Here is a 72,089-nt window from a genome sequence, read left to right as displayed (position 1 = left end):
CAAACAAATGAGACTCAAGCTCAAATCAAAACACTTCATACTTCCAGATTGATACACATTTTAGTGCTGTATCGATAAAAACACTTCAATATAAATAAGCACACATAAAAGTGATGCTAATGGAGTCCATCCCCTATCTCCTCCCAAACAAAATCCGGTTTAGAGGTCCATCCCCTATCTTCCCCTAAACCGTGGAGTACATCCCCTATCTCCTCCCACACAAAACAATGTATGCAAATGCAATGCTCAATCAATATACGTATTTTCTGTATTAATGCAATAGTCAAAATTAATGACTTAACCAATGTGATTAGTTTCAGTTATTCCTAATTCACATGCAATATCTACAACAATCATGACTATCCTCCACCGATAGCCCAAAACAGTTATTTCTAAACTGAAAATAACTATGTTAACAATTCAATAGACAAATGATTCAAATTATCCAACTACGCCATTAAATCAATGAATTCCCCAATTCCATGAATTTAACCATCTTTTCCCAATTCCATGAATTAATTATACAAATTAATTTAATAACACAACTAGGGTTTTTCCCAAAATTTACCAAAGTATCCCCAACATATCAAAATACCAAAACTTAGAACAAAACCTATAAAATGGAGTAGGAAATCCCTACCTCGAAGAAGATAACCCAAATGGCGAAGACAGAGATGAATACCCAAATACCAATGTGCTCCAAATCGCCAATTGTTCAGATTAAATGAAAGCCCTCGACTCCCTCTATCTTTTTAATAAAGTAACTAGGGTAGAAACACACTCTAAACAGATCAAACCTAAGAAAGAAGATGAGTAGGGAGAGAGAGAAGTTGGACCTTAGGGTTTGGAATCTAAAAAGATGATAAAAAACTGATTAAAACCCGCTGCTGCGTATATAAACTGGACAGGCTCGCTCGAGCGAAGACTTGGTCGCTCGAGCGACCAGACACAGAGAAGCTACGCTCGAGCCAAGGAAGCCTTGCTCGAGCCAACAACCCAAAAGCTCGCTCGAGCGAAAGAAAACTCGATCGAGCGAAGAACTCAAACCCTCAGGTCTGTAACCAGACTCACGCTCGAGCGAAGGAACTATTGCTCGAGCGGAGAACGAACTATCTCGCTCGAGCGAAGAAAAGCTCGCTCGAGCCAAGAATGCAAAGCTACAGGTCCAAACCAGACGCAAACTCTCGCTCGAGCTACCAAACCCCAGCTCGAGCGAAGAACCAATAACAACATCTCGCTCGAGCGACAAACTCCTCGCTCGAGCGAAGATCCAAAACTCTGGACAGCAACACTTGGTTTCTAAACCCAACCAACCTGAAACAAACCTGCCCAACACATCCTATAATTCCAAATGAGAAAATAAGGGACAACAACAATAACAATTATACAATGACAGAATCTACGGAACCTAAGTCCGGATACAATAATCAAATGTGAAAAGACCGGGGTCGCTATAACTTGGCTAGGGTTTCAACAAAACCCTAGGAATAGGAGAACTAGCCACTCATGGAGGAGTGGGAAAAGGTAAAGGAAGAGAAAACCACCATGAGAGAAATTCTTGAAGCTTCAAACCCTTCTCATCAAACCCTAGCCCCTCTTATCCTTTGGAAAATTTAAAAAACCCTAATCCAGCCTTTTCTTCTGCCTTTTATATGTCCAGCTTTTCCAAAACAAGTTCAAAACATCGGGCACATTTTTTGAGGTACGTCACATGCGGTGAGGGTTCTGCACGTGTGGGAATGGGCCTCCGCACATGCGATTTTCTTGGGCCCTATTTGGGTGTGATGGATGGGCTGCATGTGTAGGAACGGTCCTTCGCACGTTCGGGAAGCATTTTTTTCGGTTAACATGCTGGGTTTTTTTTCTCATTTTGTGCTCCAACCGCATCCAACCTGATTGGTATTAAACAGACATAAAATATACAATTTAACTAGCAAGTAAGATTAAGAGATCCTAATTACTGGCCTCAATGTTGTACAATTCGGCCTCAATTAGAACACCTTGTGCCGAGAAGCATACAATAAAACCTCATGTTATCTTCTTCATGTAGCACAACGTTAAAAGTAGAATTTCTAGATTTGAATGGCTGACTTTGAACCCTTGTACCTTCTGCGTCATAAATTCGATTTGCCTCATTTTCGTAGCGTGGGATGTAGGTTTAGAGAAGAGAAAGAGTTAAGGAATGAGTTAGACTTAATTCCTTTTTATATTGATAATTGAGCAATTACAAGCATAGTCTGAGTAATTAAAAAGGAAAATAAGAATACAATGAATTATTTCCTAATCTAATATTTCCTATTATACCAATTTCCTTTTCTAACACTCCCTCTCAAGTTGGTGCGAAGATATCTCTCATGCCCAGCTTGTTGAGAATCCCATGAAAGGATTTGCTCCCTAGTCACTTGGTGAGAACATCAGCTAGTTGGTCCCCAGTCTTCACAAATGGAATACATATGGTGCCGCTAGTGAGTTTTTCCTTGATGAAGTGTCGATCAATCTCCACATGCTTAGTTCTATCTTGTTGAACTGGATTGTGAGCTATGTTAATTGCGGCCTTGATGTCACAGTATAGTCGCATGGAGTCAGTCTGATGAATTCCCAAGTCTCCCAACAATAGTTTAATCCATAGTAACTCACAGACCCCCTGAGCCATAGCTCTGAATTCAGCCTCAGCACTAGATCGAGCAACCACATTCTGCTTCTTACTTCGCCATGTGACTAGGTTGCCACCAACAAATGTGCAGTATCCAGAAGTTGATCATCTATCAGTGACTGATCCAACCCAATCTGCATTAGTAAATGCCTCCACATTGAGATGGCCATGTTTTGAGAAATAGAGACCCTTTCCAGGAGAAGCTTTCAAGTATCTCAGGATTCTTTCATTACTATTTCTAAGTGGGAAGTTCTCGGAGCATGCATAAACTGACTCACCATACTCACGGCAATGGCAATGTCTGGACGTGAGTGTGATAAGTATATGAGCTTTCCTAATAGTCTCTAGTATCTCCCCCTGTCTACTGGATCTCCCTCTTGATCCTCACTTAATTTCTAGCCTGGTTCTAGAGGTGTATCACATGGTCTACCTCCAAGCATTCCAGTTTCCTTTAGCAAGTCAAGTACATACTTCCTCTGACATATGAAGATGCCATCCTTGGACTAAACTACTTCAATGCCCAAAAAATACTTCGAATAGCCTAAATCTTTGATTTTAAACTCCTTGACTAAGTATTCTTTCAAACAAGGAATCTCCTTCACATCATCGTCTGTCAAAACAATATCATCAACATAGAGAATAAGAGCTGTGGTCTTACCATATAACGAGTGTTTCACAAACAAGGTGTGATCAGCTTGACTTTGCTTGAACCCATATTGCAGCATAGCTTGAGCAAACTTTTCAAACCAAGCCCTAGGAGACTGCTTTAGTCCATAAAGCGACTTTTGGAGCCTGCATACTTTACCATTGGACTTAACATCAGCAAAACCAGGAGGAATATCCATATGGACCTCTTCTGCTAGATCTCCATGAAGGAAGGCATTCTTCACACCAAACTGATGAAGTGGCCAATCCAAATTTGCAGCAAGAGAGAGTAAGACTCTCATAGAATTCATTTTAACAACCGGTGCGAATGTCTCCTGGTAATCCACCCCATAAGTTTAAGTGAATCCCTTAGAAACCAGTCTTACTTTATACCATTCTATGGAACCATCTGCGTTGTGTTTTACTATGTACACTTACTTACACCCAATTGGATTTTTTCCTCTAGGTAACTCCACTAACTCCCAAGTGCCACTCTTGCTGAGAGCTCTCATTTCTTCCATCATGGCATACTTCCATTCGAGAATAGAGAGAGCATCCTGAAAATTAGCAGGTAGACTCACAGAAGACACTTTAGATAGAAAAGCTTTATATGACAAAGACATATTAGAATAAGAGACATGATTAGTAATAGGATGCTGAATACATGACCTAACCCCCTTCCTGTTAGCAATGGGAACATCAAGATCTGAAACATCAGGAATAAAAGTACTAGAATCAGATTTACCTGGACTCAAGGAGAGGGGTTTGACTTTGGACACTCATCCGGAGAAGAAGTTGGCAGTAGAGGATGGAAAGTAGTCTCTTGCATCTAGGTGACTTGTTGTCTGTCCTTGTCCCTGATATAAAATTTGCCTGCTTTCGTTTTCTCAACAATTGCTAGCTTATCATCCTTTATCTATTCAACAAGAATCTTTTCACACCAAGGCTCCCCCTGAAGGGATGACTGTGAGACCTGAGAGGTTGGAAAGTAAGGTTGAGACTCAAAGAAACCGACATCCATGGAGACATACCATTTGCGAGTGAGAGGATGATAACACTTATAACCCTTTTTAGTGGCACAATAACCCAGAAAAACACACTTAAGGGACCTAGGATCTAATTAACCATGAGTGGGCAAATGATTATGAACAAAGCAAGCACAGCCAAAAGTCTTAGGAGAAATGGAAAACCCGGAAGTGGTCGACCCGAACAAAACTTGAAGAGGTGTTTGTTTCTGAAGGACTTGGGTAGGAAGACGACTAATCAAATAAGCGGCAATAAGAACCGCTTCCCCCCAATAGGATCGAGGAACCCGCATCGCAAAGGATAGACAACGGGCGACATCAAGGAGATGGCGATTTTTGCGTTCTGCTACACCATTTTGTTGAAGGGTATTAGTGTATGAAGTTTGGTGAATAATGCCATGAGTGGCGAAATAAGTGGCAAGACTAGAGTCAATATATTCCCTCCCATTATCAGAACGTAGAATTTTGACAACCGCCCCAAATTGAATACAAACCATTTTATGGAAGTTTTGAAACACAGAAAATACCTCACTTTTACCTTTCATTAAATAGACCTAAGTGGCTTGGGAACAATCCTCTATAAAGGTAACAAATCATTTTTGACCGGTTAAAGACACAAAACGGGATGGACCCCATACATCAAAATGAACCCAAGAAAATGGAACGAAACTTTTATTAATAGAAGGAGCAAAAGAGGCTCTGTGTTGTTTTCTAAGTTAACAAGACTCACATTTTGAAAATTTGACACATTATGTTTCTAAAAAATAGAAGGAAATAAATGCTTAAGTAATAAAAAAAAAGGGATGTTTTAAGCGATGGTGCCACAACCAAATGTCTGCCTTGGTGGATGGTAACTGAATAGGTGAATGAGCCAGCTTGGCGGTCTGATCTAGAATGTAGGGACCATGTTCCTCTCTACCACTGTCAATCCTCTTCCTCGTGATGAGGTCCTGAAAAAGACAATGATCAGGAAAAAACGTTATGCTACAATTTAAGTCACGGGTAATACGACTCAAAGATAAAATATTAACACCAAAATTTGGAACATAGGGGACAGAGGATAAAGGAAGGGACGAGGTAACATGAATTAAACCTTTCCCAGACACAGATGACATAGTACCATCAGCAATACGCACTTTTTCTTGACCTGAGAAGGGGTTATACTCTAAAAATAAATTAGAGGAGCTAGACATATGGTCGGAAGCACCAGAATCAATAATCCATGTACAGTCGTATGAGAGAGTAATGCATATAGGGAGGAAGCCAAGTTACCTGAATTGACAAAAGAAGAAGATGGTGCACCTATAGCAGAAGTGGAAGCTCGACAGTCTTAGCAAGTGGCAAAAAACAATTTCAAAATCCGAGGCAGATAACTCCGAAACATTAGCAATAGGGGAGACAACTGGAAAAGATGGTGGCTCAACAGTGTCTGAAAGATGTTCCTGGGCATTGGCCCCTAGGCCTCTAGACTGACCAAATCGACCCCCTCGAGTGCTAGGCCGGTCTCCTCGGCCACCAGAGGGAGTTCCATGTAGCTTCCAACAAGTCTCGCATGTGTAGCGAGATCTACGACAGTAATCACAGTAAAGATTATCCTTCTCAGAAGAAGGACAAGAACCATGAGTCACATGGTCACGATCTCGAGGGGGTGCAGAAACCAAGGCCGAGTGATCAATAGTAGTAGAAGGAATCATCGCAGAGCAATGACTCTATTCATTCTGCACAAAAGCAAAGGCTTCCTGGAGAAAAGGAAGCACATCCTTGCCAAGGACTCGGCCCCAAACTGGATCATACTCCACATTAAGGCCATCCAAGAACTTGAAGACCCTCTTTTGTGCCACAAATGTCCGGTAACCAGCAGAATTAGTGGGACAGACAGGCTTGTAATCCTGAAGGTGATCAAGGTGCTTCCACTCATTGCTAAGGAAGGAAAAATAGTGGAGAATAGTTATCTCACCTTATACCGACCTTTCAATGGAGCGACGTAACTCGAAAGCCTTGGAGAAGTTTCCCTTCCGAGAATAAGTGGTAGTCACAGCCTCCCAAATATCTTGTGCAGTATCCATAGAGAGATAGCTCTCTCTAATCTCTGGGACAATATAATGGATCAACCAACCCATAATGAGGGAGTTTGTGATCTCCCACTGATCATAATTTGGGTCTGTGGTGAGAGATGCCTGTATTCTTCCATCAACATACCCCATCTTCCTTCTGCTCTTCAAGAAAATAGTCAGACTCTGCGACCACGCTAGATAGTTCTAACCATTAAATAGAGAAGTGGTGATTTTAAGCCCAGGGTTGAGATTATCAGTCATAGTAGAAGAGATAAGGGAACTCTCGCTCTTAAGCGGCTGAGAAGTTATAGACCCACTAGTAAAATCTGCCATGAATATTCTATGAAGTAACCCTCAAACCTAGGGCCAATCAAAAACTCAGAAGATGGTAGAGGAATAACAAAGGCCCTGTTTGGTACGGCTTATTTTCAGCTTATTTCAGCTTTTAGCTTAATTTAAGCTATTTTGATGTGTTTGGTTCAGCTTAACAATACAGCTTATAGCTTTTTGTAAGTCAAAAATCAACTTATTCTTTGAGTGGGGAAGGAGAAGCTTAATTTATAAGTCAAAAATCAGCTTATATTCACAGCTATATGCTATAAGCTGTTAGGCTATAAATTATAATCACTTTCCCACAGCTCTACCAAACGGGGCTAAACACTGTGACCACAAAGAGATCATCAAAAGAAATAATGGGTTTTTTTTCTTGTTTTTGTTTTTGTTTTTGTTTTTTTTTTTTTATGTTTTATGTAACTATGTCAAACCATTATAAGAAAAGAGAAAGAGAAAGAGAGAGAGAGGGACGACTGAACTGCCTACAGCGAGAGAAAGACGAACGACACTGTGATAGAAGCGGGGCATCGACTGAGAGAGCTGACCGAAGCCTAGGAGTAAAGGGAGACCTCGATAGAGCCAAGGATGCCAGAGGGGCTGTCGACAGGTCCCTAGAGTGCCAGAGAAGCTACCGACAGACTCCCTAGACAATCGTCCTGGGTTGCCGAAGGCTAGGGTTGGACTGGCGACTGCCTAGGTGAGAGACTATGGAGCCGATTGGATGCTTGGGAAAGAAAGGGCTACCGGCAATGATATTAGGGTGATTGCCGACAAAACAGAAGGTATGGCCTACGATTTTGGCTCTGATACCATGTAGGTTTAGAGAAGAGAAAGAGTTAGGGAATGAGTTAGACTTCATTCCCTTTTATATTGATAATTGAGCAATTACAACCATTGTCTGAGTAATCAAAAAAAGGAAAATAAGAATACAATGAATTATTTCCTATTCTAATATTTTCTATTATACCAATTTCCTATTCTAACATGGGATTCATCTCACGGCTTAGTTTTCATTCCATCATTTATATGCCTCAATTCGCATTTGTTTGGATGCCGTTGGACCACTAAAAGTTGACCAAAATTGAGATTGTGTTTTTTTTTTTTTTTTTGGGGGGGGGGGGGCTCTTGTCCCCAATTAAAGTGTGGTTGGTTGAAGGAAGGTGTTCAACAAAAAGTGTTCTTGGCGAAATGTGCTCAGCGAAGGCATGCGCTTAGCAAAAGAGCTTGGCGAGGCTTATGATGGGCGTTGAATTTGCACTCGGCGACCAATAATTGGCAACTATTCTCGGTTGTTTGGGTTGCCGGTTACTGAAACACTTGGTCAGTAACCTCTCAGTTGTTTGGCTTGCCGAAATGCTTGGTTGGAAACTCGACAGCTTCCTTAGTTTACTGAAACATTTCTGCAACACTTTGTTTCTTGCTTTGTTGAAACTTCTTGGTCGGTGACACTTCACCTCTTATTTGTTGAAACCACTTGGTCGGCAACTACTGATGGTTTTTTGTTTGCCGAAATTCTTGATCGACAACTCCTTTTGGCTGTGTCGAGAACACTTCATTGCACTCGCAATATTGTTGCCAACAAAAGTACTTTGGTCATTGTCTTTATTGAGAGTTTGGCAACATGGCAATTCAGCTATTTCTTGTAGGAGGCATTGACGAACTTTGCCGAAATGATCTTGTGACAATGTGTCGGCGCCTCCAAGAGAATGGTATTGCCAAACAATCATTGGAGTGGCATCGTCAAACAGTTTCTTTAGGTGGAGCATGACTTCTGTGGGGTTGCCATTTGGGCCTCGACACTTTGGGTTTTCAACTTGCCAAGACACTTGGTCGGAAACTCTTCTCGATCTTTGGCTTGTCGAAACCTCTTAGTCGGCAAGTTGGAAACTTCTTTAGCTTGCCAAAACACTTCTTTGGCAACTCCTCTTTTTTGGCAGAAAGCACTTGATCATCTTCTCCTTTTGGCTTTGTTTTTGCTGAACAATAATGAGTAACATGTTTGCTATTTACTTCGTTGAAATTTTTTGGATGATTCCCACAGATGGTACCAATTGTGAGACTCAAAAAATGCTTTCACATGGATTGTTGAAAAGATCCAACGAAGAGATGAGCTTTACCCATAGATCTGCAAAAATAAATACGGTTGGCGCCACCCAACCGAGGTAACTAGCTGGGGACACTCTGATGATAAAATTAAAGTTCTTAAAGCAAAGAGAATATATCAAGAATTGAAAAATGTTAGTGTGTGCGTGTTGCAGAGATGAGGCATCCTTACCTTCGTGCTTTCCTTTTATAGAGGTGGGTGTGATATTTGTTTGGTAGATATTTGTTTGGTGGGCTTTCTTGTTGGTCTTGGCCCATTCCTAAAACTAATTTGGGTTGGACCCAAGTAAGTCCCGATTTTTTAGGCTACCACACCTATTTATCCCCATATTTAAATCTAATTGTCCTCATTTTCTAAAATTTTTCATTTAAAAGTGATTTAAAAATATACAGATAAGCATATATGTTATTATTTTTAATTTATAAATTTATTCTATTTTTAATTATTTTATTTTTTTAAAGTCCACATAGAAGCATATTATATCCTGTTTTTTTTTTTTTTGGGTTAAAATTTCATATTGAATATCGATCTTACTTAAAAGACCTCAAAAGAAGAATCCATATTGATCTTGTTTAAAAGATCTTGAAAATGAATCTTTAAATATCAATTTTATTATAAATTGTTAGGTTTTTATAATTAGCAATCCCCGTTTGACAAAATTCCTTTCAGTTGTAAATTTATTCGCTTTTTCGTTTCAATGAAGCTATAAGTGTTTAGGTGCGAATCCAACTTGAATTGTGCCTATGCAGAGGAGTTTGTGATCTTGAGGTTTACAAGTTTACCACTTCACTGACTATGTATGAGGATCGAGTTGTTTGACCGCACGAGCAGATAAAAGGATCATCTAGTATTTTTATAGAGCGTTTGAACTTCTAGGAAAAAAGTTTTACCGCTCAAGTGGTAAAAGTTGCGCTCAAGCGGTCAACTTATATGTTTTTCACTGCCTTTGCTCACATCGCTCGAGCGGTGAAATGGGCCCTTGAACGGCCTGCACGATTCTGTTTTCTATAAAGTGCGTTGTTCGTTGTTTTTAGGGTTCGAGCTGTCCAAATTTTCACAGAGGAAGAAAAAAAAAAGTGTTTTATATTAGAGGCTATTTTATATGAGTTTCCTTGGTGTATAAAAGGTGATTGATTGATCAACGAATTTCAGATTTTCGAATATCAAGGGTTGTTATTATTGTTTCGTTCACAAAAGAGAGTGTGGTTCTTCGGTGGATTCTGGGAAGCTTGGGCCTGAAGCTTTGGTAGATTCCAGAGTGGCTCATCATCATGAATTCGATGTCAACGTTGTGGATTCAACATTGGGTAAGACAATTCCAAGGTAAAAATGGTGGTAGAAGAAGCACATAGGGGTCGGTTCAATTTGGGCGTAGATTCGCTAAGTAATTAAGGGTATACTTGTGTAATTCCTTTTTGTCTTCTTAGTGGATTGTTTTGTGACTTTGGCTCGTGGTTTTTTTTTTTTTTTATCATAATTGGAGGTGCTCTAATTATGGTTTTTCCAAGTTAAATCATTGTATCGATTTGTCTTTGATTGTTTTATTGGGATTATTATTTATTGTTTAAAAATTGAAACATAATCACAAATAAATATCTCCAGAATTTTTAGATTTTTCAAAAATGAAAATGTATAAAATGCATTTCTTTATAACTTTGAAAGTTTAGTGCATGAAGTTATCACGAAAGTTTAAAAACTATATTTATGGTCTGAGTTTTCTATTTGATACTTATGTTTTTATTTAAACATAATTTTTAATATACTTATTAAGTAATTACAAAAATCACAATTAAAGAGTTAAATTAATAATCCATATCCATTCGACCACTTATCTAATTTGTTCATGAGTCCAATTTTTAAAATCTTGATTTTTTACGCTATGCTAGAAGCGAGTGTATGCACTTGTAAGCTGGAAACTTCAAAGCTCTATTGGCCCCAGTGGGGTAGTTGATCATGACCCTCAAAGTCTACTAGGATTGGAACAAAGCATATTATGCCTTCCCTGGAAGAAAATAAACTCAATGAAATAAAATAAGAGCAAGGCTTTTCTCTAATTCGAGATTGGATTAGGGCGTGTTGTTGAAATTGTGGAGGCCCACTACAGGTCTTATTTTGGCAATTTGAATCATTCAATGTGTAGAGCTTGTCGAGTACTTTATTCCTGTAAAATATTACATTGATCAGATATAGCTACTTGATCGGATGACATATTTATCAACGGTAAATATAATTTTTAAAATAAATTGTTGACAAAAAATGATCCGATCAAGTAGCTATCGATATCCGATCAATGTGATTTTTTACAGAAATAAAATACTTAACGAGCTCTACACATTGACCAATTCGGATTACCACAACAAAACCCATGAGAGACGTTACAAGCCTAACAGTACCGTCCAGTCTGTGGATTGGAGACAAGTCTACCCATAAAATAATATAAGAGGGAAGGAAGTGATATGCTTTTTTGACAATTGTTCTGTCCTTTGTTTTTCTTTGTTGTTATTTAAACCATTAGGTTACAGTCTTATCAGGTTTTAGTAAATGATTTGTTGGGGGATTTTCAAAAGTTAAGATTTAGTTTTTTATAACGTTTTCACAATCTTCCTTGGATCTTATTTGGAAAGTGACCTAATAACATGATTTAAAACAAACAAGGGAAAATTATTGTAAAATCTCATTTGGGAGAGTTTTGAACTGAGTAGTCCTCTGTATTTTTTAATACTCTTGGAAGTCCTTTTTTTTGGTAATAAAAGGAAGATCCCATATGTGTGTTTTGGGATTGATTTTGTGATGCTTTAACCCTTTATTTTAGTGTGTAACGTTTTGACAAGGGGAGTGGTAAATCTCGTTGATTACATTGTTCTGTTGTCTACCTTTGGGAAGGACGTGCGTGGGTGGTGTCTTTGTCTGTATATTTGAATTCCGGGGTGGGGGTGCTGAAGGTAATAACGTTCGGTGGAGTGTTGATTGCCGTTAACGGGTTGGGAGGTTGCAAAGAAAGGGAGTAGTGTTTTTGGTTTCGTTGCGACTACGTTTTTCTGAAATGTGCTCTGTTTTTGTGTCTGGATTTTGTTTGATTTGTGTGGGGGAATGGGCAACGTTGCATTATGGGGCGGCAATGGTAGATGCACGGCATTATCTGACAGGGTCACGCGATAGGTCACAGTTCGCATATGTGGTTACGAACACACATTGTATGATGCATATTTGTTGTATGGTTACATTTTTTCCCACATCACACAAGGGTGTCATGTAGCTAGCATACTAAACACGGAGTCAATGTATGGCTTTTTTCCTAAATTTAATCACATGTTTGTTCTATTTCATTGTAGGGATGGGGGACGACACTATGTTATTGTATTCTTACAGTGCTAATAATGTCGCTGTCATGGTGGATGGTGCGTTTGTAACGCCCTCAAAAAAAAACATTAAACCCCTCAATAGAGACATGCATAGATACATAAAGATCCACATTCATCTATCCACCAGAGTAATTTATTACAAAAGTATTACATGTTTACAACAAAACAAATGCCCTACGGGCTTACAGCTTTCCAAGTTAACACTTGGTTACAAAAGAGAATGCTAACTCAATTACACCTTACGCCCTTCGCTTGAAACTATATAAAATACAAAAAAAAAAAAGACAACCAAAGTATGTCCGCCTCTAGCCTCCCAAGCTATGTCCTTAGAGGTGGCAAGCTACCTGTACCTGAAAATGATGTCCCCATATAGGGTGAGCCACAGCCCAGTAGAAATATACTAAACCAACTATGAACAATAACTAAGAGATTAGCAACTGATAGGTGGTCAATACTTACACTTCCATTTACATCTTATTATAATTCCATGACAGTCAATTCAATATTACAATTCACTTTCCCTTTCGTATTCAACTTTGAGTTTGAAAACAAGGCTCAGTACTCTGGCCAAAACATTTGATGAGATTGTAGTTCATCACTAGAACACTTTCAAAATTCAAGGTGGATACACATTTTGGTGTTGTATCAATAACACATAAACTACTTCCATACTTCACAAACGATAATGATATACATTTTAGTGCTATATCAAATCAAACAAACTTTTCAATGGATACGCTTATGAGCTATATCACCACTACAACAGATAAGCATATGAGCTATATCAATACTTCAATAGATAAGCATATGAGCTATATCACTACTACAACAGATAAGCATAAGAGTTGTATCAACACTTCAACATTACAATGGGAGAGCATATGAGCTGCATCCCTGGGTCCATCCCCCATCTTCCCTTAGCCATAAACCAGTTTAGAGGTACATCCCTCATCTTCCCCTAAACTATTAACCGGTTTAGAGGTACATCCCCCATCTTCCCCTAAACCGTGGAGTACATCCCCCATCTCCTCCCATACACAAGTAATGCAAGTAAGCACAGAATCACACACGCAATCAACCAATACATAAAGTTAATGTATTCTATCAACTGTCTACACATAATGCATATAAACACATTGGTCATATACACAATCAATCAATACATAAAGTTATTGTATTCTATCATCCGTCATACTCTATGACACACCCGATTGATTAGTTTTAGTTCGCCTAATCATCATGCATTGTCTACAACAATCAAAACTACCCTCCGCCGGTAGCCCAAAGCAATTATTTCTAAGCAGGAAATAAATGCACAAATGGATAATATATCAACATTCCAATTAGGTGAGCAATAAATAATTTAACTACACCCTTTAGTCCCATACATTCCCAATTTCAACCTTTTCAATTCAACTCCTCGTTTTCTTCAATTAATTATATGCATTAATTAATTAAACCAATTAGGGCAAATTACCATAATTCACAAAACAACCCTAAGGTTCCATTTCCATCCATGTACCAACATTACTCTCATTTCTCTATGCCTAACATGCATATAGGTTTATATATTTAAAACCCCAACTTTTGTAAAATTTCACAAAGGTCCAAACTTTCTCAAAACTACCCAACAACCCCCAACATAACAAAATGCTAAAATTCAAAAACAAAGCTCATAAGATGGAGTAGGTTATCCCTACCTCGAATGATGGGGCTCAACGAAGGAGATGAAGAAACGAAAATGCTCCAAATCTCGAAATTTTCAGATTAGAAGATAGCCCTCGACGATCAACACAACTTTGGTAAAGGCCCAAGGTGAGAAAACAACTCCTACTAGATCAATCCTAAGAGAGAAGTTAGGGTTTTAGTGAGAGGAGCTCTCAAAATAGCTTTTTGGAAAAGTAAGAGAGAGAAAGGAAGTTGAAAAGTGAACAAAAAGGTCGGATCTCAGCTTTATATAAAAGTCGCCCCGCTCGAGCATCGAACTCCCCGCTCGAGCGTCACTCACAGATCCCCGCTCGAGCGTCCAATCCCCCGCTCGAGCGGCGGATGCACGCTCCCAGAACTTTTACAGACATGATGCCCGCTCGAGCGTCAAACTCCCCGCTCGAGCGTCGGACACATACTCCCCGCTCGAGCGACCAATCCCCCGCTCGAGCGTATACCACTGCAGACGAAATACTGGATGGGTGATTTCCCCGCTCGAGCGCCAGAACCCCCGCTCGAGCGTACAAGCAACAACAGAGTCCCGCTCGAGCGTCAAAAGAGCTTCTTGAGCAGAGGGACCAAAAATTGGGCAAGGATTTTACGTTTTAAAACACAACCAACTTAATCCCAACTTGCCTAACCCAACCCAAAGCTCGAACACAAAGAGAAAGGGATAGAAAGAGGATAAGACAAAAGCACCCTTACGAAACGGAATACGGATTACAGTTAAGCACGAAAGGGAAAACCGGGATTGCTATAGCGTTCATGTTCGCGCCGTTCGTTCCGTTTCAAATTTAAACATTAGGTTGTTTCGTCCTACGTTTCGCCAAACAATTGGTTACCTCATTTAATATAAATAATGTTGCCTCATTTCAGTACCTGAGTCAGAGGCACTTTACCCCAATTTGCAATTGTGTGGATATGAAAACACATCTGAATGCTTTGTTTGTGGTATAATTTAAAAGTTCACCATGACTTCGGAAAACAGCCTAACAAACACTTTTCGACTTGCGTTTTGATTAACAATTCACATCAACATGACATGTTTCAATAAGCAAAGCCACCACCCCACAAGTCATCCATTCCCAAAGTAGGAACTCTTCAGAATTGTTTAACACACTTGGCAAACAAATTTTGACACCAATCCCATTTCGAAATACTTCTCCCTTACCCTACATGAACTTCAAACATGGTTTACATAGTAACATACCAAGCACAGTTATGCGGCGTGTTCCGATTGATTGGGCTGTTACGTTCCAGGCGCTCACAAAATCCAAAAACCACAAAAGTCCTTCCTAACTTCGCAAGCAAGTGAAAAATCACGCACGAACACAAGTGGCTAATATCATTTTTATCGTGGCAAACAATGCTCCGAAAACTACAATTTCAGTCAAATACTTCAAGTTTGGGCACCAAACAACTTTTGCTCTAACGTCATACCAAGAATGCCACCACAAACAGCTTATCACGATCAGCATGAGCGAAGGTAACCACACCACCACGTAGGTCACGCATCAACAGGAACTGTCAAAAAATAGTACACAACATGCATTCTATGCGATACAAGTACACACCAAAAACAACATGTCTCAAACGTTACAAAACAACACGTCAATACAAACGAGTGTGTATTGCAAACAAAGATCGGTGGCCGAAACGAGTGTGCATTACAAACTGAGATTGGTGAAATGTTGGGTGCAAAACCCTAGACGACCGTCGAACCAAAGTGCTAATGTATATATTAAGGTCTTGTTTGGCAATATTATTTTTAGTCTAAAAGTCAAAAAGTCACTAAAATAATCAAAAAACCAACAACCTATACCAAAAAATCAAATATTCTCTTTTCTCTGTACTTTTTGCACATCTTTTCGTAGAAAATTAAAAAGTCATTCCAAACATACTAACTTTTTTTACCTCATATTTTGGCCAAAAAGTTAAAAAGTTACTAAAATAGCATGTTCCTAAATGAGGCCTAATTATATATATATATATATATATGTGAAAAATTTTAATTGGAAACTCTTTTTTAAGAGTCTCCTCTTGTAAGGAATCCTATTGAGAGTTTGAAATTATTGTGAAAGTCTCTACCTATTTATCAAAACAAAAATTCTTCCAAAAAAACTCAAAAAATCTATGTGAGATTCAATCAAATTTATTGGAGGAAAACTTAAAATTTTGATATCCCTCCAAAAAATTTTCTTTTCTTTCAATCAAATTATTTGAATTAAACTCATATGGAGGGAATATTAAATATTTGATTTCTTCTTCCAAAATTAAAATTAATAATATTTAAAAATATATTTTTATATTTTTTAGTAAAAAAAGTATGAGAAGAAATATTTAAGATTATTTAATTATTTAATTTATAGTTTTATTACTTATATTTTTATTTAAATATAATTTTAATATATTTATGACGTTGCAATTCGATTCCGATTCAACTCGACGGTTGAACCAATAATCCGTCCATCTAAATTATTTTTTCAATTCACTCGTCGGTCCGATTTTTAAAACATTGGTGGGCGGGCACGTCTGAATTGCGAAACCATAATATATTTTAGAACATTTTCCAAATGTCTCACGGGGCAGGTACAAATGTGGGTGGGTCAACCTAACGTGGAAGACCATAAAAGACTATAGTACACTTTTTCTCAAACTTATCAGGGCATTGAATACAAAACAATCATAAATTACCATTACTAATTAACCACAATGGTCAAAAACGAAAATTAGCACATAATGGGATTTCCAAAAGTATTAAATAAAAGTTGTGGTTAAGACTTGGGGTTTAATTTTTAAGGTTACATGTTTAATTCTCCTCTCTCTTGGGCAAATTTCCTGGGCGAAGCATAGTTGGTTAGGAGGTTGGACCTCAAGTTGTCTAATCAGCACTTGGTGTGGGTTCAATGCTCCCTGCTATGCGAGTCCTGACTTAAGCGGAGCTTGTCTTGGGAGGTCAAGACAAGTTCCCAGGTTATAGTCTCCTTACTCAAAATGGCTAACAGGACACCCAGATGATCTCTGTAAGGGGCGCTGCGTTGGACCTGTGGGAGGGTAAGGAGAATTTTCTGGTAACAAAAAAAAGAGAAAAAGTTGGGACTGATTAATTCACAAGTCATTCATTTGGGATTTGTAGGTCAATTATCCTTAAAACAATTTTCACTAGAAGTTATTGACAACCTCAAAATTGAAGGTTTTGGGCCTATGTTAAAATATTTAAATGAGATTTTTTACATATATATATGTATTTTTTTATATCATGATTTTTTCTGCAAATGCTATTTTGTCAATTTAAATAATACATGCATTCGGAAAATAATTTAATCATTTTATATAATTCAATAGGAAATTTTGTAATACACACTCTATTTTGTGGAGTTTTTTTGTGAATATTATAAAAAGTAAAACTATTTATATAAATAATTAACTTTTCAAATTATTTATCAAACTAACCTATTTTTTAAAATCACAAGTTTAAAATACGATTTCATAGTGAAATCGCATTTTGAACATGTAATTTCATATTAACATGGCCCACATTGATAACAAGAAGTTAATAATAATAAATGTTTGATAATGCAAATCAATATTTAAAATTACCAAATATATTAAGTAAAAATTATTTAAATCTTTTTAATAATTATAATTTATATGATCTAAAACTAAAATTTGTAAATTTTGAAGTAATATAATATTTATTTAATTTTGACTGAATTTACCACAACCGCTACCACCCTCCCATTATTACAACACTATTGCCATAACCACTGTCGTCGCGACACCTCTACCATCACCTCTACAATATGAAAATTAAAAAATAAAATTTAAATTTTTTTTTATTTTGTTCATATTAAACAACTCATCAGAGTTTATCATTTAAATCTGTTTCACTTTTCAAACCCAATGATATGACAATCAAATTAAATGTCTAAGACAACTATTTATCATATCTTTTTTTAATTGTCAACTAATCAACTCACTTATACATCATTGGGTCTAAAAAATTAATCTACAAATTTCTTTCAATTTTTTATCAAATATTTTTTGAGTTAGAAAATTCAACACTCAGTATTATCAAACCCCAGCTAATTAACTAACTAGAAAATTTTACGAAAAAAGGCACACCTCAATTAGATTGTTACATACCATAAACCAATTGTGAGCAAACACCTTAACCACAAACAAAGACTACTGAAAACGGACATGATTGGAAAAAGGAGGCAAACAAAGCATAAACACTTATATCAAAACAAATTACAGAACACCCTCTCAAACTAACTAATCAACTACAAAGTCTTCTGTCCAGAGACTAATTAAGCAATAAAATCCAACCAGAATAACAACAAAACCAACATGAATAGCAAGTCATTTGCAAACTGTCTTCTCCAATGAATGATTAGACTCCCCAGAGAGCACATCCATCTCCAAACCTTAAATAAAGCAGAATACCTCCTCTACCATGCTTCAAATTGCCACCGGTTAGCAAAGCACATGTCAGAAATTCCAAAGTAAAATAAATAACCCAGTAACAACTTCAACAAAAACAGAGAAAAGAATGAAAATTCATAGTAGTTATTCAAAATCCTTAACATCATGAAGAATATCCAGCATATATATATGATTAACATATTAACATCACACAACATAACATAATTATAAGAAGAAAGAGCAAGAATTATTGCCTACCGAATCTCTCACAGGTCCTGAAGCAGCCAATTGCCGAGTTAGTGCACAAAGGTTGAGGCTATAGACCGCCACAAATGGAACAATCCACCCAATGACAGCAGAGGCGGAAGACTTTTCTATTCACGGGATGTACTGTAGAAGCATTTCCAGGAATGACATTTCCATAGACAGAGAATTGTAATTGGGATGCTTCTTCACTAATTGATTGGCTACTCTTCTCTTCTTGCTCCTTGTACACAAGATAGACTCCGACCTCCTTCACTTGAAAATCTTCATTTCCAACCACTGAAATATTCAGTTCATCCCCACCTTCCAACTGATTTTCAATCTTCCAATAACTTAACCACATCATATCCTCATCAGCTTCTGGAATGCCAAAGACATATGGGGAATGGCTCCAAATCAGACTCTTGGTTATATTATTGATGATAGTATGTGCGTCACAATTATGGTCAAGATATTTTGGATTATTGGAAAGTGCATAAATAGAACACACACTCAAGGCTTGAATTCTGAAATGTGATGAAACAATTAAAGATATTGAAGATCCTCTATTTTTAAGATTAAACCAAGTTGGAATCTTGCTTCCCGGAATATAAGCGTAAAATATATGAAGTTCATGACATCCCTGCACCAAAGAAACCATAATTTATTATTTTTATTTTTGTTTTTTTTAGAGAGAGAGAGGGAGAGAGAGAAAGAGACCTGGGGAAGCTTCCTTGAATTCTTTGAGTTCTTGCTTGAAAGCGTAACAGTTGGGCTTCCCATCTCCACGTCAATATTCCCTATGGATTCTAACTTAAAGGAGCCCATGTCCTCAACTATATTGCCGTACATATCATAGACTAGTAATGGTCTCCAATGCTCAATCACAACAAATTGATTATCCCATGTGTTATTATACTGCATGGTTGATGGAGCTGAATGAAACGCACATTTTGAGTAGTAAAACCCTCCCATATTCCGACACAGTATAATTGCATCATAAAGGTTCTCGAATTCTATGGTTGATGGTGGAAATGATTGAAATATTACTTTCTCCAACAATGTACATTTAGCGACCGACAATACTTTCAAATTCTGCTCCACTGTAAGTGATTGAAGCCTTTGACACTCTTCTAATTCAAGGATCTGAAGCCCAGTAACGCCTCCAATGCTATTCGGGAGGCTACAAATTGGATTATTGCTTAGATTTAATATTTGCAATGAGGATAGGTTGCTAAGATCCTTTGGAAAAGCATCCTCCGATAAATTGCAATCCACAAGACTTAAGTGTACCAGATACCGTGGTAAAAGAGCCCATGAAATTTCTACATTTTTTCTTGGTTTCAATAGAGAAGGCCAGATAAATGAATACCATGGTTTGACCTCCTTAGTGGTAGAGAGTAATTGACTTACGACAATTCCATTTGCATTGAACTTTGTTAAAGAATCCATAGTCCCCATCTCTATTGGCAATTCCTTAATATTTGAGCAACCTGAGATGTCAAGTGTTTCCAAAAATTTTAGCATAACAATGCTTCTTGGAAGCTTCCTTAGATTTTTGCAATCTTTTAAATTTAATAAAACAAGTCTCTGAAGCTGTCCAACAGATTCATGAACCTCTACTAGCCGTGCACAATTTTCAAGTATTAGTCGCTCAAGATTGGGTACTTCCAAGAAATCAGGAGTTTTGGAAAGGCAGTGGGAATGACTAAGATCAAGGATTTTTAATGACTCGAGAAACTGTAAAAGAAAAAAATGTTGGTTATTGTTTCTTTTAATTCTCAAACAAAATTGAAATGAAAACAAACAAATGAGTAACATACCTTGGTTCCTTCCCAAACCTTTTGCAAGTTGCTATACTGCATGTCAAGAACAACCAGTTTATCCAAAGGGAAATCATCGCATATAGAGTTGAAAGAGAATCCATGCCAACACAACCATCGTAATCCTTTCGGAAAATTTTCAAAGCTTCCATTGACTTGTAAATTTTTGAGTTGCAAAAGTTTTAGTTTGTGCATCCTTGCAAATGCATCAACTTCCAAAGCTATCTTATTTGAATTTCGCAAAGCAATGCCTACTGTCTGCCAGGAAAAGATGCCAAAACAAAGTCTTTTAAACGAATTTCCTACATTTGACAACAATGTTGTGTTGAGGAATTCTTCAAAATGACATTTTCTTTTGATACCGAAGACTGTCCTGCCATATTTATCCTCCAAAAAATTCATATCAAGTTTGAGGCCTTCAATTTTTCCTGTCCCCTGACAAACAATGAGAGGGAGATGACATTGATCAAGAAGAGCAATACTATACAAACAAATGTTTTGTACAATTACTTTCCGATGTACCAAAAAACAAAATGTTTTGTACAAAATTCTCATACCAAATGATATGTAACTTTCATTTCAAATGAAAACACCACCAATGTAACTTACAAACAATTTTTTTTTTTTTGGTATGAAGTTTCTAATTTTGGATCATGTTTTGATAATAAATAACTACACAAATACATACAAATATGAATGAGGAAGAGGATTATTTCTTACAGTATTTTCTCTCAAGGCATTGAAGGAATCTTTATGATTCCATAGTCTAGTACGTTCTCCGGGTTCCTTAGGTGATTCTTGGCGAACAATTTCTCTTCCCATTTCTTGAACCAATTGATGCATCACTAGCTTTTTGTGTTCATCAACCGTTAACAGACATCTATCAATCAGATTTTGAATCCCAATTGTTGTGTAAAAATCACACCCATCAAGAATGGTAACTACCCAATCTTCATCCATCCCAACAAAAAAGCAAGCAACATGGAGGAACAAATTTTTGTCGTGGTCATCTTGTAAAGAGTCAAAGCTTATTTTGAGCTTTTCAACAACTTCATATTGGGGGATTGCTTTTAATTTTTCTAGTTGACTTTTCCAGACATTTAGGCTTTTTCCAAATAGAGAAGAACCCAAAATTTTAATAGCTAGTGGAAGCCCTCCACAGTATTGTACCACCCTTTCCGAGTCCTCTATGAAACCATCAATGGGACAGTTTTTCCCAAAGGCATGCCAACTAAAGAGCTCCAAGGATTCATTGTAATTCAAATTTTCAACCTTGTGAACTAAGTAAACTTCATGAGCCCTTAGCAGCCTCTCACGTCTAGTGGTTATGATGATTTTACTACCTTGAGAAAACCAATCTCGCATTCCAAGTACTACATCTAATTGGTCCATTGTATCCACATCATCAAGAATTACAAGAGCTCTTTTGCAACATAATGCATCTTTAATTTTAACAGTCCCTTCATCAACACTGTACAAATTTTCCTTTCTCCCCTTTAAAATGTCTGAAAGAAGTTGTGTTTGTAATTGAAGTAAACCATTTGTTTGTTTTAGAATTTCTCTTACATTTGCAAGAAAACTGCTGCATTCGAATCTTGAGAAGTTTGAATTATATAGAAATTTGGCAACAGTTGTCTTCCCTATGCCACCTATCCCACAAATTGCGACTATACCAACATCACTACACTCATCTTGTAACCAAAGCCCAATATTTTTGGCTCGAGAATGTATTCCAATTAAGTAAGGAGAATTGCCCAAGGTTGTGCGTCTTAGTTTGTCTGCAACCACTTCTACAATTTTGTGGATAAATTTTGACTCGAATCTGAAGATAACATCGAGATTAAAAATAAAGCACAATAAGAATGCCATGACTTGAACTTAATAATATATTCTCATGCAATAATGAACAAAATGACTATGTTATTCTCTTTGTTTTCTAGATAAAACTATGTTATTCTCTTTGTTGAAACAATTGGGTGACTCCTAGATGAAAAGAAAAGGGTTTTCACAATCATGGTTGTGCATCGATATTCCTTTTTCTAATATAAATTGCTTTCCCTGTTTTGCAATTTTTTTTATTTATATAGTAAGGTAAGCTATTAAATTTTTAGAAGAATAGTCTAATTTTTTCAATAATTTTTTTTAGGGTTAATTACACCAAAACCCCCTTGTCTGTTAGTAAATGTCATTTACCTTCACAACTATGAATCGATATTTTTTGACCCTTTCAACTATAAAAGCTTATCACTTTCAACCCCTCTAGACCACCTCTTGAATTAGTAAATTTGTATGATTTTTATATTTAAGAGGATCAATATGTACAGATTTATAGATAAGGTATAGTGATACTACTAGTTGAGGGGATCTATCTTGGTGTAATTAACCCAAATTTTTGCGGTTGGAATCGATTAACTTAATATCATCTTTTCGAATAGCTTAAAAGGGAGAAGCATCTCAAAAAGCACAGTTAATAAATTGTAGTTTGTTTAGGGTATTATGAAGAACTTCTTGTGAATCAAAGAAACCGACTTGTAGTATGTTGGAATCTTCCCTTGAGGACAATTTAACTCCTGTATTTGAAGGTTATCTTCTAAAAATTAAAAGATATCAAACTCTTGGAGTTGAGAAAAAAAAATTCATCCCAAATTTTGATAAATAATTCTTAATCTAAGAGACCGTCACTACAACAAAAACACACTTTAGTGACACTATATTAGTGACATGCTTTTAGAAAATGTCACAAAAATAATATTTGGTGGCACGTTTTAGAAAAATGTCACAGACCCACAAACATAAAAGGTTTTAGTGATATTTCTATAAAAAAGTGTCACATCACTATAACCAGAATGTGATTTAGTTACATAAATTTTATGGCATTTTATAAAATACCGACACAAAAAATTATTTTAATGACATTTATCAATAGATGCCACTAAACTAGATAGATGTAAGTTACTTTTTATGGCATTGAGGCCTCATTTGGGAACATGTTATTTTAGTAACTTTTTGAATTTTTACAAAAAGATGTGTAGAAAAGTAGAGAGGTGATGTGATAACTTTTAGTAACTTTTTGACTTTTTAGCTAAAATAGTCACTCCCCAAACGAGGCCTGAGTCAAAAGTTGCCACTAAACGTTAATAATAATGTCATTTTTTATATAAAAAAAAAATGTCATTAAACTAAGTACGTGTCACTAAGTTTTTTTTTTTTTTTTTTTTTTGGCTGAAGGGTTGTGAATAGAAGAACCATGGATGTTTACATGAGGGTAATGACGATGTTGTTCAACGATCTTGGCTAGTGACGGTCTTGTTCGACGATCTCCGATAGTAGTGTGTCTAACGTTGTGGACTGTTGCTCTGACAAGCCGTCGCTCTCCTCAACTCTCTCTCGCTCTCTCTCTCTCTCTCTCTCTCTCTCTCTATATATATATATATATATATAAATACATCTAGATCGAACTTTTTCATTTGTGAATTGATCAAGTACTTTTTTTCTATTTGATTCTTAATTGTTTTATATATCTATGTATAATATATGCGACTCTATATGTATATCTAAATTTATGTCTTTTGAATTTTAGTGTTCTACTTCAAAATTAGAAAACCAATTTTATTGATTTTTATTTATTTATGCTTTTATTTTAGGAAATTTAGTCAACCTTGTCTTGTATGAATCTATAGTTATTGCTTTTGATTCACAGATAAAAGGAATTGAAGCTAGGGTTTCACAAACTCTTCGTCTGATTACCACTATTTAGATTCAAAATTATAAGTGTACAATGGAATTGAATAATATATGGGATTAAAAACACAGTTTAATTGTTATTGAAATTGGCAGTCTATCAGATGTTCTGGTTGGTTCTAGAACTTCCATTATGCTAATGTATTCCTTGTGCACTTGATGCTAAATTCCTATTCTTCTAATGTATCCCATGCTGTTTATTTTATAGGCTGCTATTGTTCCAATTGGTTTGATGCTTGGTTCAACCTAAACTTCATCTATATTCTTCCATGGTCACAAGTTGTGACACTTCATGAATTAAATTCTCTGATTTGTGGCACACAGAACACAAACTTTGGTCTTATTGTAAGGGTTTTTTTGAAATTTTTTATTTTTTTTAAAATTTTTTTATGGTGAAAAAAATGGGGAAAGGTTTCATTAATTTTAGATGATTTTCTCTTTTGGGGGATGGAACTAATCTTTGAAAATTCAAAATTATATATATATATATATATATATATTCTTATCAAGCTACTCTGTTAATATGCTAAGTCCCTTTTTTTTATTATGGTATAGATGTATTTGTCTCAAGATGCAGGTTGCGTACTCTTGACTAGTTTTAGTTTGTAGAAAACTTTTACTTTTTTAAGTCCCACAATTTTACCCACAATGATAATTTAAGACCCAATTTTTTGTCTTAAATATTACTATATGTCTCTACTATAAGAAGAAGAAGAACAAATGGAAACAACCAGTTAATAGACCCACTTTTTTGAGAACTTATATTTAGTTTGTCCATTATTGTTGTTGTTGTGAGTCTTGTTTTTTTTTTTTTTTTTTTTTTTTTTTGCTTTGACTTTGTTAGTGTGATAATTTTTTATTTTTTTTTTATAATTTTGACTATGATTTTTATTGCAATATAAATAAATTTATATCTTTAAACCAAAAAATAGTAGTGTTTTTAATTTTCTTTGTTTTTGATGTGATGATACTATGGTGATAATATTTGTTCATTGTTATGGAAATATTACAAGATAAATAGATGTCAAATTGTCAATGTATGATGTGACAATTAATATTTATTTTTTTATAAAATAAGAAATATTTTTTACATGCATTTTTACATGCTTAATTGTGGCTTTTAAAAGTGAGAGGGTAATTTTGGTGAAAATTGGGCCGAGCTATGAGATGGACATTATGGCCCAAAGTACGAAGGGCTGGGTAAAAAGGCTGTAAGATTGCTCTGGCCCAAGAGAGGTAAAAGGTTACTCCGGCCCAGGAGAAAAGTGAAGTTACTTCGGTCCGGAAGCAACTTGGAGTTAGGCCGGTCTCAAAGTTAGTCCGGTCATAACGTATTGTGGATAGAACGGTCAGAACCTTGCTACTCGGAAGCTCGGTCTAAACACACCATGGGTTGTACATGAGAGAACCGAGATAAGGAAGGAGTAACAGGAAGAACCGAACTAAGGATAGTTCGGCCTACTCTGTGGCTCAGCATAGCCAGTTTTATTTTGGTCATGTTGTAGTTCGGCCATGGTAGAAATCATCTCACTTGGTTTAAGCAGTGAGGGGGGTGTTGAAGGATAAGCATTATCTTTCAGGAGTATGAATCCTAGGAGGACTCTGCATGGAGGAATAGAAGTCCTACTAGGATTGTGCCACACGAAACCTATAAAAGCTCACAAACATCACCTTTGGAGAGGTAACACACAACTTTGCTTTTTGAGTACACAGAGCTTTTGCCTATTTGTCAAGCTTACTGACTTAGGCATCGGAGAGGTTTCCGGCACACACCCGCCGGCTAGCTCACGTTTGTGTTTTCAGGTGATAAAGCAACGTCGTACGGAGGAACGCAGTCTTGATCAACAAGATTATACGAGAAGGTTTATTTCTTTCCCGTACAATTGGCACCGTCTGTGGGAAAAACAGACAGGACAAAACCTCTTGATTAAGCTCCTCCTCTTCAGAGACAATGGCACACATTGAAGAATTGCCACAGTCCGCCATCGACGGACAAACTCCAGATGGGGGCACAAGGCGCGAAGGACTACCTTCTATCCCTCCCATGGCGGACTTGGAGCCCCAACGACACAACACCAGGAGGGATACTAGGGGGAGGTGGAATAGCAGCCCCCATCGCTCTCGTTCGCAAAGTCCTGACAGGCAAAGACGGAGGATTGATCCTCAAGCTCTGGAAGACCGCGTGAAAGAACAAGATAAATTAATAAAAAAGATAGCGGCGGACATGGAAGCTTTGAAGCGCCAGATGAAGGGAAAAGAAGTGGCGACAGGAGAGGGGCGCAAAAACAAGACGCCCCCTCGCCACTCAGAAAATCGTGGTAGGAATACCACACCCTCGCAAGGAGAGAGCAGAAGCCTCTGGACAAGCGATACTCAATCCTGGTCTTCCAGAACTCGTCACTCCAGGTCTTAGAGGACGAGATTTGAAAGATCATACACTGAAGGAAGCACATATTGGCCCTCACATTCGCACCAAACCAGATCTAGACAGACGGAGCTACCCAGATCATCCGACTTACGAACCGTGCTCAAAGAAAAGGCACGATGCAAGGAGGATGCCAGGGCACAGGATCCACACAGAGTTTCTGCCTTACAACGGTTGGCTCCTCGGACGCATGGAAGCGTCGAGGTTGGAATGCCAATACCGCGCCCTGCCTATGAACCAACGGACAAAGCATTGGCAAGACTGCAGACTTCGTCGTTTGTTCCAGCGATTGAAAACGCGCCCCTACCATCAGGTTTCCTTCAGCCCAAATTCACTACATATGAAGGGAAGACGGATCCCTACTCACACTTGAGCCACTTTCGCTAGGTCATGGCTGTGTACAGGCGAAACGAGGCCTTAATGTGTATACTCTTCCCATAAAACCTTGGCGACCTAGGCTTGACTTGGTTCGAGAAACTTCCAGAAGGCAGCATAGCCTCTTGGGCACAATTGGCAGAAGCGTTCGTAACAAGGTTCCGAACAAACACCAAAACCCCGGTGGAGATCGATTAACTACTCTCCATCGACATGGGCGATAAAGAGACCCTTAGATCCTACAATAGTCGCTACTGGGAGACATTCAATCAGATTGGGGACTGCCCCACCAATCTCACCATTGCACAGTAGAAAAGAGGCCTTCCAGTCGGGAACAGACTAAGGGACTCGATCACCATGACACCACCCCTCACCATGGAAGCCCTGATGGAAAGAGTGCATCAGTACATTAGGGTAGAAGAGGATGGCGCACGTGCCAAAGCAAAATCTAGTGCGACCACAGTACCAGAAAAGAAAACCTCAGCAAAGGTCAATGCAGTAGATTGTCAGAACAGAAACGGGCGTGGCAGACGAGATAACGGAGAAGACCCAGATAAAAGATGGTTGAGAATCCGCACTGCCATAACAACGGCGTTCAAAAAACCGATATATCGGATTCTAAGCGAAATAAGAGATGAGCCTTTCGTCAAGTGGCCAGCCAAGCTAAGAGAAGCTCAGAAGGACTATGACGAAAGATCACGGTGCACCTTCCACAAAGAAAAGGGGCACCGCACTGAAAATTGCACGCCATTGAGACAGCACTTGGAGGAATTGGTGGCAGCAGGACACCTAGATAAGTACATCGAAGGAGGGGGCCCAACCGGCCCCCCAGGACCATAATAACCCTAATGGGATGCCAATCGACGCCCCGCCTCAAGGTATTATCAATGTGACATGGAGTTTTTGAACCTGAGCGTGTATGCGAGCTCAGGGGATCAATCAAAAAGGCTGAACACTTTAGAGAAGTGCTAAGTGCCCAACCTGCCATCAAGAAGGGGAAGACAGAGGCAACAAACGTCATGTCTTTTTCGGATAAAGACTTGGAAAGAATTTACTGCCCCCATAACAATGCCCTGGTCGTCACTCTCCGAGTCAACGATTTTGACGTCAAGCGGATTTTGATTGACCAGGGTAGTTCATGTGAAATCTTGTACTACGAAACATTTAAACAATTGAAGCTGCAAGACAAAGACTTGGCGCCTGCCGTATCTCCCCTAATTGGGTTCAACTCCATGCCAGAATGGCCTGTCGGCAGAATAATTCTTCCAGTTAGAGCAGGAAGCGTAACAAAACAAGTGGAGTTCTGGGTATTGAAGGTCCCCTCCACTTACAACATCATCTTGGGCAGAACATGGCTGCATGCCATGCGATCGGTGGCGTCATCCTACCACCAAGTAATGCGGTTCCCCAACGACACCGGTATAATTGAAGAAGTCTATGGAGATCAGATCATGTCGAAGCAATGCTTCGTCACGGTAAATGGCAGCCGCGTTGCCAAAGGATACGTTCACTCGGTGGAAGAACCCGAAAGTAATGAGCTATTCGCAGATGTCGGCAAAGCGGCGGATCAGAAAGCAGTAGAGGACTTGGTAGAGGTAAAAATAGATGAAAAGAACCCGGATAAGTTCTTTTTGCTCGGTTCGTCGCTGTCCAGCACTGAGAGATTAGAGGTCTTGGAATTCTTGACCTCTAACATCGAAGTGTTCGCCTGGACACCCTACGACATGCCAGGCATTGATCCAAACTTCATCTGTCACCAACTCAATGTCCACCCATCCGCCAGACCAGTCATTCAGCGCACTCGCAGATCAGCACTTCACCATGCCGAAATAGTGGCAGAAGAAATAGGTAACCTGCTGGAGGCAGGAGCAATTAGAGAGGTGCACTACCCAAAATGGATCTCCAACACAGTCGTAGTGCCAAAGAAGAATGGCAAATGGCGTGTCTGCGTCGACTACAAAACAGTCAACAAGGCGTGCCCAAAAGATAGCTTTCATCTACCAAGGATAGATCAACTGGTAGACCTAACGGCGGGGCACAATCGACTTAGCTTTCTGGATGCATACAGAGGCTACCACCAGATCGCCATGCATGAACCAAACCAGGAGGTCACATCCTTTACAACTCCAAGAGGACTATACTGTTACAAGGTCATGCCCTTTGGCCTGAAAAACGCAGGGGCAACATTCCAACGGATGGTCACCAAGATGTTTGAACCATTGTTAGGCAGAACAATGGAGGCTTACATCGACGACATGGTAGTCAAGAGCAAGGATGAGAATGACCATCTCAAGGACTTAGGAGAGATGTTTGAAATCCTGAAGAAGCACAAGTTGCGCCTTAATGCGTCCAAGTGTGCATTCGGAGTAGGATCTGGCAAATTCCTGGGCTTCCTTGTGACCAACCGAGGTATAGAAGCAGACCCCTCTCAAATCAAAGCAATCCAGGATTTGAAAAGACCAAACTCAGTCAAAGAAGTGCAGCATCTCACCGGCATGGCGGCTGCGCTCAATCGGTTCATAAGCAGGTCGTCAGATAGACTACAACCATTTTTTCATGCCTTGAAGGCCAAGTTTCAGTGGGATGAAGAATGCGATCAAGCTCTGGAAAGCTTAAAGGAATATATGTCTTCCCACCACTGCTTGTTACCCCAGTACCTGGTGAAGAACTCTTCTTGTACCTGGCAGTCTCTCAGCACGCAGTTAGCGCAGTGTTGGTTCGTGTAGAAGGAATCCAACACTTACCCATCTTTTATGTCAGCAAGACATTGCTAGGGGCCGAAACAAGGTACTTGCCTTTGGAAAAATTAGCATTGGCCTTAGTGATGGCCTCCAGGAAATTGGCACACTACTTTCATGCCCACACCATAGTCGTCCTCACAGCTTTTCCACTAAAAGCTTTGTTTGAAAGGGCGAACTTTTCTGGGCGAATCTTGAAGTGGGCAGTAGAGTTGGGACAATTCGACATCAAGTTCCAACCCAGAACCGCTGTAAAGGCCCAATCTTTGGCAGACTTTGTCGTAGAATTTACTCCTGGAAGTCATCATATCTGCCCAGTCGACCTAACTGACACAACCGAACTAGGGATGGAAGTTGACGCCGGAGTAGCGCAACCCCTAGCAGAAAGCACTCAGTCAGACTCCAAGGCAGACCAAACTAAAGACAGCAAGGAAGAAACAAACCAAGACTCACCAACAGTACAATCAGAAGGCGAGGGGTAGACAGCAAGCATGGACCTTGAAGAAAACACCATTCTTGACCCCACGACATCATCTGACCCCTCCACTTGCTGGAAATTGTTCGTTGGAGAGATGTGGAAGCTCTTTGTGGATGGAGCATCCAACCGGCATGGTGCAGGACTTGGCATAGTCCTCATCTCACCAGATGGCCTGGTTGTAGAGCAAGCAATCAACCTTGGCTTCCCAGCATCAAACAACGAAGCGGAGTATGAAGCGCTTCTCGCAGGACTCAAATCAGCATACTACATGATGGCCACCGAACTAATGGTCTACAGCGACTCACAGTTGGTGGTCAACCAAATTTCTGGCGACTATGAAGCAAAGGATGATAGGATGGCCAAGTACCAAGAATTGGTCAGAATAGAGATCAAGAAGTTTGATGTAGTAAGGATAGAACAAATCGGCAGGGAGGAAAATAGCAGAGCAGACGAACTAGCAGGCTTTGCCTCAATGGCAGATACATCCATCCCTCATCCATTGCTCATCGACTACTTACCAAGACCAAGCATAGAAGACCCCGAAGCAGAAGAGGTATGTTGCGCAGAACTAGGCCCCTTTTGGATGGATCCCATCATCCTGTTCTTAAAAGACGGCATCTTACCAAAAGAGAAAAAAGAAGCCAACAGAATAAGAGCGAAGTCGCAATGATTTTGGCTCTCCCCATCCTTGGCATTATATAAGAAGTCATTCTCAGAACCTTACCTAAAATGTGTACATCCCAGCAAAGTGGAAGCATTCTTGTTCGAAATACACGAAGGGGTGTGTGGAAGCCATCAAGGTGGAAGATCGCTATCTTATAGGGCCATTTCGCAAGGATATTGGTGGCCATACATGCAGGCAGACTTAGAGAAATATGTGAAGAGATGTGAGAAATGCCAAAAATTCGCACACCAAATACACCAACCAGCTAGAGAACCCCTACCATTAACTAGCCCATGGCCTTTCGCAATGTGGAGCTTGGACATAGTAGGACCACTTCCAACAGCACCCGTATAGCGATCCCGGTTTTACCCTTGTTATACAGTGATCCGGACATGTGTCCGTGGATGTTGGTAGTTGTTTATTATCTTGTTTACATCCTTTTTACTTAGTATTTGAGTTATGGGATGTGTTGGGCAGGTTTGTTACAGGTTGGTTGAGTTTAGAAACCAAAACTAGTTGCCCAGATTTTGACCTGTCCGCTCGAGCGGGGGTTTTGGCGCTCGAGCGGAAATTGCACCCATCCAGTTTTTCCTGTGCAGTGTTGGACGCTCGAGCGTGGGATTGGCCGCTCGAGCGGGGTTGTGTGAGTGACGCTCGAGCGGGGAGTTGGAAGCTCGAGCGGAGACCTGGTTCTATAAAAGTTCTGGGAGTGTGTATTCGCCGCTCGAGCGGGATTGTTGGCGCTCGAGCGGGAGTCTGTGAGTGACGCTCGAGCGGGGTGTTTGACGCTCGAGCGGGGCGACTGGGTTTAAGTTCCGTGGTTTGACTTTTCAAATCACTTTTTCACTTTCTCTTCTCTCTCCTACTTTTCCAAAAACACCATTGGTGAGCCTCTCTCTCTAGATACTACCTTCTCTCTAGGTTTTGATCTAGTAGGAGTGATTTGCTCATCTTTGGCCTTTACAAAAAGGTTGTTGATCGTCGAGGGCTACCTTTCAATCTGAAAATTTCGAGTTTTGGAGCACGTTGGGTTTTGTCATCTTCTCCTTTGAGGCTCCGAATTTGAGGTGGGGATATCCTACTCCTCTCTATGGATTTTGTCTTTAAATTTTAGTATTTTGAGATGTTGGGGTTGGTTTGGTAATTTTGTGAGAGTTTGGGGCTTTTGTGTAATTCTACAAAAGTTGGGGTTTTATTTATAATAAACCTAAATGCATGTTTGTCGTAGAGAAGTGAAATAAATGTTGAATCATTGATGAAAATGGGACCTAAGGGTTGAAATGGTAATTATGGAAAATGACCTAATTACACCGTTTGATTAATTGGGATAATTAATTGTGAGAAATGAGGAAATGAAGTGAAAATGTAGAGATTGGGAAAGTATGGGGTTAAAGGGTGTAGTTGAATTATTTATCACTCACCGAAATGAAATGTTGATTAAATATCCATTTGTGCATTTATTTTCTGTTTAGAAATAACTGCTTTGGGCTATCGGTGGAGGATAGTCGTGATTGTTGTAGACAATGCATGATGATTAGGCAAACTGAAACTAATCACTCGAATGTGTCATTGAGATTGACGATTGAAAGAATACATTAAATTTATGTATTGTGTGATGATGTGTATAATTGTTGTTTGTATGCATTGTGTTGTGTTGGAGGAGATAGGGGATGTACTCCACGGTTTAGGGGAAGATAGGGGTGGACCTCTAAATCGGATGTGTTGGGAGGAGATAGGGGATGGACTCCATAGATAGAGCTCATATGCTTATCTATTATTGTGTTGACAGAGCTCATATGCTTGTCATTGGAAGTGTGATAGTGCTCATATGCATATCTGTGGAAGTGATGATATAGCTTGTATGCTTATCTGTTGTTGTGTGATATAGCTCGTATGCTTATCTAATATGATATGGGAAGTGTTTGATATGAGTTATTGTCTCATATGAGTTGTTTGGCCAGGTTCTGAGCCATGGTTGAAATTTGAGAATTGAAAGAAATTGGAAAATGAGTTGTACCATGGACTTGTATGTCATGAAAATGTAAAGTGTGATAAAGGAAAGAGTCAGTGTGGACCAACTATCAACTGCTAATCTTTTAGTCATTGTTCATATTTGGTTTAGTGTATTTCTACTGGGCTGTGGCTCACCCTATATGGGAACATCATTTTCAGGTACAGGTAGCATGCCACCTCCAAGGACATAACTTGGGAGGCTAGAGGCGGACATACTTTTGTCGTTTTACTTTTTGATGTATTACATGTAAATTCAAGCCAAGGGCTTAAGGTGTAAATGAGTTAGTACTCTTTTGTTGTAACCAAGTGTTAACTTGGAAAGCTGTAAGCCCGTAGGGCATTTTGCTTTTGTTGTTAACATGTAATACTTTTGTAATCAAACTCTGATGAATAGAAGAATGTGGTTATTTCATATGTTAATGAATGTCTTATTTGATGGGTTTAATGTTGTTATTTTGAGGGCGTTACAACCCGGCAACAGGAAGTTCTTTCTCGCAGCAACAGACTACTTCACAAAGTGGGTGGAAGCAGAAGCATTGGCATCAATAAAAGAAAAAGATGTGAAAAAGTTCGTTTGGCAGAATATCATCACTCGGTTTGGCATACCAAAAGCCCTAATCTCAGACAATGGCACTCAGTTCGACGGTAGAATCTTCAGAGGCTTTTGTGAAGAGTACAAGATAGAGTTCTACAATTCTACACCGGCATATCCTCAAGCAAATGGCCAAGCAGAAGCATCAAATAAAGTCATCTTGGATGGACTGAAGAAAAGGTTAGAGAAGACAAAAGGCAAGTGGGCGGATGAACTTCCTCATGTTTTACGGGCTTACCGCACCACACCTCGACGATCGACAGGAGAGACACCATTCTCCTTAGCCTACGGAATGGAAGTAGTAATCCCACTGGAAGTTGGCCTCCCCACAATTCGAAGCGAAAATTTTGATCCAGACTTGAATGGAGAAGCCATAGCATTGGAACTCGACCTTGCGGAAGAAAAAAGAGAAAGAGCACTGGTTCACATTGCCTCATATCAACAAGAGTTGTCTAGGAAATACAACAAGACAGTGCATCCAAGACAATTCAAGATCGGCGATTGGGTACTGCGTAAAGTGATGGGAAACACCTTGATACCAGGAGATGGCAAATTAGGGCCAAACTGGGAAGGTCCTTACAAAGTGGTTGGGCTAGCAGGCAAAGGGGCATACCACCTAGAAGACAAGGACAGCAAAGCAATCCCTAGGCCATAGAACACGGCCAATCTCAAGTTATTTTATTTTTAGCTTTTCCCTTTCAAACATGTGTAATTTTTTCTTTCTTCAATAAAACAAGCGATTCTTTTCAGCATGAGTTGTTCTCTGTAAAAGTTAGCTTTTAGTGAAGTTCAGGTACACTGTAAACATTTTATTCTAAGTTGGCTGGAAAAACTAACTTAGAGGTTGGCTGGATTAAACCAACACCCTTCCTAAGCCCAGGATAAGGATCCAGGCTGCAGGACGTTTGGTTGGAATAACCAAACATTTTACTCTAAGTTAGCTGGAAAAACTAACTTAGAGGTTGGCTGGAATAAACCAACACCCCTCCTAAGCCCAGGATAAGGATCCAGGCTGCAGGACGTTTGGTTGGAATAACCAAACATTTTATTCTAAGTTAGCTGGAAAAACTAACTTAGAGGTTGGCTGGAATAAACCAATACCCCTCCTAAGCCCAGGATAAGGATCCAGGCTGCAGGACATTTGGTCGGAATAACCAACTCTTTATACTCTTCAGCCAAAGTAAGGGTATGGCTGAAGAGTGGTTGGCTGGATTAAACCAACTCTTTGTACTCTTTAGCCGAAGTAAGGGCATGGCTGAAGAGTGGTTGGCTGGATTAAGCCAACTCTTTATACTCTTCAGCCAAAGTAAAGGTATGGCTGAAGAGTGGTTGGCTGGATTAAACCAACTCTTTGTACTCTTCAGCCGAAGTAAGGGCGTGGCTGAAGAGTGGTTGGCTGGATTAAACCAACTCTTTGTACTCTTCAGCCGAAGTAAGGGTATGGCTGAAGAGTGGATTGACTGGATTAAACCGACTCTTTATACTCTTCAGCCGAAGTAAGGGTATGGCTGAAGAGTGGTTGGCTGGATTAAACCAACTCTTTGTCCTCTTCAGCCGAAGTAAGGGTATGACTGAAGAGTGGTTGGCTGGATTAAACCAACTCTTTGTACTCTTCAGCCGAAGTAAGGGTATGGTTGAAGAGTGGGTTGGCTGGATTAAACCAACTCTTTATACTCTTCAGCCGAAGTAAGGGTATGGCTGAAGAGTGGTTGGCTGGATTAAACCAACTCTTTGTCCTCTTCAGCCAAAGTAAGGGTATGGCTGAAGAATGGTTGGCTGGATTAAACCAACTCTTTGTCCTCTTCAGCCGAAGTAAGGGTATGGCTGAAGAGTGGGTTGGCTGGATTAGACCAACTCTTTATACTCATCAGCCGAAGCAAGGGTATGGCTGACGAGTGGTTGGCTGGATTAAACAAGCTGTGTACTCCTCAGCCGAAGTAATTATGTCGGCTAAGGAGTGGTTGGCTAGTAAGAATAGTTAGATTGACCAGCTAAAACCGAGATAGCAGTTGAAGGGAAAAAGATCATGGAAAAATCATAACAAGTACAAACGTACAGATCAACTGAAGTAAGAGTTCAAGAAAATTTTTATTTATCAGAAAGCAAATACAAAGGAGGGGCCGTAGCCTGGTTACAAGTCAAAGAAAACAAAAGAAAAAGCAAAAAGAATCAGTTGAAAAGATCATCAATTTCGGCATCAAACGCAGCATCGGCATCAACACGAAGACCGGTTTCAGGCGGGAGCTCGCTCTCGGTCACAAGGGTGGTTTCAATCGGAACCACGGTATAGTTCCGATCGCACTTAAAGAATAGTTCCTTGGCGGCTTCGCACTGCTGGGTATAAGCATCCTTTGCCTTCTTGAAGCCTTGCTTTTCGGCTCCTTTTGCGCTTTCCTTCAGCTGGGTTATCTCGGTATCTTTCTTCTTTTCGAGCTTCACCAGCTCGCGCAGATACTTATCCTTTAGAGCAATGGCAGCCTTCTGCCTTTCTGTTTCGGCCGACCTAACCAGTCCGGCCAGTCGGCCGTTCTCAGCTCGTAGCTCGGTCATTTGCTTTCTGGCCTCCTCTAGCTCGGCCGTCTTCGCTTCGGCTTCTGCCACGGCTTGCCTTGTTGTTTTCCTGAGCTCTAACACTTTCCTGTGAGTAATGTTGTTTTTCTGAATGGCCTGACAAAACAAAGACTTCCCTTGAGCCGAAGTGAAAGTTGGAAAAATTAGACAGAAAAACGGACAGAGCTACTTACCAGGATCATGGATTTTGTTGAAGACCGGATGGCCTTCAGTTCGGTGTTTAGTTGCTTTTGGTGGTGCTCCATATCTTTGGGGAGGCACACACTCTTGGCCAAGTTGAAGGCCAACTGGTGATCCTTATTAGCAACAACCGAGTCAGAATCTTGGATATCTCGGTCGTTGAAGGTAAGTTTTGGTGCCCAGCTAGTGGTAGTTCGGTGAGAAGGCTCCGGTTGGGGGCTCGGTGGCGGGCTCGGTGGAAGAGCAGTTTCGTCTTCATCAACCAAGCATTGTTCAGTTTCGGTAGTCCGGGCGCGCTTGGTTCGGCGGGATGAGGATGGTTGTTGAGTAGGAAGGGCTACCACCGCTTCTTGGGTTTGACTTGATGGTGGTACTTCGGCCCTGTTGGTTTCGGTTAGAAGCGCCCTTTCTCTGTTCTTTTTAGCCATCTCCTCTTCAGCAGTTAGTGGAATTAGTCTGATTTCTGGCAAGGTTGGGTCCAGTTCTGGGGCCTCTTCAAGAAGAAAGTCGGTCACTCTCGCTTTTCGGCGACCGCTGTATCTGTAGGTCGGCTCGAATTTGAGCAGCTTGGCCCAACTACGTTCTGGATACCGTAGTGCGGCGCGCAAAGTTGCTAGGTTTGGGTAGCTGTATAAAGAATGAAGGTGGGCAAAATCTGCGAAAGAAGAACTGTTAGTCCAGCTGAAAGATTAAAAAACCGAAATATAAAAAAGCAAGCAAGAAAACCAAAGTATGTATACCGGGCTCTCCTTTTTCCAGTTTATACGTCGGCCAGGAATCTGGGCTTGATGATCCTCAAAGTTCCCAGACACCTAGAAAAAGTCGTCGTCATTTAAGTCTTTATCCGGTGTATGTTTTATTATCTTCTCTCGGCGACGACGTATTCTTAAATAATAGACCCATCCATCTTCTTTTGAACCAATGGAGTATTGGTGGAAGATTTCGGCCAGGCCAAGGTTTAGTCCGGCTTGGCGGTACAGTTCGGCTATTCCCATTATGATGCGGTTGGAATTGGTGGATAGTTGGGTTGGGCATAGTCTGGTTTGCCTAAGAAACTCACACATCAAGGGTTGGACTGGAAATCGTTGTCCGGTTTCAATTATGGATAAGAGGGTGAAGGGGACAAAGCCTTCATTGTCCCAAGGAATGACATCTTTTTTGGCTAAAATCTGGTGGACGTCATCGGGTATATTGTAGTCTTTTCTGAATTTGGCTAGGCCGCTTGGAGTGTCTACTAGATGCCTATACTTTCCCATTTATTGTATAAATTACGAATAAATTAAGTTCGGTCCAAAAATTGTTCTCAGTAGCTCGGTTGAGCACGCAGAGGAGTGCCTGTGCAACCTAAGTCTGCAAGGTAAAAAACAAAGGGGTTAAGCACAGATCATCGGACCGTGCTACAATATAAAAGTACGAAAGATTGGAACCCTACTTCGGCTATGTGGATGATACAGATTCTAACTCGGTTTCTGCAAGGAGATTGGTGGCTCGGTTTGTGCAGGGGTTTGTTAGTTTGGGCTTGGCAAGCGTCTGGTTATCTCGGTTATGGAAACGGTTCTGTTTTGATCATCTAGGGGCAGCTTTCTGAGTTTCATCTAAAAAACTAAGAAAGCTGGCATAGCCCCAAAGGCCTAGATCGGTTGGGGTTCAGGTATCTCAGTATGCTATGTACAAACCTAGTTCGGTTGGTTACCTCGGTTAAGGTCTATCAAGAAGTGATTTCTTATTTAAAGTTACTGGGGTAAACATGAAGTGTTAGTCCAGTTGTAAGCCAACTACTCTTCTACCTAGCTTAAACAGTATCCTAGTTCGGTTGCATCATGATTATGGATCAAAAGCTAGTTTTCTACAGGATATATCATATGCTCATGTGTTCTACTGTTAAAGTTTTTTTTCATAAAGATACAGAAGCAAAACAGAAATGAACAAATATGTTTCGCAAAAGCATGGAAAGAAAAATATGAAAACAAAATAGATGAGCAATACTAACCAGATGAATAGGCAAGGACTGGAGTTGGGAGCAGCGGACAGCAATCGACGAGCTCTTTCAGAAAACAAAGAATAATGAGGAACTCGAAGGAAAGGCAGAAGATGGAGGGCAAAAGTAGAGGGACTCTGGCCTCAAGGCTTGTTTTTGTTTGAAAGCCCAAAAATTGGGCGGGACTGTTCAAAAAACACGAAGTACGAAGACGGCGTGACAGCCGTCCCCACCCAATCGGAGCCTGCCACGTGTCACTGGAAAAGGAAGAGTTACAGTCGCTGTGATTGAAGCGACGTTTAGACCGGACAAGCAGAGCCCGAAGTGAAATTAGTTCGGCTGGAATTCTAAAGAGTTTTTAGCTCGGCTGGAGAGGCTAAAGGGTTTTTTAGCTCGGCTGGAAAGGCTAGAAACTTCAGCTCGGTTGATAGACAGGTAATCCCAATCATGCTGTGCATATGGAATTAAGGGGCAATTGAGAGAGTAATTTTGGTGAAAATTGGGCCGAGCTATGAGATGGACATTATGGCCCAAAGTACGAAGGGCTGGGTAAAAGGCTGTAAGATTACTCTGGCCCAAGAGAGGTAAAAGGTTACTCCGGCCCAGGAGAAAAGTGAAGTTACTTCGGTCCGGAAGCAACTTGGAGTTAGGTCGGTCTCAAAGTTAGTCCGGTCATAACGTATTGTGGATAGAACGGTCAGAACCTTGCTACTCGGAAGCTCGGTCTAAACACACCATGGGTTGTACATGAGAGAACCGAGATAAGGAAGGAGTAACAGGAAGAACCGAACTAAGGATAGTTCGGCCTACTCTGTGGCTCAGCATAGCCAGTTTTATTTCGGTCATGTTGTAGTTCGGCCATGGTAGAAATCATCTCACTTGGTTTAAGCAGTGAGGGGGGTGTTGAAGGATAAGCATTATCTTTCAGGAGTATGAATCCTAGGAGGACTCTGCATGGAGGAATAGAAGTCCTACTAGGATTGTGCCACACGAAACCTATAAAAGCTCACAAACATCACCTTTGGAGAGGTAACACACAACTTTGCTTTTTGAGTACACAGAGCTTTTGCCTATTTGTCAAGCTTACTGACTTAGGCATCGGAGAGGTTTCTGGCACACACCCGCCGGCTAGCTCACGTTTGTGTTTTCAGGTGATAAAGCAACGTCGTACGGAGGAACGCAGTCTTGATCAACAGGATTATACGAGAATGTTTATTTCTTTCCCGTACAAATAGTATCGTTGAAAAGAACATATAAGTGACATTTCATAGTAGTGATGATAGCAGCTTTGCAAAGTGTGGTTAGAATAAGCTCCAATGCACTTATCTTCATTTATGGCACTAATGAATCATGAAACATTGCCACTTTGAACTACCACTAAAAGTTGGGTCTAGTGGCATTTATATGAGTTGTTAAAAATATTAATTGTGGCATAAGAAGCACCATTAAAAATATAGTGGCATTTTTTAGGTTTTAGGTCTTTTTTAATAGTGTTTGGTAGCGTCACGAATAGCGTCTACCATAACATTAAAGTGTCATTAAAATTTTTTAACCTTGATAGTGTAATGGCACTTATAAGTGTCACTGAGGTGCCACTAAGTCTTCTTTAATGGCGCTTGATAGTGTCACGAATAGTGTCTATTATGACATTAAAGTATCATTGAAAGTCTTTAACCTTGATGGTATAATGGCACTTGCAAGTGTCACTGACGTATAACTGGTATCTACCGTGGAATGGGTATAAATGACACTTATTCAAAACGCTACAAGACTAAAAAATGTCACTAGATGAGTAGTTTTGTGATACTTTCAAGTGTCAATAAATTAAGAAAATATTGTAGTGCCTGGTATGAAATTCCAAAAAGGGTGATGCAAGTAATGCTTAGCTAAGAAAGGACATGGGAGGAAATTACCCATCAGCTTGATTTTGTAAATTCATCCCTGCTAAGTCTACAGCTTCTCTGATTGCTGCCCTCCATTCTTGTATCTTGCCCTTCAATTCATCGTTTTTTTCAGCCCCTTCTGTATGGAATCTCTCTTCATGCCTCGTGAATGCTTCTTCGAAACTTTCCATTTGGTTCCTCACATGCGATGGATTCACATGATAGAAGACAGGTAGCACTACATGCCCAGTGGTCCTACGTTTGAGGATCATCACAAGTTCATCAAGACACCAGCTCGAAGAAGCATAGTTTTTTGAGAAGACAACTATTGAAATCCTTGACTCTTGAATTGCTTTCTGCAACTCAAACTTAATATTTTCTCCTCTTTCAATCTCGTCATCATCTCTGAAGGTGTGAAATCCTGCATGCTTCAAAGCCGTGTAGAGGTGGTCAGTGAATGTCTTCCGAGTGTCTTCACCTCTGAAACTCAAGAACACATGATAACTACATGGAGAATTAGAAGAGGAGGCGTCTTGGGCTCTAACAATCCCCATTGGATTCAAGCCACACAAAAAATTATGGACAGAAGCAGTGCTATAGGTTGGGATGAATGCTATTTGTCAAGGCATCATAGATATTTAATAGGAGATGTGTATATATAACCATATTATAAAAAGTGTGAAGAACTCTTTTTTATTATTTTTTTAAATTTTAATTTTGTGAGAACTTATATTGAATTATTCTTAGAAATAAATTATATGATGTGAATTATAAATTAAATATTATATAATATTGAGTAAATTAGATAAAAGCTATTCCAATTTAAAACACTAACAAAAATATTAGTAAAAATAATAATTTTGTGAGTATTCAATGTTTATTGTTTGTAATTATTTTTTTACAATGATTCAACTTAATAATTACCCTTACTAAATACCTTACTTGAAAAATCTTAATTAATTGATTTTAAGAAACCATGCAAATACACATTTATATAAATTTATCATCTAATTCAAAAAACAAAAAAAAAAAAAAAATGGAGAGAGAGCTTAGGTGGCCGGTGGGGTTAAGTCACCCCACTCTAGGGTCGGTCCTAGGTTAAGGCTAATAAGGCTTCTGCCTGGGGCCCCAAAAATTATATCCAAAAAAAGCTCCTAAATTCATTAGTCTTATATTATGTTAAAAACTCAAAATGATTCAATTCTGTTTAATTAATTTAGGTCATTTTAAAGGGTATCGAAAATTCTATTTGGCCCAATTAATTATTTTTTTTTTTAAGTTTTAGTTGTTATCTCAATTAAAAAAATAAAATATAAAATATATGTGTATGCATTAGTCAATTAGCCTAATTCTATGTCACCTATTTTTTTTAATTCTCTCTTTATGGCCAAATTATTTCTTTTTTTTAGTGATTTTCTAAAATATTTGACGGAATTTTTATTTATTAATTTTGTAGATACATCTAATCAAGATAGACTTAAAAAAATATAATATTTGTGATTTTTTTAAAAAAGAGTTACCAAATACAAAAATATAAAAAAATAATAATAATTGCAAACTCAGATAATTATTTTTGAAAATTCTAAACCAAATAGGGCGATTTTTACTTTTATTTTTTTATGAATATCTAAATAGCCTCCAAAAAATTATTTCACCTTGAACCCCAAAAACTCAATGTCGGCCCAGCCCCACCCCTTGTCACTTTGTATGGTAGACTACATGAAAAGCATTGGATTTTAAAAGATTTGATTTCATACATCATAATGAAGGTTTATCTATATATGCATACCACCCCTTGTCACTTTGTATGGTAGACTACATGAAAAGCTTTGGATTTTAAAATATTTGTCTTCATACATCATAATGAAAGTTTATCTATATATGCATATGACTCTCTCCTGATCGGAGAGATAAAAATAAACAAATAAATAAATAAAAATAGTGATAGCAAGTAAGGAAGAAAGAAAACAAGAAGAAAGGTTAATATTTTTTTATTATTTCATCACCTCATTTTAATTTTGGGTGTTGGTTCCTCTATTGTGTTGTTGTGTGGTTGCTGTTGCTGTTTGTTGGGAGTGGCCTGCTGTTGCGTGCGCTGCTGTGAATTTTGGTGTTGTTGTGTGTGTGATGTGTGGGGGGATTCTGTTTGAAACCAAAATATGTCTAGTACGCCTAATTTAAATTCATAAATTTTAATTTCTATTATATCTTAATATGAATTTATTAATAAAGACAATACATATTAAATTTTAAAATGAATTTTTTTTCTTATGGTACATCATAATCAGTTATTCCTATTCAAGTCTTTGTATCTTCTTTTCTAAGAGATCAAAATTATTTGTTGTTCTTCTTCTTCTTCTTCCTCCTCTCTCCAAACTCCAATCCACCCTACCAAAACTCACCATCATTATCAACATCATCGTTTTTTTATTATTTTGAAACCCTTAACCCTAGAAGAAAGTTTGAACAAAATCAAATAGTGGATGAGAGTAATAATCAAAATAGCTTTTTGAAGTAACCCATAAAAAATGAGATAAATATTCATATAAAGAGGTTTCATAATTTTTGTAGAGCACCATCAATTTTTTTTATATCATTTTTTTGACAAAAATTAAAGGACTCAGTAGTTGGATTAATAATAACATATTATTGGAATTGTTCTTATTTTGTCATGTGAATAGTACATTATTTGAGAACAACAATTTCTTGTTAGTGCCTGATACTTATGTGCTTATAAGTTTAATTTTTATTTTTTTCACGAGCATTCTTATGGATAATTTGTAATGTAACTTTTTTTTCTGTATTGAAAATTTTTATAATACTTATGTTAAAGTTTGACTTTTTTCTATATTTATAATGCTTATGTGCCTATAAGTTTGGTTTTTTTTTTTTTTTTTTTGGTATTTGAAAAGTATTTTCTATATTGAAAAGTTTTTGAAATAATTTAATTTTTTTAGTTTGTATATTATTTATTATTTGGGTTTACCTTAAGAGTAATTTGAGAAAAAGAATAAGGTATAATGAGGATAAAATAAAATTTTAAATAATTAAAAAAAATATATTAATACCTAATAATTTTTTAAGCGTAAATAGAATCTCCGTGCTGTGTGTGTTGAATTTTGGGCCTGCTGCTGTGAATTTGGGGCTGCTGTCATTCGAAATGTATTGGTTGTTGGTGTCATTTGAATTTTGGGTGTTGTACCCATATAGTGTTGGCTCACTTTTGGTGCTGCTTTGAATTTTAGGTGTTGTACCTCTGTTTTTGTCCAGCTAGTGTTGACTCATCACCAGCTGAGTGCTTTATACCCTTTTTTTTTTTTTTTTTTTTTTTTTTTTTTCTTTTCTTTTTATTGATATAATTTCATATGAAATGTATATTTTTTCATCAATAAAAACTCTGTTTTACTGATAAAAAAAAAAGTAAGAAAAACCCTCAACATTTTCATTCTTTTTCTTCAAAATCAGATTTTATTCAAATGCCTATGAGGCTAAAAATCTTGGTAGAGTTGTTTTTTTTTCGGGTGAATAAATCTTGGCAGAGTTTTGTTTGTAGTTACATGTAAATTTGGTGTTATATATATTAGATGTTTGAAGGTTATTTATATATTAGTAGTATTAAAATTATGATATAATTTTCGATTTAGGTTTGCATGTGTAATTTGTGATGTTAAAGAGGTGATTGAATATTTTATTTGATCTGATCATATGGTTCTTAACTCTGCTAGAATATTGTATGAATTTTTTGACAATTTTATACTCAAAATTTTGATATAATTTTTTCTACAAAGTTGCTAATAATGATGTCTAGTTTATCCAGAAACTTTTGTATCAATTATTCTAGCTTTGTACAAATTTATATGAAATTTTGATTAAATCTAAATTTTTAGACAGATTCTGCTTCATGTTTGAAAAATTACTAAAAATTCTATATTAGCCCAAATCTTGTATTTTCTGAGTTAAAAATGAAATTTGAGAAGTCTAGTTTCATCTTTAATTTTTATATTATGTATTTGATTTATAAATTTCAATGTGGAATTATTTTAAGAAAAATATGATGAATTTGTGTCACGTAATATCTTGTAATTTTACAGACTTGTTTATTACTTATTTTTGGGAAATTATTTTTGAAAAATGACCATAATATGTTTGTTAAAAATTCCAGAAAATTACATGAATTTTAGAACTATTTAAATAATTTAATTATAATTTTAACCACGAAAATTGTGTTCTGAAAATTTCTGAGCAGAATGTTAAAGAATCAAGATAGTTGGAGATCTTGATGTAAACAATTCTTATTTGAAAAACATATGTGATCTAATCATGTGATTACAATTAGCCGATGATCGTGATCTTTTATATGAATGATCTTCTTAAAAGATTTACAAAATAAAGAATTTAAATTATTGAAATAGGTCCCGTGATATGCCACAGTATCCTAATAGGATTGTCTAGTTGAAATTATCAACCACGACAAACCAAGTCCTAGATGTAAACCAGATATCCATTTTCTGGTTGCTATTTCTAGGATAGTAGGCTTTTGGCAAAAGTTTTTATTGAACTTAGCTGTTTGCACAGCTAATTTGTTGGCTAGAACTCTTACGTGTTTTTGAAATTTCACTTTGTTATCTATAATGTGAGTTTTTCAAACTCCATTGAATTCTGTATAAATTTATCTGGATATATCAAGATTGAAAAAATATTTTTATTTCAGATTCATCTGCCTCAGATGTCTGAATATTAGTTGGAACTAGATTAATTCTCATTTAACAAAAAATATTTTGATAAACGGGCATAACTGGTGCACTGTAAAAAGCTTTTTTAGCTTTAGTCATGCTATCATAGGATTTAAAACTAGATCCTGGAAATCCACAAACTTCTTATTGCAATCATTCCATTTTATGAAAATTCCACGTTGTCTTCCTGCAAACACAGCATAAACTTTTTCTTGTCTAAGGATTACTTTCTAGCAATTGTTACCCAATCTCCTTGTGTGGGTTATTTACACTTGTTCATTTTTTCCTTTTGGTTTAGAGGTCTTCTGCAAAAATTAAAATTACTTGTTTAGTAATTTAATTTTCTGAAAAACAATTTCTACTAAGACAATCTGCAAGAAAATTTTTAGTACCTTTGAGATGTTCTACCTCAAAAGTATATTCTAAAATTTTATTATACCAGGCTAATCTTCTTCCTTACTCAATGGATTTTTTATTGATCAAGAAATCTCTTACTGCTTTATTGCAAGTGCGTACAATAAAATTTTCAGGGCCTAAATAAATATGAACACTTTTTATTACTAATTTTATTGCAAGTAATTCTTTTTCAAAAATAATATTTTTTTGTTCATTTGGTTTAAATCTTCCAGAATTATATCCATAAATTAGTTCTTCTTTTTGTAATTTTATGGGTATTGAATTTTTTTCTTGGTCTAATCCCATTTTCTCATAAAGGTATCTCTTTATTATGTCATAATTTACTTATTATTTTTTTAAGAACACATCTCCAACATGATTCTAGGGCATTTGTTTCTAAAATTAATTTATCACCCACTTGAGGAAGATAACGTCTGGTAAAATGTTAACATTTTCGTTAATTCTGTGGTCCATTCAAAAATAACATTTTTCCTTAAGTTAGTTAACCAAGGAATTTCTATTTTTGAAAGATTTTTGATAAAATTTCGTCCATAATTTAAAATCCCTGATAAACTCTGTAATTATGTTATATTTTCAAGAATATTAGGAAAATCTCATACTTTGGACAAAATATGTTCTTGTAATTTAAACCTTTCTGGTCTAAAATTATTCCCAAAAATTCAATTGATTCTTTTTCTAGTTCAATCTTTTTTGGGGACAAAACAATTCCATGTTTTTGGAATTTTTCACAAAATAATTTGGGCAAATTACAGAAATAATCCCTATAGTTTACCCGTGTTTTCATTTTGGTTCATGTACTTCTAATTGCATTAATTTTTCCCATGCAGTTTGGTTTTTGGCTTGAAATGGTCAAATAGTTAACGGTGGTTAGATATTTGGACGGAAAAGCGAGCCAATTTTGACTTTTTTGAGTGTTTTTGGATCAATTAAATTTGTTCTCTAATGTCATCACTCAAATTTAACTCATTTAATAAATGTTTTATTTAATTTCATTATTTAATTATTATTATTTTTTAAAATAAATTTATTTAAAATTTTAATTAAAAAAATAACATATATTTTTATTGATATTTTATTTATTTAATTTTTAAAAATAAATTTATTTAACTCTATAAAAAATAAAATAAATTAAATTTTATTTAATCTAGCTAAAAATAATTAAAATATTAAAGATATGTTTAATATTGCTATTAGTTAGTAAACAATTAAAAAATAGTAAAATAGTCTTTTGTACATTTATCTTTATCTAATTCGTCCAACCAAACATTAGATTCACTAAAAATATACATTTCACACATTAATACCATAAGATACCAATCCCATGGAAATAATTCCACCCCTCTAGGATTGTTTAGTCCCTCATATGAGAGATATGAAGTCCCTCATATAATAAATTATAAATTTTAATTTATAAGGCCATAACTTTTAATTTATTATTTTTAATTAAATTAAATTTATAATTTATAATATCTATTTTTAATTTAAATATTAATAAAAAATATATTTTTTAAATTAAATTTGATTTTAAATTTAACCCAAACATTGCATAATCCAAATCCCTCTTCGGAATAATCAAGACTGGAGCGATGGTAAGTCTAACTTTAAGCTTTTGGAACGACTTTTCACCAGTCTCACTCCGTACAAACTTGACCCCTTTCCGCGTCAATCTAGTCAAAGGCGAAGCTAGCCTGGAGAAATCCTTTACAAACTGACGGTAATACTCGGTCAACCCCAGGAAACTATGGATCTCAAAGACATTCTTAGGTTGTGCCCAATCCTGCACTGCCTCTATCGTGGATGAATCTGCGGTCACCCCTTCTCCGGATACCACATGGCCTAAGAACTTAACCTCTTTTAGCCAGAACTCACACTTCCCAAACTTAGCATACAGCTTATGGGCTCTAAGCAACTCAAGTACCACACGCAAGTGTTCCTCGTGCTCCTCCTCAAAAGGTGAATAAATCAGAATGTCGTCCACAAAGGTGACTACGAAGCCATCTAGGAACTCTCGGAAAATCTGGTTCATCAAGTCCATGAACACAGCCGGTGCATTTGTAAGCCCAAAAGGCATCACCAGAAACTCATAATGGCCATACCGCGTACGGAATGCCGTCTTCGGGATATCTTCCTCCCTGACTCTCAACTGATGGTAACCTAATCTCAAGTCTATCTTAGAGAAACAACGGATCCTTTCAACTGATCAAATAGATCATCTATTCGAGTCATAGGGTACTTATTCTTAACCGTAACCCGGTTCAACTTTCGGTAATCAATGCAAAGTCTCAAAGCCCCATCTTTCTTCTTAGCAAAGAAGGCCGGTGCTCCCCAAGGCGATGCACTAGAGCGAATAAAACCCTCATCTAGCAACTCCTGGAGTTGAATCTTCAACTCACTCAACTCGACTAGGGCAAAACGATACGGTGCCATAGAAATTAGTGTCGTGACAGGCACTAAGTCGATAGAGAACTCTATCTCCCAATGGGGTGGCAAACTAATAAAATCCTCCGGAAAGACGTTTGAGTACTCACAAACCACTCTTGGCAACTCAGTCCCGGTCTCATCACACTCACTAGTCATAAAGCCAGCAAGAAGACAACTAAGCTCACTCCGCCCTCGCGGATCATACACCGGTGGTAAGACTCTACCAACCCGATCTCCCAAGAAATGAAAACAATCTCCGCTCAAGGTACATACAGTAACCCTTTGACGGCAGCAATCTATAACAGCCCGGTATGACGATAACCAGTCCGTACCCAAAATCACATCAAACCCGGACATATCCATCAATACAAAAGAAAACAGAAGCCGATGATCGGCTACCTCTATATCACAGCCCCAACACCCCTATTTCAAAACCATCTCCCCCCCAATAGGTGGTACAACACAAATAGGAGATGCTAACTGCGCCAACTCTAACTCCAAAATAGATGCAAATGTAGAAGATATAAAAGAGTGCGATGCACCTGTATCAATTAACACATTAGCAACTGAGTTGCAAAACAGAAAGGTACCTCTCACTACTGATGGAGTAGGTACAAGATCCGGCGCTGTAACAGCATACATGCGCCCCGTAGGCCTCTAATCCACTTACTCACCTCTCGGAGCATAAGACTGCTGCACAGACTGTGTCGAAGAGGCTCATTGATTGGCTCTCAAGGCCTGAACTGACTGCGCTAGCTGGTGACTCTGTGTCTGCCTCGAACCAAACGCCCTAGGTGTGCCACCCAACTGTGGGAAAAATCTCTTTAGGTGCCCCGCCTACCCACACTGATAACAAGTGAGTGGCTGGCCTCTACCCTACTCTGGCCCTAAGAACGGACCGAAGATGACGCTGCTCACTGCCCTCCTCCTCTCTATGGGCAAGCTGGAGACTTGTGGCCCAACTGACCACACTTGAAACAAGTAATGTCTCCCTAACCGCCTCTCCCAGAACCCGAACTTGGTACTGGAAAGGTAGATCTCGAATGCATTCCCTGGGACTGTTGAGGGTTAGAACCCCTATGCCTCTTACTGTCCCCCTGACCATCCTGACTCCTCCTGGAGGCTCTCATCCTCTCCTTTTCTACATGCATAATGGTCTCAAGATGGGCAGCAGCCTCCACGAGGAGCCCATAGTCTCTAATCATGGCCCTGGCAACTCGAAACATGAGTCCGGTCCTCAATCTCTTCTCGAACTCCAAACATCTACGCTCCTTGATCGCCACTAACTCTGTTGCAAACCTATACAAGCTAGTAAAAGTGGCCTCGAACTCCGCCACTGGTGTATTCAGCTGCACCAACTTGGAGAATTGATCCCTCAACTTCTCCCTCACTGTAGCTAGCAAATACTTGTTTTGGAAAGCTTCAACAAAGGCCTCCCAAGTCCCTCCAATACGCCCACGTGCATACTTCCACCACTGACCCGCATCTCGCTTCAGCTGGAAGGACGCCAAGGTCACTCACAGACCTCCTTCTTCGATGCTAAGCATCTCAAATGTCTTCGTCATCTGCTCTAGCCACTCGTCAACCTTCAGTGGCTCTTTAGGATCTCCCAAAACCTCGTTCGGATTCGATCGGAAGAACTCCCTCTTCAGAAAAGACGGCCCTGCCTCAGTTACTTGGGCTTGGATTTGATTCTCAGCCCTGAGAATGTCCATAGATTCCCTCAATGCTCCCGCCATTTCACGGGCTAAGGCACCCATGGTCTGCTGACCAACCGGTTCGGCCACATTGGCCTGACTAACTCCCTCCTTCTGCGCTAGAATCTCATCCGGTATAGGCATTTCCTGCCTCCTAGGCCTACCACGCCTACCACCATGACCTCGTCTTGACATCCTAATAAAGCTAACAAAAGAATTAGCACATTCACAAATGTGCCAAAGCTATTTCACTCGCGTCCTAATACAATGGACAACTGTAATTCACTCCACATAAGCACATAATCACGTTAACACATATGAATTTCATTTCCGGATAATGACCGTCTGGTGGTGTTGCTAGAGTTCCAGTTACAAACGACAGTGATCAAGTGCCTTTCCAACAGGACTCCCAGAAACCCATGGACCCGATAAACATCCTAAAAACTAAATCGCATACCCATATAGTCACATAAACATGTTATCACATAAGTACATAACATTACACTTAAGTCTTTAACAAGCGAGACAAACCCATTGTGTTACTAACCACTTCCCACGTACCCAAAGTATTCTAACCCGATACGCTCCGATACTAAGTTGTAACGCCCTCAAAATAAAGTATAAGACAACCATTCATATAATCCATGAACATAGAAGAAATATTATATTCCCATTCATCAAAATCTTCTTTATAAATAGTAGTACATCTAGCAACAAAATGAATGCCCTATGAGCTTACATCTTTCCAAGTAATAACTTCGTTACAACAAAAGAAGAGTTCTAACTCTTTACATATAAGCCCTCGAGTTGAATTTACATTTAGTCATCTAAACGAAATAACAAAATATGGAGCCTTCAACTCCTAAACCTCCCAAGCTAAGATCTTGGAGGCGGCATATCACCTGTGCCTGAAAAATGATGTCCCAAGTAGGGCGAGCCAATGCCCAGTGGAGATATGTTAAACAGTATATAAGAATTGACTAAAACATTAGCATCCAATAAATGTTTAACATATGTAAACTACGTACATCCTTTCCATAACCAATCAACATTCACATCCATACTCCAAACCACTTCCATTTATTTATCCAAACCAATTCGTTAACATAGATTATTATTACCCAAACAATTCAAGATGAGACTATAACTCATATTAATAACACTTCAATCGTAAACATCATTCAAACACTTCCCTTTCCTTGCCATTTTACGGAACTACGTCCGATGAAATCAGCACCCAAATATATATAAAATTTCGGCACTTTCACCCTGGACACTCCGGCCAACTTAATTATCAATGGAGTCTATCACCTATCTCCTCCCACACAATGGAGTATATCCCCTATCTCCTCCAACCGTCATATTCAATGACATAATCCAATTGATTAGTTCAATTCACCTAATCATCATGCAGTTTCTATAACAATCATGGCTATCCTCCACCAATAGCCCAAAACAGATATATCTAAACAGATAAATAGATTTCTCAACAGATAATTTATCACATTTTCCATAGGTGAGTGATTCATTGATCCAACTACACCATCTAATCACAATTTCCTCTGATTTCATGATTCTCAAACCAATTTCATATTTCCACATTTATTTCACTATTTATACAAAATAGTTATTTAATTCAAATTAGGGCATTTTTCCTATTTTCTCAAATATTGCCCCCAAGGCCAAATTTCACCCATTACACACAAACAACCCCATTTTCAAGAACCAACATACATATGGAACCCAACATTAGGAAACCCCTATTTTATAATTTCAAAGTCAACCCTAACTTTACCCAAAATTTCTAAATCCTACCATTTGTACAAAATGACCAATATTTATGTCAAAACTCATATTAAGGAGTAGATTATCTGTACCTCAAATGGAGAAGCTCAAAGGAGAAGAAGGAGAAACTTGAAAGTGCTCCAAATCCAAACTCTTTCCGATCAAAAGATAGCCCACGTGATGCTCTAGCTTTTTAACAAAGGGAGTAGGGTAGGATGACCTTAGATCAAGAGTATTTGTAGAGAGAACGGGTATTTTAGAGAGAGAGGCTGTCGATTTAGGGTTTTGGAAGAAAAAGAGGTTCAAAAATGGTGTATTTCATCTCTGCTGTGAACTGATATATACGAGGCTCGCTCGAGCGAAGGACTTGTCCCTTAAGCGACCAGACACAACAAAGGACCTCGCTCGAGCGAACAATGAGAAGCTTCAGGTCTGCCACTCACGCAGACGCACGCTCGAGCACAAGAGTGCTCATTCGAGCGAAGAAGCAAATACCCTAGGCCGGCTCGAGTGCAAAAAGCCTCGCTCGAGCAAAGAGGCCAAAATCTGGACAGCAACCACTTGCACTAACTCACAACCAACCTGTTCCAAACTCACCCAACACATCCCAAAACTCAATTACAAGGAATTAACGGATAAAAACAAGATATAGAGAACAACATACAATGAGTAAACCAAAGTTCGGAATACAATAAATGACGGAAAAAAATCGGGATCGCTATATCGACTTTCACTAGGTGCCATCAACTCTTTGGGGCCATGTCCGCTGGTTCTACACAAGATTCACTTGATCCACGTGGAGGGAGCCCTTTGTGTAGATCCCGAGATTAGTCAAGATGCATATAAACTAGCCTGGACGTCGGATCGTTAAAAAATAGTATAGATATAAATATTTTGACATTATATGTTTTTAGTTGGTCATCTTTAAAATTAGAAAAAAAAAACATCAAATTAGTAATAGTTTGAAAAAAAAATTACAAATCAATGATAGACTTCATAAATATTAAGAATTAAAATTATAAATTTTTTCATAAACTTCCATTATTTTTTAAAAAAGTTTAATTATGTAATTTCACCTTCAAATTATCGTTTTCATAATTTTTTTTAGTATGATGTTAGTAGAGCAAAAGTGAAAAACGTTATGGTGATGGCATAGTGACGAATGTTCTAGTAGTCGCTGGCATTACGAAACCAATGACGACATATTATATATGGGTTTTTCTTTTTTTTTGGAACAATGTTTATATATAGGTTTGGCTTTTCTTAAATTGACAAACATCGGGCTAGGCTTGATCAGCATTATATAGTAAGAGTATATGTGTCATCCCATATCCGACCCAGCCCTACATCAAGTCTAATCTAGCCATCCTAAATATAGCTATTTCGATTTTGACCCAACTCTTGTTGTATTTCGGACTCGGGCTTATGGTTTCTGAATGTTGTTCATTATTGTTTCCCCTTATTCTTACTTGAGTTTGGCTATTTGGTTGTATCGAGCGTGTTTGGAACAAGTTGGTTGCTTGGTTTTCAAACCTTATATTGCCCAAATTTTTGGTCCTTTGCTCAAGTGGCAATTCTTGCGCTCAAGCAGGCTTTGCAGACCCTCAGTACTTTTGCAAGTCTGCAAAACCACTAAGAGAGTGTATTCTATGCTCGAGCAGTTCTTTCTGCTTTCAAGTGGCCATTCTTGCGCTCAAGCATTAGTCTATTGTCTGCAAAACTACGGGATGTGTGTATTCTGCACTTGAGCGTCACTTTTTGCACTCGAGCAGCAGTGCCCTTTTGTTTTGTGTCTTTGCGCTCGAGCGTCACTTCTTGCGCTCGAACAAAACAACTTATTGTGTCTGGTGCTCGAGCGTCACTTCTTACGCTTAAGCAGACTGTGCGTATATCAGTTCGCAAAAATGACTTTTTACATCACTTTTCAAATCTATTTCATTCCAAACCCTAAAGTTGAAACCCTCTCTCTCTAAAACCTACATTTTCTCTACTTTTTCATATAGATCTAGTGATTTCTCCATCCATGTGCCTTTGTTAAAAAGGTAGTGCGCATCAAGAGCTCTCTTTTGGTCCGATTAAAGTTTGGTTTTTCCATCTTTAAAGTTTCTCCATCTCTTCCTCTGGTCTTCTAAGCTTAAGGTAGGGATTTTCTACACTTTCATATGACTTTTAACTTGGTTATGAGTTGTTGTATAGCAATCCCGGGTTTACCCTTGTTGTACAGTGATCCGGACATGTGTCTGTGGATGTTGGTAGTTGATTATTATCTTGTTTACATCCTTTTTACTTTGTATTTGAGTTATAGGATGTGTTGGGCAGGTTTGTTACAGGTTGGTTGAGTTTAGAAACCAAAACTAGTTGCCCAGATTTTGACCTGTCCGCTCGAGCGGGGGTTTTGGCGCTCGAGCGGGAATTGCACCCATCCAGTATTTTCCTGTGCAGTGTCGGACGCTCGAGCGTGGGATTGGCCGCTCGAGCGGGGAGTTGGAAGCTCGAGCGGAGACCTGGTTCTGTAAAAGTTCTGGGAGTGGGTATCCGCCGCTCGAGCGGGACTGTTGGCGCTCGAGCGGGAGTCTGTGACTGACGCTCGAGCGGGGTGTTTGACGCTAGAGCGGGGCGACTGGGTTTAAGTTCCGTGTTTTGACTTTTCAAATCACTTTTTCACTTTCTCTTCTCTCTCTTACTTTTCCAAAAACACCATTGTAGAGCCTCTCACTCTAGAACTCTACCTTCTCTCTAGGTTTTGATCTAGTAGGAGTGATTTGCTCACCTTTGGCCTTTACAAAAAAGTTGTTGATCGTCGAGGGCTACTTTTTAATCTGAAAATTTCGAGATTTGGAGCACGTTGGGTTTTGTCTTCTTCTCCCTTGGAGCTCCGAATTTGAGGTAGGGATATCCTACTCCTCTCTATGGATTTTGTCTTTAAATTTTGGTATTTTGAGATGTTGGGGTTGGTTTGGTAATCTTGTGAAGATTTGGGGCTTTTGTGTTATTTTACAAAGGTTGGGGTTTTATTTATAATAAACCTAGATGTATGTTTGGTATAGAGAAATGAAATAAATGTTGAATCATTGATGAAAATGGGACCTAAGGGTTGAAATGGTAATTATGGAAAATGACCTAATTACATTGTTGATTAATTGAGATAATTAATTGTGAGAAATGAGAAAATGAAATGGAATTGTCGAGATTGGGAATGTATGGGGTTAAAGGGTGTAGTTGAATTGTTTATCACACACCGAATTGAAATGTTGATTGAATATCCATTTGTGCATTTATTTTGTGTTTAGAAGTAATTGCTTTGGGCTATCGGTGGAGGATAGTCGTGATTGTTGTAGACAATGCATGATGACTAGGCAAACGGAAACTAATCAATGGAGTGTGTCATGGAATTTGACGGTTGTTACAATACATTAACTGTATGTATTGAGTGATTGTATATAGAACCAATGTGTTTGTATACGTTATGTGTAGAGGAGGAGATAGGGGATGTACTCCGCGGTTTAGGGAAAGATGGGGGATATACCTCTAAACCGGATAGTGTTGGGAGAAGATAGGGGATGAACTCCGTAGATACAGCTCATATGCTTGTCTAGAGAAGTGAAGATAGAGCTCATATGCTTATCTTTGTGAAGTATAGATATAGCTAATATGCTTATCTGTGAATGTGGGATATTGTTGTTATACATATCTGTTGAGAGTGTGGATATAGCTTATATGCTTATCTGTGAATGTGGGATATAGTTGTTATACATATCTGTTGAGATGATGATAGAGCTAACATGCTTATCTGTTGAAAAAGGGAAAATGAAAGGGTAACTTGGACTCATAAGTCGTATGACATAAATATGTGATTTATGTGAATGTATCAGTGTTGACCATCTATCAATTGCTAATCTTTTAGTCATTGTTCATGGTTGGTTTAGTGTATTTCTACTGGGCTGTGGCTCACCCTATATGGGAATATCATTTTCAGGTACAGGTAGCATGCCACCTCCAAGGACATAGCTTGGGAGGCTAGAAGCGGACATACTTTTGTCGTTTTCTTTTTGATGTATTACATGTAATTTCAAGCCAAGGGCTTAATGTGTAAATGAGTTAGTACTCTTTTGTTGTAACCAAGTGTTAACTTGGAAAGCTGTAAGCCCATAGGGCATTTGCTTTTGTTGTTAACATGTAATACTTTTTGTAATTAAACTCTGATAAAATGGAAGAATGTGGAACTTTTACATATCAATGCATAGCTTTATTGATGGGTTTAATGTTATTATTTTGAGGGCGTTACAACTTGGTATCAGAGCGTACCGGGTTCGAATACTTTGGGTACGTGGGAAGTGATTAGTATCACAATGGGTTTGTCTCGCTTGATAGAGACTTAGATGTAGTATCATATGCTATGTGCTTGATTGATAACATGCTTATGTGACTATGTGGGTATGGGATTTAATTTCTAGGATGTTGATTGGATCCTTGGGTTTCTGGGAGTCTTGTTGGAAAAGCACTTGATCAATGCTATTTCTAACCGGAACTCTAGTAACGCCTCGGGACTATCATTATCCGGAAATGAAATTCGTAAGTGCTTATGTGTTTATGTGCTTACGTGGAGTGAATTACAGTTGTCCATGCATTAGGACGTGAGTGTTTAGTTTCGGCACATTTATGAATGTGCTAACGTTCTGTATTTCCTTTATTAGGATGTCAGGACGAGGAAGAGGTGCTAGGCGTGGTAGGCCTGCGAGGCAGGAGGTACCGTTACCGGAGGAGGTTCCGGCAGTGCAAGAGGGAGTTGGTCAGGCCAATGTGGCCGAGCCAGTGGGTCAGCAGGCCATGGGTGCCTTGGCTAGAGAGATAGCAGGAGCTTTGGGTATTCTTAGAGCTGGGAATCAGGCAGCTGAGGCAGGACCTTCTTTCTTGAAGAGGGAGTTTTTCCGGTCTAATCCGGATGAATTTATCGGGGATCCGAAGGAGCCACTGAAGGCTGATGAGTGGCTAGAGCAAATGAGTAAGACGTTCGAGATGCTTGGTATCGAGGACGGAGCACTGAAAATGACCTTGGCATCCTTCCAGCTGAAGGGAGATGCGGGTCAATGGTGGAAGTACGAGAAGGCTCGTGTTGGTGGTACATGGGAGGCGTTTGTGAATGCTTTTTAGGAGAGGTTTTTGTCTGCAGCAGCTAGGGAGAAGCTGAGGGATCAGTTTAGCCGACTTAAACAGCAGGGCTTGTCTGTGGCTGAGTTTGAGGCTACTTTTACCAGTCTGTCCAGGTTTGCACCGGAACTGGTGGCGTCTGAGGAACGCCGTTGCTATGAGTTGAGCGGAAGTTGAGGCGGGGCCTCAAATTGAGAGTTGGTGGGTCTTACATCCGAGAGTATAGACACCTGGTAGATGCCGCTGCTCATATGGAGATTATGATGCAGGAAGAGGAGGAAGAGCAGAGGGGCTCCAAGAGGGGCCAAGATGGCCAGGGTGATGGCAGGAGGCAGAGGGGTTATAACCCTCAGCAGTCTCAGGGAGCAGTTTCTAGATCGACCTTTCCAGTGCCGAGTGCAGGCTCGGGGAGAGGCAATCAGGGGGAGTTTTCTTGTTACAAGTGTGGCCAGCTGGGTCACAAAGTTTCAGTTTGCCCGCAGAAGGGTGGGGGTCAGAGAGCTGCTTCTTCTTCAGCTAGACCGCAGAGTCAGAGTTTGGGCAGGGGGCAGCCCTTGTCTTGTTATCAGTGTGGATAGCCTGGGCACCTGAAGAGGTTTTGCCCGCAGTTGAGTGCCACTTCGGGAGCGTCTGGTTCCAGGCAGACGCAGGGATTTCAGCCAACTCAGTCTGTGCAGGCCTCGAGGGTCAATCCGGGGGCTTCGTCGTCCCATTCTGTGCAGCAGTCTTTTGCTCCTAGAGGTGAGCAGGTAGACCAGGGGCCTACGGGGCGCGTGTATGCTGTTACCGCGCAGGATTTAGTACCAGCTCCATCGGTAGTGAGAGGTACTTTTCTGTTTTGTAACTCGGTTGCTAATGTGTTGATAGACACGGGTGCATCTCATTCTTTTGTATCTGCTGCATTTGCATCTGTTTTGGAATTGGAGTTAGCACAGTTAGCATCTCCTATTTGTGTAGTGTCACCTCTTGGTGGTGAGTTGATCCTGAAACAGGGTGTTAGAGGTTGTGATATAGAGGTCGCCGACTATAGGCTTCCTTTTCCGTTTGTTGTCATGCCTATGAAGGGTTTTGATGTTATTTTGGGTATGGACTGGCTATCGTCATACCGGGCTGTTATCGATTGCTACCGCCAGAGGGTCACGTTATGTACCTTGAGCGGGGAGTAGTTCCATTTCTTGGGAGACCGGGTTGGTTGCGTTTTACCACCGGGGTATGATTCGCGAGGGCGAAGTGAGCTTAGTGGTCTACTTGCTAGCTTTGAGAGTGGTGAGTGTGATGAGACCCAGATTGTATTGCCGAGGGTGGTTTGTGAGTATTCGGATGTCTTTCCCGAAGATCTTGTTAGTTTGCCACCGCACCGAGAGATAGAGTTCTCTATTGATCTAGTGCCCGGCACGGCGCCGATTTCTATGGCACCTTACCGTTTTGCTCCAGCGGAGTTGGTTGAGTTGAAAGTTCAGCTCCAGGAATTGCTAGATAAGGGTTTTGTTCGCCCTAGTGTTTCACCGTGGGGAGCACCGGCCCTCTTTGCTAAAAAGAAAGATGGTGCCTTGAGATTGTGTATTGATTATCGGAAGTTGAATCGGGCTACGGTTAAGAATAAGTACCCTATGCCCCATATAGATGATTTGTTTGACCAGTTGAAGGGTTCCCGTTGTTTCTCTAAGATAGACTTGAGATCGGGTTACCACTAGTTGAGGGTCAGGGAGGAGGATGTTCCGAAGACGGCATTCCGTACGCGGTATGGCCATTATGGGTTTCTGGTGATGCCATTTGGGCTTACCAATGCACCGGCAGTCTTTATGGACTTGATGAACCGGATCTTCCGGGAATTCTTGGATCGGTTTGTAGTCGTTTTTGTGGACGACATTCTTATCTATTCGCCTTCTGAGGAGGAGCACGAGGAACACTTGAGAGTGGTGCTTAAGTTGCTTAGAGCCCATAGGCTGTATACCAAGTTTGGGAAGTGTGAGTTCTGGCTGGGGGAAGTCAAATTCTTAGGCCACGTAGTATCCGGGGAAGGGGTGTCTGTTGATGCATCCAAGGTTGAGGCAGTGCAAGATTGGGCACAGCCTAAGAGTGTGTACGAGATCCGCAGTTTTCTGGGATTGGCTGGGTATTACCGTCGGTTTGTGAAAGATTTCTCTAGGTTAGCGTCACCGTTGACTAGACTGACTCGGAAGGGAGTCAAGTTTGTGTGGAGTGAGACTTGTGAAAAGTCGTTCCAAGAGCTGAAAGTTAGATTGACCACCGCTCCGGTGTTGATTATTCCGGAGAGAGGGTTGGGTTATGCGGTTTATTGCGATGCCTCACGAGAGGGTTTAGGTTGTGTGTTGATGCAGGAGGGGAAAGTGGTAGCTTATGGCTCACGTCAGTTGAAAACACACGAGAAGAATTACCCTACACACGACCTAGAGTTAGCGGCTGTGATCTTTGCCTTGAAAATCTGGAGGCACTACCTTTATGGTGAGAAGTTCGAGGTGTTCTCGGACCACAAGAGTTTAAAGTATCTTTTTACACAGAGAGACTTGAATCTGAGGCAGAGGAGATGGATGGAGTTCATCGAGGATTATGATTTTGAGTTGCACTATCATCCGGGAAAGGCCAATGTTGTGGCCGATGCCCTTAGTAGGAAATCCATTAGTGATGTAGCTAGTATAGCCATCCGAGAATGGGAGATGTTGGGAGCACTTGGGGAGTTTGATTTACTTCTGAGTGAATCCGTTGAGGCTGCAGCCTTGTTTTCTGTTGTTGCGCAGCCTACACTTATGACACGAGTGTTAGAGGTACAGAGAGGTGACCTTGAGGTAGAATCCCTCCGAGAGAAGATCTCCAGTGGGAAGGTTGAGAAGGGTTTGACGGTGTGTCCCGACTTGAGTGTGAGATACCGAGACCGTTTGTTTGTGCCGGAGTCTTGCCGAGAGGAAGTACTCCAGAGTTTCATCATTCGCGCCTTGCGGTGCATCCGGGAGGTACTAAGATGTATCAGGATTTGGGTCGCCAGTTTTTTTGGCGGGGTATGAAGAGAGATGTGGCTGTTTTCGTATCGAAGTGCCTTACTTGCCAGCAAGTGAAGGCCGAGCATCAGAGGCCAGCGGATTTGTTGCAACCCTTGCCTATTGCTGAGTGGAAGTGGGAGCATGTCACTATGGACTTCGTTGTAGGTCTTCCGAGGACTCAGTGGGGTAGTGATGCTGTTTGGGTGGTTGTAGACCGGTTGACTAAGTCGGCGCACTTCATTTCTATGCGCGTGAGAGATTCGGTAGATCATCTTGCCGACTTGTATATTCGGGACATAGTGAGATTGCACGGGGTCCCAGTGACGATCGTCTCAGATAGAGATCCTCGTTTTACCGCCAGGTTGTGGCAGAGTTTGCAGAGTGCCATGGGCACTAAGTTAACCTTTAGTACGGCTTATCATCCTCAGACTGACGGCCAGTCCGAGCGTACTATTCAGATCCTCGAGGATATGCTTCAGGGTTGTGTCCTGGACTTCAGTGGGACGTGGGAGAGGCACTTACCCTTGGTAGAGTTTGCCTACAACAACAGTTTTCAGTCTAGCATCGGTATGGCACCGTTTGAGGCCTTGTATGGCCGACCGTGTAGGTCTCCAGTTTGTTGGGCCGAGGTGGGTGATGCACCTTTGTTGGGTCCGGAGTTGGTTAGGGAGACGACAGAGAAAGTTGAGCTTATCCGTAGGAGGCTTGTTACAGCCCAGAGTCGTCAGAAATCTTATGCTGACCGTAGGAGGAGGCCTTTGGCGTTTGAGGTAGGTGATCATGTCTTTCTGAAGATATCACCTAGGCGAGGCTTGATGAGGTTTGGGAAGAGTGGGAAGTTATCCCCTCAGTTTATTGGTCCTTTTGAGATCCATGAGAGGATTGGCGAGGTTGCTTATCGGTTAGCTTTACCGCTGCAGTTGTCCGGAGTGCATGACGTGTTTCATGTGAGTATGCTTCGGAAGTATGAGCCAGATCCATCACATGTGTTGGATTGGACCGATTTAGAGGTAGATGAGGATGCCTCGTATGAGGAGAGACCGGTTCGGGTCTTGGATAGACGGGATCAGGTCCTGCGTGGCAAGACCATTCCTTTGGTGAAAGTCTTGTGGAAACATCACGGAGTAGAGGAAGCCACTTGGGAACGTGAGTTGGAAGTCCGCGAAAAATATCCGGACTTGTTGGTTGATATGTAATCTTGTATTTAGATTTTGAACTATTGTTGAACTTAAGAGCTTTTATATATGTCTTAAGTTGTGAAACATTGAAAATGTTTGGTTTATTGGAAGTATGTTTTGGAACTTGCCTCATATGGAAGTTAAATGTAACACTGTATATGTTGAATATATTGTTGAAATTGGAAAGGAAATGCGTAATGTTGATGCATGTTGAAAGTACTTATGTTGTTTACATATTGTGAAGTACCTCTTGTTAAAGGGGTGGAATGACCGGTAATGGGTCGAATTGTTAAATGTTAAAATGTAACATTGTTTAAAATGGAGGAAAACTTGTTTTTGAAAACTTGTGCTTAATTTCGGGGACGAAATTCTTTAAGGGGGGGAGGTTATAGCAATCCCGGGTTTACCCTTGTTGTACAGTGATCCGGACATGTGTCTGTGGATGTTGGTAGTTGATTATTATCTTGTTTACATCCTTTTTACTTTGTATTTGAGTTATAGGATGTGTTGGGCAGGTTTGTTACAGGTTGGTTGAGTTTAGAAACCAAAACTAGTTGCCCAGATTTTGACCTGTCCGCTCGAGCGGGGGTTTTGGCGCTCGAGCGGGAATTGCACCCATCCAGTATTTTCCTGTGTAGTGTCGGACGCTCGAGCGTGGGATTGGCCGCTCGAGCGGGGTTTTGTGAGTGCCGCTCGAGCGGGGAGTTGGAAGCTCGAGCGGAGTCCTGGTTCTGTAAAAGTTCTGGGAGTGGGTATCCGCCGCTCGAGCGGGACTGTTGGTGCTCGAGCGGGAGTCTGTGACTGACGCTCGAGCGAGGTGTTTGACGCTAGAGCGGGGTGACTGGGTTTAAGTTCCGTGTTTTGACTTTTCAAATCACTTTTTCACTTTCTCTTCTCTCTCTTACTTTTCCAAAAACACCATTGTTGAGCCTCTCACTCTAGAACTCTACCTTCTCTCTAGGTTTTGATCTAGTAGGAGTGATTTGCTCACCTTTGGCCTTCACAAAAAAGTTGTTGATCGTCGAGGGCTACTTTTTAATCTGAAAATTTCGAGATTTGGAGCACGTTGGGTTTTGTCTTCTTCTCCCTTGGAGCTCCGAATTTGAGGTAGGGATATCCTACTCCTCTCTATGGATTTTGTCTTTAAATTTTGGTATTTTGAGATGTTGGGGTTGGTTTGGTAATCTTGTGAAGATTTGGGGCTTTTGTGTTATTTTACAAAGGTTGGGGTTTTATTTATAATAAACCTAGATGTATGTTTGGTATAGAGAAATGAAATAAATGTTGAATCATTGATGAAAATGGGACCTAAGGGTTGAAATGGTAATTATGGAAAATGACCTAATTACATTGTTGATTAATTGAGATAATTAATTGTGAGAAATGAGGAAATGAAATGGAATTGTCGAGATTGGGAATGTATGGGGTTAAAGGGTGTAGTTGAATTGTTTATCACACACCGAATTGAAATGTTGATTGAATATCCATTTGTGCATTTATTTTGTGTTTAGAAGTAATTGCTTTGGGCTATCGGTACAGGATAGTCGTGATTGTTGTAGACAATGCATGATGACTAGGCAAACGGAAACTAATCAATGGAGTGTGTCATGGAATTTGACGGTTGTTACAATACATTAACTGTATGTATTGAGTGATTGTATATAGAACCAATGTGTTTGTATACGTTATGTGTAGAGGAGGAGATAGGGGATGTACTCCGCGGTTTAGGGGAAGATGGGAGATGTACCTCTAAACCGGATAGTGTTGGGAGAAGATAGGGGATGAACTCCGTAGATACAGCTCATATGCTTGTCTAGAGAAGTGAAGATAGAGCTCATATGCTTATCTTTGTGAAGTATAGATATAGCTAATATGCTTATCTGTGAATGTGGGATATTGTTGTTATACATATCTGTTGAGAGTGTGGATATAGCTTATATGCTTATCTGTGAATGTGGGATATAGTTGTTATACATATCTGTTGAGATGATGATAGAGCTAACATGCTTATCTGTTGAAAAAGGGAAAATGAAAGGGTAACTTGGACTCATAAGTCGTATGACATAAATATGTGATTTATGTGAATGTATCAGTGTTGGCCATCTATCAATTGCTAATCTTTTAGTCATTGTTCATGGTTGGTTTAGTGTATTTCTACTGGGCTGTGGCTCACCCTATATGAGAATATCATTTTCAGGTACAGGTAGCATGCCACCTCCAAGGACATAGCTTGGGAGGCTAGAAGCGGACATACTTTTGTCATTTTCTTTTTGATGTATTACATGTAATTTCAAGCCAAGGGCTTAATGTGTAAATGAGTTAGTACTCTTTTGTTGTAACCAAGTGTTAACTTGGAAAGCTGTAAGCCCATAGGGCATTTGCTTTTGTTGTTAACATGTAATACTTTTTGTAATGAAACTCTGATTGTAACGCCCTCAAAATATCAACATTAAACCCATCAGATAAGACATGCATTTACATATAAACTAACGACATTCTTTTATTCATTAGAGTTCCATTACATAAGTATTACATGGTAACATCAAAACAAAATGCCCTACGGGCTTACAGCTTTCCAAGTTAATACTTGGTTACAACAAAAGAGTACTAACTCGTTTACACATTAAGCCCTTGGCTTGAAGTTACATGTAATACATCAAAAGTTAAGCGACAAAAGTATGTCCGCCTCTAGCCTCCCAGCTATGTCCTTGGAGGTGGCATGCTACCTGTACCTGAAAATGATATTCCCATATAGGGTGACCCACAGCCCAGTAGAAATACACTAAACCAACCATGAACAATGACTAAAATATTAGCAATTGATAGATGGCCAACACTGATACAATCACATAAATCACATATTTATGTCATACGACTTATGAGTCCAAGTTTCCTTTCATTTTCCCTTTTTCAACGGATAGGCATATAAGCACTACCCACATTCTCAACAGATATGTATAACAACAATATCCACAGATAAGCATATAAGCTGTATCCACATTCTACAACAGATATGTACAACCACGATATCCACAGATAAGCATAAAAGTTATATCCACACATCACAAAGATAAGGATATAAGCTCTATCTTCACTTCTCTAGACAAGCATATGAGCTATATCTACGGAGTTCATCCCCTATCTTCTCCCAACACTATCCGGTTTAGAGGTACATCCCCTATCTTCCCCTAAACCGCGGAGTACATCCCCCATCTCCTCCTCTACACATAACGTATATAACCACAATGGTTCTATATACAATTACTCAATACATATAGTTAATGTATTCTATCAACCGTCAAGTTCCATGACACACTTCATTGATTAGTTTCAGTTTGCCTAATCATCATGCATTGTCTACAACAATCACGACTATCCTCCACCGATAGCCCAAAGCAGTTATTTCTAAACAGAAAATAAATGCACAATGGATATTCAATCAACATTTCATTTCCTCATTCCTCACAATTAATTATCCCAATTAATTAAACAATGTAATTAGGTTAATTCCCATAATTAACATTTCAACCCTTAGGTCCCATTTTCATCAATGGTTTAACATTCATTCCATTTCTCTATGCCAAACATGCATCTAGGTTTATTATGAGTAAAACCCCAAACTTTCACAAAATTACCAAACCAACCCCAACATCTCAAAATACCAAATTTTAAAGACAAAACTCATAGAGAGGAGTAGGATATCCCTACCTCGAAGTTTGAGCCAAAAAGGAGATGAAGACTCGAAGATCAACTTGCTCCAAATCCAAACTTTTCCAGATTAAATCAAAGCTCTCAACGCCCTCTATCTTTTTAACAAAAGCCCTAGGCTAGATTCACACTCTAGGGAGATCAAATCTTAGAGAGGGTGTAAGTTTAGAGAGAGAGGGTCTCAGATTTAGGGTTTGATCAAAAAAAGAAGTAAAAACTGAAGTTCAAAATCGCTACTGTCCGCTGATATAAAACACGCTCGCTCGAGCGAAGCCTTTGTCGCTCGAGCGACCAGACACAGGAACTCTCGCTCGAGCCAAGAAGTTCTCGATCGAGCGAAGAAAAACCCAGACCGCTCGAGCGAAGGAAGCTCGCTCGAGCCAAGAAAGGCAACTCTCAGGTCCAGAACCAGACGCAACACTCGCTCGAGCGAAGCCACCCTGGCTCGACCCACCAGACACGAACCTCACTCTCGCTCGAGCGACCAACTCCTCGCTCGAGCGAAGGTCCAAAAATCTGGGCAGCAACACTAGGCTCCCAAACACAACTAACCTGAAACAAACCTGCCCAACACATCCTATAACTCAATATACAAAGTAGAGAGGATGCAAACAAGATAATAAACAACTACCAACATCCACGGACACATGTCCGGATCACTGTACAACAAGGGTAAACCCGGGATCGCTATAACCTCCCCCCCTTAGAGAATTTCGCCCCCCGAAATTAAGCACAAGTTTTTCAAAAACAAGTTTTTCTTCATTTTAAACAATGTTACACTTTAACATTCAACAATCCGACCCATTACCGGTCATCCCATCCCTTTAACAAGAGACATTTTACAATATGTAAACAACATATGTATTTTCAACATGCATTAACATTATGCACTATCTTTCCAATTTCAACAATATATTCAACACATATAGTGTCACATTCAACTTCCATATGAGGCAAGTTCCAAAACATACTTCCAATAACCAAAACATTTTCAATGTTTCACAACTTAAGACATATATAAAAGCTCTTAAGTTCAAAAATAGTTTTAAATTTAAATACAAGATTACATATCATTAAACAAGTCCGGATATTTCTCACGGACTCCCAACTCACGTTCCCAAGTGGCTTTCTCCACTCCGTGATGTTTCCACAAGACTTTCACCAAAGGAATGGTCTTGCCACGCAGGACCTGATCCCGCCTATCCAAGACCCGAACCGGTCTCTCCTCATACGAGGCATCCTCATCTACCTCTAAATCAGTCCAATCCAACACATGTGATGGATCTGGCTCATACTTCCGAAGCATACTCACATGAAACACGTCATGCACTCCGGACAACTGCGGCGGTAAGGCTAACCGATAAGCAACCTCACCAATCCTCTCAAGAATCTCAAAAGGACCAATAAACCGAGGGGATAACTTCCCACTCTTCCCGAACCTCATCAAGCCTCGCCTAGGTGATATCTTCAGAAAGACATGATCACCTACCTCAAACGCCAAAGGCCTCCTCCTACGGTCAGCATAAGATTTCTGCCGACTCTGGGCTGTAACAAGCCTCCTACGGATAAGCTCAACTTTCTCCGTCGTCTCCCTAACCAACTCCGGACCCAACAAAGGTGCATCACCCACCTCGGCCCAACAAACTGGAGACCTATAAGGTCGGCCATACAAGGCCTCAAACGGTGCCATACCGATGCTAGACTGAAAACTGTTGTTGTAGGCAAACTCTACCAAGGGCAAGTGCCTCTCCCACGTCCCACTGAAGTCCAGGACACAACCCCGAAGCATATCCTCGAGGATCTGGATAGTACGCTCGGACTGCCCGTCAGTCTGAGGATGATAAGCCGTACTAAAAGTCAACTTAGTGCCCAAGGCACTCTGCAAACTCTGCCACAACCTAGCAGTAAAACGAGAATCTCTATCTGAGATGATCGTCACTGGGACCCCGTGCAATCTCACTACGTCCCGAATATACAAGTCGGCAAGATGATCCACCGAATCTTTCACGCGCATAGGAATAAAGTGCGCCGACTTAGTCAACCGGTCTACAACCACCCAAATAGCATCACTACCCCGCTGAGTCCTCGGAAGACCTACAGCGAAGTCCATAGTGACATGCTCCCACTTCCACTCGGCAATAGGCAAGGGTTGCAACAAACCCGCTGGCCTCTGATGCTCGGCCTTCACTTGCTGGCAATTATGGCACTTCGATACGAAAACCGCCACGTCTCTCTTCATACCCCGCCACCAAAACTGGCGACCCAAATCCTGATACATCTTAGTACCTCCCGGATGCACCGCAAGGCGCGAATGGTGAAACTCTCGGAGTACTTCCTCACGGCAAGACTCCGGTACAAACAAACGGTCTCGGTATCTCACACTCAGGTCGGGATACACCGTCAAACCCATCTCAACTTTCCCACTGGAGATCTTCTCTCGGAGGGATTCTACCTCAAGGTCACCTCTCTGTGCCTCTAACACTCTAATCATAAGTGTAGGCTGCACCACAACAGAAAACAAGGCCGCAGCCTCAATAGATACGCCCAGTAGCAAATGAAACTCGCCAAGTGCTCCCAACATCTCCCATTCCCGGATGGCTATACAAGCTACATCACTAATGATCTTCCTACTAAGGGCATCAGCCACAACATTGGCCTTTCCCGGATGATAATGTAACTCAAAATCGTAATCCTTGATGAACTCCATCCACCTCCTCTACCTCAAATTCAAGTCTCTCTGTGTAAACAGATACTTCAAACTCTTGTGGTCTAAGAACACCTCGAACCTCTCACCATAAAGGTAGTGCCTCCAGATTTTCAAGGCAAAGATCATAGCCGCTAACTCTAGGTCGTGTGTGGGGTAATTCTTCTCGTGTATTTTCAACTGACGTGAGCCATAAGCTACCACTTTCCCTTCTTGCATCAACACACAACCCAAACCCTCTCGTGAGGCATCACAATAAACCGCATAACCTAACCCTCTCTCCGGAATAATCAACACCAGAGCGGTGGTCAATCTAACTTTCAGCTCTTGGAACGACTTTTCACAAGTCTCACTCCACACAAACTTGACTCCTTTCCGAGTCAGTCTAGTCAACGGTGATGCTAACCTGGAGAAATCTTTCACAAACCGACGGTAATACCCAGCTAATCCCAGAAAACTGCGGATCTCAAACACACTCTTAGGCTGTGCCCAATCTTGCACTGCCTCAACCTTGGATGTATCAACAGACACCCCTTCCCCGGATACCACGTGGCCTAAGAATTTGACTTCCCTCAGCCAGAACTCACACTTCCCAAACTTGGCATACAACCTATGGGCTCTAAGCAACTCAAGCACCACTCTCAAGTGTGCCTCGTGCTCCTCTTCTGAAGGGGAATAGATAAGGATGTCGTCCACAAAGACGACCACAAATCGGTCTAAGAACTCCCGGAAAACCCGGTTCATCAAGTCCATAAAGACTGCCGGTGCATTGGTAAGCCCGAATGGCATCACCAGAAACTCATAATGGCCATACCGCGTACGGAATGCCGTCTTCGGAATATCCTCTTCCCTGACCCTCAACTGGTGGTAACCCGATCTCAAGTCTATCTTAGAGAAACAACGGGAACCCTTCAACTGGTCAAACAAATCATCTATACGGGGCATAGGATACTTATTCTTAACCGTAGCCCGATTTAACTTCCGGTAGTCAATACACAATCTCAAGGCACCATCTTTCTTTTTAACAAAGAGGGCCGGCGCTCCCCACGGCGAAACACTAGGGCGAACAAAGCCCTTATCGAGCAATTCCTGGAGCTGAACTTTCAACTCAACCAACTCTGCTGGAGCAAAACGATAAGGTGCCATAGAAATCGGCGCCGTGCCGGGCACTAAATCAATAGAGAACTCTATCTCTCGGTGAGGCGTCAAACTAACGAGATCTTCGGGAAAGACATCCGAATACTCACAAACCACCCTCGGCAACACAATCTGTGTCTCATCACACTCACTACCCTCAAAGCTAGCAAGTAGACCACTAAGCTCACTTCGCCCTCGCGAATCATACCTCGGTGGCAAAATACTACCAACCCGGTCTCCCAAGAAATGGAACCACTCCCCGCTCAAGGTACATAACGTGACCCTCTGTCGGTAGCAATCAATAATAGCCCGGTATGACGATAGCCAGTCCATACCCAAAATAACATCAAAACCCTTCATGGGCATGACAACAAACGGAAAAGGAAGCCTATAGTCGGCGACCTCTATATCACATCCTCTAACACCCTGTTTCAGAATCAACTCACCACCCAAAGGTGATACCACACAAATAGGAGATGCTAACTGTGCTAACTCCAATTCCAAAACCGATGCAAATGCAGCAGATACAAAAGAATGAGATGCACCCGTGTCTATCAACACACTAGCAACCGAGTTGCAAAACAGAAAAGTACCTCTCACTACTGATGGAGCTGGTACTAAATCCTGCGCGGTAACAGCATACACGCGCCCCGTAGGTCCCTGGTCTACCTGCTCACCTCTCGGAGCAAAAGACTGCTGCACAGACTGGGATGACGAAGCTCCCGGATTGGCCCTCGAGGCCTGCACAGACTGAGCTGGCTGAAAACCCTGCGTCTGCCTAGAACCAGACGCTCCCGAAGTGGCACTCAACTGTGGGCAAAACCTCTTCAGGTGCCCAGGCTATCCACACTGATAACAAGACAAGGGCTGCCCCCTGCCCAAACTCTGACTCTGCGGTCTAGCTGAAGAAGAAGCAGCTCTCTGACCCCCACCCTTCTGCGGGCAAACAGAAACCTTGTGACCCAACTGGCCACACTTGTAACAGGTGAAATCCCCCTGACCACCTCTCCCGGAGCCTGCACTCGGCACTGGGAAGGTCGATCTAGCAACACCACCCTGCGACTGCTGAGGGTTAGAACCCCTCTGCCTCTTGCCATCACCCTGACTATCCTGGCTCCTCTTGGAGCCCCTCTGCCCCTCATCCTCCACCTGCATCATGAGCTCCATATGAGCTGCAGCATCTACCAGGTGTCTATACTCTCGGATATAAGACCCACCAACCCTCAACTTGAGGCCCCGCCTCAACTTCCGCTCAAACTCATAGCAACGACGTTCCTCAGACGCCACCAGTTCAGGTGCAAACCTGGACAGACTAGTAAAGGTAGCCTCAAACTCGGCCACTGACAAGCCCTGCTGATTAAGCCGGCTAAACTGATCCCTCAGCTTCTCCCTAGCTGCGGCAGACAAAAACCTCTCCTGAAAAGCATTCACAAACGCCTCCCAAGTACCACCAACACGAGCCTTCTCGTACTTCCACCACTGACCCGCATCTCCCTTCAGTTGGAAGGATGCCAAGGTCACTTTCAGTGCTCCGTCCTCGATGCCAAGCATCTCGAACGTCTTACTCATTTGCTCTAGCCACTCATCAGCCTTCAGTGGCTCCTTCGGATCCCCGATAAACTCATCCGGATTTGACCGGAAGAACTCCCTCTTCAAGAAAGAAGGCCCTGCCTCAGCAGCCTGATTCCCAGCTCTAAGAATACCCAAAGCTCCTGCTATCTCTCTGGCTAAGGCACCCATAGCCTGCTGACCCACTGGCTCGGCCACATTGGCCTGACCAACTCCCTCCTGCACTGCCGGAATCTCACCCTGTAACGGTACTTCCTGCCTCGCAGGTCTATCACGCTTAGCACCTCTTCCTCGTCCTGACATCCTAATAAAGGTAACACAGAACGTTAGCACATTCACAAATGTGCCGAAACTAAACACTCACGTCCTAATGCATGGAGAACAGTAATTCACTCCACGTATGCACATAAACACATAAGCACTTACGAATTTCATTTCCGGATAATGATAGTCCCGAGACGTTACTAGAGTTCCGGTTAGAAACAGCATTGATCAAGTGATTTTCCAACAAGACTCCCAGAAACTCAAGGATCCAATCAACATCCCAGAAATTAAATCCCATACCCACATAGTCACATAAGCATGTTATCAATTAAGCACGTAGCATATAACACTACATCTAAGTCTCTATCAAGCGAGACAAACCCATTGTGATACTAATCACTTCCCACGTACCCAAAGTATTCGAACCCGGTACGCTCTGATACCAAGTTGTAACGCCCTCAAAATATCAACATTAAACCCATCAGATAAGACATGCATTTACATATAAACTAACGACATTCTTTTATTCATTAGAGTTCCATTACATAAGTATTACATGTTAACATCAAAACAAAATGCCCTACGGGCTTACAGCTTTCCAAGTTAACACTTGGTTACAACAAAAGAGTACTAACTCGTTTACACATTAAGCCCTTGGCTTGAAATTACATGTAATACATCAAAAAGAAAATGACAAAAGTATGTCCGCTTCTAGCCTCCCAAGCTATGTCCTTGGAGGTGGCATGCTACCTGTACCTGAAAATGATATTCCCATATAGGGTGACCCACAGCCCAGTAGAAATACACTAAACCAACCATGAACAATGACTAAAATATTAGCAATTGATAGATGGCCAACACTGATACAATCACATAAATTACATATTTATGTCATACGACTTATGAGTCCAAGTTTCCTTTCATTTTCCCTTTTTCAACGGATAGGCATATAAGCACTACCCACATTCTCAACAGATATGTATAACAACAATATCCACAGATAAGCATATAAGCTGTATCCACATTCTACAACAGATATGTACAACCACGATATCCACAGATAAGCATAAAAGCTATATCCACACATCACAAAGATAAGCATATAAGCTCTATCTTCACTTCTCTAGACAAGCATATGAGCTGTATCTACGGAGTTCATCCCCTATCTTCTCCCAACACTATCCGGTTTAGAGGTACATCCCCTATCTTCCCCTAAATCGCGGAGTACATCCCCCATCTCCTCCTCTACACATAACGTATATAACCACAATGGTTCTATATACAATTACTCAATACATATAGTTAATGTATTCTATCAACCGTCAAGTTCCATGACACACTTCATTGATTAGTTTCAGTTTGCCTAATCATCATGCATTGTCTACAACAATCACGACTATCCTCCACCGATAGCCCAAAGCAGTTATTTCTAAACAGAAAATAAATGCACAATGGATATTCAATCAACATTTCATTTCCTCATTCCTCACAATTAATTATCCCAATTAATTAAACAATGTAATTAGGTTAATTCCCATAATTAACATTTCAACCCTTAGGTCCCATTTTCATCAATGGTTTAACATTCATTCCATTTCTCTATGCCAAACATGCATCTAGGTTTATTATGAGTAAAACCCCAACTCTTGTAAAATTACACAAAAACCCCAAACTTTCACAAAATTACCAAACCAACCCCAACATCTCAAAATACCAAAATTTAAAGACAAAACTCATAGAGAGGAGTAGGATATCCCTACCTCGAAGTTTGAGCCAAAAAGGAGATGAAGACTCGAAGATCAACTTGCTCCAAATCCAAACTTTTCCAGATTAAATCAAAGCTCTCAACGCCCTCTATCTTTTCAACAAAAGCCCTAGGCTAGATTCACACTCTAGGGAGATCAAATCTTAGAGAGGGTGTAAGTTTAGAGAGGGAGGGTCTCGGATTTAGGGTTTGATCAAAAAAAGAAGTAAAAACTGAAGTTCAAAATCGCTACTGTCCGCTGATATAAAACACGCTCGCTCGAGCGAAGCCTTTGTCGCTCGAGCGACCAGACACAGAAACTCTCGCTCGAGCCAAGAAGTTCTCGATCGAGCGAAGAAAAACCCAGACCGCTCGAGCGAAGGAAGCTCGCTCGAGCCAAGAAAGGCAACTCTCAGGTCCAGAACCAGACGCAACACTCGCTCGAGCGAAGCCACCCTGGCTCGACCCACCAGACACGAACCTCACTCTCGCTCGAGCGACCAACTCCTCGCTCGAGCGAAGGTCCAAAAATCTGGGCAGCAATACTAGGCTCCCAAACACAACTAACCT

The 72,089-nt window shown here is 40.0% G+C and overlaps 2 protein-coding genes and 1 pseudogene across 2 annotated transcripts; all 3 read right to left on the bottom strand.

The window, feature by feature from the left end:
- Positions 1-6,032: 6,032 nt before the first annotated feature.
- On the bottom strand, positions 6,033-6,527 carry LOC145791361 (uncharacterized). The gene is made up of 2 exons (XM_082871712.1): positions 6,292-6,527; positions 6,033-6,243 (listed from the first exon to the last, which is right to left on the bottom strand). Exons 1-2 carry the CDS (start codon positions 6,525-6,527, stop codon positions 6,033-6,035), a joined length of 447 nt encoding a protein of 148 aa, XP_082727838.1.
- An 11,531-nt stretch (positions 6,528-18,058) lies between these two features.
- On the bottom strand, positions 18,059-22,246 carry LOC145789354 (disease resistance protein RPV1-like). The gene is made up of 5 exons (XM_082871711.1): positions 21,098-22,246; positions 20,378-20,812; positions 19,275-20,047; positions 18,570-19,197; positions 18,059-18,345 (listed from the first exon to the last, which is right to left on the bottom strand). Exons 1-3 carry the CDS (start codon positions 22,244-22,246, stop codon positions 20,018-20,020), a joined length of 1,614 nt encoding a protein of 537 aa, XP_082727837.1. The 3' UTR covers positions 18,059-18,345; positions 18,570-19,197; positions 19,275-20,017.
- A 17,795-nt stretch (positions 22,247-40,041) lies between these two features.
- On the bottom strand, positions 40,042-40,569 carry LOC145791360 (TMV resistance protein N pseudogene; annotated as a pseudogene).
- Between the last annotated feature and the right edge of the window lie 31,520 nt (positions 40,570-72,089).

This window comes from Camellia sinensis, chromosome 5 (genome assembly GCF_055761805.1).
Source record: "Camellia sinensis isolate YWXY chromosome 5, ASM5576180v1, whole genome shotgun sequence".
Taxonomy (NCBI): domain Eukaryota; kingdom Viridiplantae; phylum Streptophyta; class Magnoliopsida; order Ericales; family Theaceae; genus Camellia; species Camellia sinensis.
This window is presented reverse-complemented; position numbering and strand designations above follow the sequence as displayed.

Bases quoted from the DNA above. Each gene is read 5' to 3' on its own strand.
- LOC145789354 (XM_082871711.1), bottom strand. From the start codon at position 22,246: ATGGCATTCTTATTGTGCTTTATTTTTAATCTCGATGTTATCTTCAGA. The intron at 20,813-21,097 runs GTAAGAAATAAT...ATTGTTTGTCAG, and splicing joins ATGCCTTGAGAGAAAATACT to GGGACAGGAAAAATTGAAGG. The intron at 20,048-20,377 runs GTATGTTACTCA...TTGACATCTCAG, and splicing joins AGGTTTGGGAAGGAACCAAG to GTTGCTCAAATATTAAGGAA.
- LOC145791361 (XM_082871712.1), bottom strand. From the start codon at position 6,527: ATGGGGTATGTTGATGGAAGAATACAGGCATCTCTCACCACAGACCCA. The intron at 6,244-6,291 runs GTCGGTATAAGG...TTCCTTCCTTAG, and splicing joins TTACGTCGCTCCATTGAAAG to CAATGAGTGGAAGCACCTTG.